Raw genomic sequence first — 72,089 nt, 5'->3', positions numbered from 1 at the left:
AAATAGCCGCGGGAAATCGTTGAAAAAAGTTGAGGTACAGCTTTTGATTAACGAGAACTTTTAGGAAAAAAGTTGCTAGCGGTACAGCAGATTGCAGGAATAACATCTGAGTTTACCAGAGTTTCAGTGTGGAGTATGTTAGGCCTAAAGCTCCCATGGCACGGAACCCTTGGGTTGAGAGGCAGCACCGCAGCTGCAGGCTAGAAGCGCCACTAAGGTAGAGCAAGGTCTGGGAGACAGCAGCACAAATGTACTCTCACAATCGCACGCGACTGTACCGGGAGTTCCGCGGAAAAGAGAATCCAATTACTTCGTAACAAACGCGGAGGAATACACAGCGCAATGTTAGCGTCCACGAGACACTTATGATGAGCAGATTACAGTGGGAAATGAAGGATCACCTCAACAGACATGACGTAAAACTCTTCTGTGGATGGTAGATTCGTTTTGGCCTCATATAGGACCGACGATGAGCACCTTTTCTTGCGAGCGTTAAGAAGTGGTCATGATTCGCGAGTCAGCAACCCTCTTGTGCAGTCACTTCTGAGTGTCGTTTGTTATTTGACCGCAAACTGATTCCATCATTCTAGGGAGCATGTATGGCCGTACCTTTACGTGGATCAGCATTCTAGCGATAAGAACATGTCTAAATCAAACAATTATTTGACTGTAAGAGGATATCAGTTTCAGAGGGCGTATGTGTTCTCTATATTAAAGTTTCAGTGTCTGCAAATTTCCTGTATTTAAGTGCCATTTGTTTGTATTTCATTATTTTGCTACTAGGGGCTGAAATTGACTCAGCTGTATGTCCTCCTGTTTCTGTTGTTGGGCGTCCATGTATTGCCTGCCATTCACTTGGCGTGTAAATTTAACATGTACCCGAGTGTATGTTTTACAATTTGTCGAGCAACTTTCTGGAAGGTCGACCGAAACTGAGTCGTTACTGTAATTGTCTGAGTCATGCTCTAGGCCCTTCGGCTGCCTGGGATCTTGTTGCTCATAAAAGTGGTTGGTAAAGTCCTCAGTCTGCTTGAGATGTGTACATTATTTACATTTTTTGTTTGATGTGATTACGCATATTAGTGAAATAGTAATTCTCTTTGGTTGCTTCTCAGCCGTGTATGTTAAGTTTTAAAAAATATTTAAACTAATTTTGTCATCTACGTGACTGATATACGTTAATGCAGAAGTGGACATTTCAAATTTTCTACTTTCCTTTATTATAAAAACTAGTGGGACAACAGTCCTGTCTGGTTGCTTTAAAGCTGTGCGTGTACATTTTTTTTAAATTTTTACTAGTAATACTATCTACGCGTTTTGGAAATTATTGTTATTACAGTCTGCCCTGTCTGCTTCACAGACGTGTGTATTATTTAAAGTTTCAGGCATCTGATAATGCGTATTACTGAAATCGTTGTTAATTGGAATAAATAATTCCTTTAAATTTTTTGCTGCTTCGGTCACGTACATAAATTTATTACTGTTAATCCTTCCACCTACGTGTTTTGGTATTTGTAGATGCTACAGTGTATTCTGACTGTCACAGGCATCTTTATTTTATCTGCAGTGTCAGCTATCTGCTGACGTATATTACAAAAACTGTGCCGGTCGCTGTGACCGAGCGGTTCTAGTTGCTTGTCCGGAACCTCGCGGCTGCTACGGTCGCAGGTTCGAATCCTGCCTCGGGCATGTATGTGTGTGACGTCCTTAGGTTAGTTAGGTTTACGTAGTTCTAAGTCTAGGGGACTGATGACCTCAGATGTTAAGTCCCATAGTGCTTAGAGCCATTTGAACCATTTGAACAAAAACTGTTGATTGAGAAACTTTTGATAAAATTGGGGTTTGAACAAGTATTACTTGCTTTTGTAAATTAAAAACCGGCCTCTGTGATGGGTAAATAAATAATTTTCTTTCAGACATTTTATTTTCGCTCAGCGCCTTATTACTCTCACCAGAACCTAGCTACCTATCAGTCCAGTTATGTTATAATAAATGTATGCTACCAGTGTATCCATGGAGAAGAAATAAAAACTTTGAGGTTCGCCGATGACATTGTAATTCTGTCAGAGACAGCAAAGGACTTGGAAGAGCAGTTGAATGGAATGGACAATGTCTTGAAAGGAGGATATAAGATGAACATCAACAACAGCAAAACGAGGATAATGGAATGTAGTCGAATTAAGTCTGGTGATGCTGAGGGAATTAGATTAGGAAATGAGACACTTCAAGTAGTAAAGGAGTTTTGCTATTTGGGGAGCAAAATAACTGATGATGGTCGCAGTAGAGAGGATATAAAATGTAGACTGGCAATGGCAAGGAAAGCGTTTCTGAAGAAGAGAAATTTGTTAACATCGAGTATAGATTTAAGTGTCAGGAAGTCATTTCTGAAAGTATTTGTATGGAGTGTAGCCATGTATGGAAGTGAAACATGGACGATAAATAGTTTGGACAAGAAGAGAATAGAAGCTTTCGAAATGTGGTGCTACAGAAGAATGCTGAAGATTAGATGGGTAGATCATATAACTAATGAGGAAGTATTGAATAGGATTGGGGAGAAGAGAAGTTTGTGGCACAACTTGACTAGAAGAAGGGATCGGTTGGTAGGACATGTTCTGAGGCATCAAGGGATCACCAGTTTAGTATTGGAGGGCAGCGTGGAGGGTAAAAATCGTAGAGGGAGACCAAGAGATGAATACACTAAGCAGATTCAGAGGGATGTAGGTTGCAGTAGGTACTGGGAGATGAAGCAGCTTGCACAGGATAGAGTAGCATGGAGAGCTGCATCAAACCAGTCTCAGGACTGAAGACCACAACAACAACAACAACAACAACCAGTGTATTTAAATGTCTGCACCGTCGCTTTTTCTGTTGTCGTTTCTTTGGTTATGTGTAACTGTTAGAGGGTCAACCATGTCTGAATCGGAAACGCAGGAAGGGTTGCGGGCTTTGGCAGTGCAAGTACCTGACTTACGGGCGAGCCATGCTCATATGTTTAAGCAAGTATGGCCTGTGTATGCCGATCAAACGGCTATAGCGGATAAGAAGAAAATTGAGAAGGCTGCTGAAGAATCAAAGGAACTGGTACACCTGCCTATTATCATGTAGGACACCTGCGAGGACGCAGAAGTGCCGCAACACGACGTGGCATGGACACAACTAATGTCTGAGGTAGTACCGGAGGAAATTGACACCATGAATCTGGCATGACTGTCCATAAATCCGTAAGAGTACGAGAGGGGTGGAGATCTTTTTTGAACACCACGTTGCAAAACCATATATGCTCAATAATGTTCATGTCTGGGTAGTTTAGTGGCCAGCGGAACTGTTAGAATGTTCCTGGAGCCAGACTATAGCAATCCTGTACGTGTGGGGTGTCGCATGGTCCTGCTTGAATAGCCCATGTCCGTCGGAATACACAATGGACAAGAACGGATGCAAGTGATCAGACAGGATGCTTACATAAGTGTCATCTGTCAGAGTCGTATCTAGACGTACCAGGGATCCCATATCGCTCCAACTGCACACGCCCCACATCATTACAGAGCCGCCACCAGTTTGATAGGCCCCCTGCTGACATGAAGAGCCCATGGATTCGTGAGATTGTCTCTACACCCGTACTCGATACAATTTGAAATGAGACTCGTTCGACCAGGCAACATGTTTCCAGTAGACGCGTCCAGGCGAGGCGTAAAGCTTTGTGTCATGCAGTCATCAAGGGTACACGAGTGGGCCTTCAGCTCTGGAAGCTCATATCGATAATATTGAATGGATCGCACTTTTTTATGGCCCAGCATTGAAATCCGCAGCAGTTTGCGGAAGGGTTGCACTTCTGTCACGTTGAACGATTGACCCGTTCTTACAGGGTCTTTTTCCGGCCGCAGCGATGTCGCAGATTGATGTTTTATCGGATTCCTGATATTCACGGTACACTCGTGAAATGGTCGTACGGGAAAATCTCCACTTCATCGCTGTCTCAGAGATGCTCGTGCGCGGACTATAACACCACGCTCAAACTCACTTAAATGTTATGACCTGCCATTGTAGCAACAGTAACCGATCTAACAACTGTGCCAGACACTTGTTGTCTTATATAGGCGTTGCCCACCGCAGCACCCTATTCTGCCTGTTTTCATATCTCTGTGTTCGGATACATACGCCTATACCAGTTTCTTTGGCACTTCTGTGTAGTTTACCTGCTCCTGCGGTATGTCAGGCTACCACTAACCTAATTAAACCTGTCGACCCTGTAATTAACAGGAAAAAACGGGACGACCGGTTGGATGATTTCATGAACGGGAAGATATGGATATTAGAACATACTACTGGCGTTGTGCAGACTCCTATGGGTTTTCTTGAAGCAGTTAAGAAAAGTGATGTAGTGGTATCATCTCCTATACTGTGCGAAAATATAGAGTCTGAAATAGCTGTACCACCGGATGGAGTATGTGTGTGCTATATGGAAGCAAATAGTGTGTGAATAGCAATAGCAGTGATATCTACGCCACTGGGCGATAATGGTTGTTGATTTTAGGCTCTGGAGCCTGAGCCATATGAACAGGGGAGTGCATGTGTCAGAGATTGTTGACCGGCACAGGCTAGGCGTAAAGCTTTGTGTCGTGCAGTCATCAAGGGTACACCAGTGGGCCTTCGGCTCTGGAAGCCCATATCGATGATGTTTCGTTGAATGGTTCGCATGCTGACATTTGTTGACGGTGTTACCTACTCCTAAAATTTTTGTGGTAATTTTCTATGGGACCAAACTGCTGCGGTCATCGGTACCTAGGCTTACACACTACTTAATCTAACTTACGCTAAGGACAACACACACTCACACACCCAAGTGCCGAAACCAAAAACGAAAAAGGAAGGAAGATTGGGTTTAACGTCCCGTCGACGTGGAGGTCGTTAGAGACGGAGCACAAGCTCGCATTGGATCTACGATGGGGAAGGAATCGTCCGCGCCCTTTAAGAAGAAGCATCCCGCCATTTGCCTGGAGCAGTTTAGGGAAATCATGGAAAGCCTAGGTCTGGATTACCGGAAGCGGATCTGAACCGTCGTCCTTCCAAATGCGAGTCCAGTGTCCTAACCACTGCGCCACCTCGCTCGGTTAGTCGAAACCAGAGAAGGTTGACGGTGGTATCTGGAGGATGTAGACTTTCTAATTCCTCCGAAAAAAGTTAGATTCGGTTGAAGTCGGGTCTCTTGGCAGGCCAGTACGTTTCAGGAGCGTTACTGTCCACAAACCAATGTCTCACAGATGCTGCCCTATGACAATGTGCATGGTCGTGCTGATACAAACCGTCATCGTATCTGAACTATTCCTCTACAATATGCAGTACACAATGCTGTAAAAAATGTTTTCATATCGTTCCGCAGTTACCATTTCCTTAAGCGTAATAAGGGGACCACACCACAACCAGGAAAAATAACCCCATGCCAATCATCCACTGTCCAGTGGCTTCACTCTTTACACCGCCTCAAGCGTCGCTTAGGATTGACTACAGAAATGTGCGGTTTTTGAGGAGCTGCTCGATCATTGTGTGCTGTTATTTTTAACTTCCTATGCACAACCAATGTGTTAGCTGGATTGCTGGGAGCACGTTGGAACTCACGAGTGATTCCTCCTGTGATTTCATGTGTTTCTTGCAACCAGCCTCCGCACTGCTCGACAGTCGCTGTCCGTCAGTATATGAGACAGGTGTGGTCTCAGTTTAGCTGTGGCTGTTCCTTCGCTTTTCCATTTCGTAAACACATTGCCAATAGTCGACTTGGCCAGCCTTAGAAGGGTTGGAATATCCCCGATGGATTTGCTAATCAGATGATATCCATCGATTGGTCGATGTTCGAAGTCACTGAGCTCTCATGACTGACACGTTCTTTTATACTGGCAAGTCCACCTCTCTTGACATCTAGTGGTCATTTCGCATTACGTAGGGTGTCCGGATACTTTTGATCACATAGCGTATCATTGTTGGATATGGTAGAGTAAGGAAGGCGTAAGTGGTCCTCACCATAGTCCTAGAGAGAAACTGAGCGAGGTGGCACTGTAGTAAGACAATGGACTCTTATTCAGGAGGATGCAGTTTCAAATCCCCATCTGACCATTCAGATTTAAGTTTTCCGTTATTTCCCTTTCTCTGAAAGGGCATGTAGTATTTCCTTCCCCAAAGCGAGCTTTTACTTTATTTTGAATGACCTCATCGTCGATGTGAAGTTGAATCCTAATATTCCTACCTTCTTCTGGACGGAAGCAGCTCACAAAAAATAGGCCTGGACTGTCGCTCCAGATAAGTATCCGTTGCTAACTGCATAACGACCGTAGCACAGTCTAGGACCCATGCTGCACACAGACTGCTAGAATTGTCGGGTACCGTATGATGGAAGTTGGGATATGAGGAAATTCGCTCCTCGTTCAAATTTCTCTTGAGTCTCCCCAACCGTGCAGCTTGTCCTCGACTGTGCACAAAAGATGCAACATGGGGTTAAATAGTGCACAGGTGTGTTTATCGATGAGAGTGGATCCTTTCCGTGAGTCTGCGAGAGCAACGTCAAGCAGGAGAGTGGTATCTACCTGTGCAGACTAGGCAGTGAGGCCAGAAACAATCACGTACATCGTGGCACGTACTAGGGGTAATGCGAGGCACTTCAGGAAGACTTTGGTTCTGAGCGTAAGCGGTGGCTGTTAAGAGTCACAGCGTAAAGACACCTTACACTGCCCGACCCCGCTGTCACCTTCACGGAAGTGGCTTCCATTGCTGTTGCGTAACGCCCTCCTTCACCATACAAACAACTCTATCTCTCTCTCTCTCTCTCTCTCGAGTTCAGTATATGACCACGCATCCCGTACGTCGCTATTCTTTTTAATATCTAACGATCGCTGTAAAGCGAAAGCCAGTGATATGTTTAAATACCTTAGTGTGGTCAAGCTTGTGAATTCTTCAGTCTGTTTGTATATCAGTGTCATCTGTTTCCTCCAAAGACCCAAGCGACCTCATTCCATCATCCTCCATCGCGAATTAACGTCCTGATCTACAGGCGAAACAAGTAATACGTCTCCAGCTCATATACGAGTATAATGTTTTGGGGAGGCCTTCCTGTGGCGAAATTGCCTGGGTAGCTCGGGATATCCTTGCACATACTCATCACAAACGATAGCCTACAATGAAAGTAAATCTGTAGTGTTTGTCGAGAGGACACTGAGGAGTATAGGCTACATCCAGTATCATCAGGATAATTTGAACTCCCAACAGGATCATACATAGAGTTGTGTTCTATCAAAAATATCGTTTCGTAGCTTTGGAACAGTATATAACTGACGCATTATATGGTTGGAATACCGATCGTACTGCCAGCATTGATAGGGAAAGAAGCAAATGAATGTTTCAAAGAGAAACTGGGACCCCAACGACTTGTTTTTTGTTTGTTTCTTCTTTTTGTTTTGCACATTATTACAACCGCTTATCGTTCACTGTTAGTCATTTAGTATTTTCTATCCCTATAATACATAAACTGCCTTTTACAAGTAACAAAAATTAGTTGATCGCGGAACTTCTGCGCTTTTATGTAACTGGAGAAATGCGGCTGGTCCCGGCGGAGGTTCGAGTCCTCCTTCGGGTATGGGTGTGTGTCTTTGTCCTTAGGATAATTTAGGTTAAGTAGTGTGTAAGCTTAGGGACTGATGACCTTAGCAGTTAAGTCCCATAAGATTTCACACACATTTTTGAACTGGAGAAATTACTTTTGATGCAAGTATAGTTCACAAGCAGAAACACAAAAGATCTATATAATTACTGTTGTTATTTTGTACTCATCAGAACGTTCTTCATCATGATCAAACGCAAAAGTTTCCTGTTATTATTGATAAGTGCAAAAGTTGTTTGTGAATAATACAAACATGTTTTATATAAGTTCGACAAAGTCTTGAGGCGATGTATGATATGTTTTTGTTCTGCGGTTTTTTTTTTTTAATTTCACCTTTTCTTTAGGAAATTGTGTTTTCTAGTGCTAATTGATAAAGATGTATTTTTTTAAAATTTTTACTACTACAACATCCCTCAGTTTCACGTTACAAATTGACAATTTTCGAATAAAACCAGAGTTAAACATTGATAATTGCAATTTTGCTATAAATACTGTTTTTTTAAGTACGAGACAGGAGGATAACTATGTAGAACAGAAACGTTTCCTAGATTAAACGATCCTTTACATGTCCTCAGTCAGTTTCTAAACAGTTCACTGCTTCCGGTTTCTAGGGGAATCCAGTAGGAGACTGGTCGCATACGCAAACAAAGAGACTGAAATGAGGTAATGCGGATAGGTATGCAACACACCTAACGTACAGGTAACACAGTGACTATCTTAACTGACCAAAACTACTAGGAAAAATACCGTTGTCTACACTTACGATAGCCTACGGTCGTTTTACAACTCCATACACACACTTCTCGCTTATCCCAAAGTACTTTCCCAGATTTTGTTGACTCGCCTGATCAGCACGCTGATAACGCACATCTTCCGTTGAATATCTACGGGACGGTGACTGAACCATCTGCATTACTGGCTATATCTTCTGCCAATACTGTAACAGGTAGAAGTAACGGAGAAGACAGTGCGGGAGGAGATATGCAACAGTTCTACGATCATCTCTATGAACGATTGCAGAATAGCTTGAGGAGGTCATACAAATGGTTGTACCTGAGAATATGTCGCTAGAGGAATGACCCTGTGATCGTATTGAGTGTATCACATTGACAATATGCGGATAAAACTTCAATCACAAGGGACTGCTACTGTAGACTGGCCGTTTTTCATTTTCCAGGAGTATACTTATGTTAATCTAAAGGTTTCTGTGTTTCGTTGTAAATATGTCCAATATAAAAAACAATTGTTTAGATTTAAAGTGCTTGTGACTTTAGTTTTTTACATGCAAATAAATATAATGGGTCGCTGTGTGCATGTGTCAGGGCCATGACACACTGCGAGTGGCAAAATAAATGTTACGGTCGAGAGTGCAGTAAGTGGAGGAGTCGAGGTCACTTCCAACCCATCGAAGGACGAAACCGTGGCTACAGCAGTACTGCCAAGCCCACTGATCGGTTAAATGAATGGGGACTCTGTCTGAAGAGGCCCAATTCCATTGAATAGAAAATATTTCCTCTTTTCTGAATATTCAATAACAAATACTCAAGTATATAAGTGATCTTATGTAATTATTAATATTTTTATTGCTCATATCATTTTTATTGATCAAAAGAACTTAAGTATATATTTACATTCATCTAGGGAGTAAGAGGTAATGAATATAGGATGTGAATGATGGTAAGCTATCCATTTCTGTTGATTGATGTGTGGATCCTGGATAAAATATTGCAATTATTACAACGAAACATAAAGTGCATATCCTCAGCTTTTATTTCAAATAGATCTTATTTTCACAACTAAAAATGACGAAGACCATAAAAGATATATAGAGGAAACGAAGAAGTGCAGAGAAATAGTGGAAACAGCAAAGAAAAAGGCATGGGAAGAGTTTACAAAAAAACTTGAAGAAGATGTGAAGAGCAATAAGAAAATGTTCTATAAAATGATGAAAAATAAAAGGAAGGCTTCTGAAGTACCAGTAAAGATGGAAACAGAGGACGGTACCATTATTGAAGATCCAGGGAATATAAAAGATCTCTGGAAAGAACATTTTAAGAAGCTGTTAAACGCTGAGGAGCAGGTACATGAGGAAACAACAAATAATGGAGAAATTGAGAGAAGTTGGGAAGCAGAATTAGGACAAATTACACAGGAAGATATGGAAAAGCTGTGAAGAAGATGAATGGGGGGAAGGCCCCAGGACCTGATGAAGTATCAGTGGACATGATAAGAGCAGCAGGTCCAGTGGGAATGCAGTGGCTGTATAGAGTACTATCAAGCGTGTGGAGAAATAGTAAAATACCTGGCGACTGGAGAACAGGAGACATTGTTCCCATCTTCAAGAAAGGCAATAAAAGACTTTGTAAAAACTACAGAGGAATAACCCTCATGAGTCATACAGCCAACATTTTTGAAAGAATTTTACTAAATCGAATAAGTGAAAAGAGAGAAAAGGAGCTGAGTGAAGAACAGCATGGGTTTAGGAAATGAAGGAGCACAATCGACCTGATATTTTCTATCCGTCAACTGATGGAAAAAACTTGGGAGTATAACAAAAGGGTGATAATGGTTTTTATAGACATAGAAAAGGCATATGACTCAGTTGACAGGGAAAGACTCTGGGAAGAACTGAAGAAGATAGATATAGAAGATGGCTACATTAATGTTATAAAGACAATGTACAGAGGCCACAATTGTAGAATTAGAACACTATTGGGGAACTCTGAATACTTCGAAATAAGACAAGGACTTAAGCAAGGAAGTATTCTATCTCCTGCGCTTTTTGATGTTGTGATGGAGGGAATGAATAGGGCAGTTAAAGATATAGTAAAAGAAAAAGACAAAAAGATGATTTTTGCAGATGATATGCTAATATGGGGTGATAAAGAGGTAGATGTACAGTTACAGCTTGATGCGTGGAAGGAAATAATGAAAAGGTATGGATTAAAAATAAATAAAGATAAGAGTGAAGTAATGGTATTTGGAAGAGAGAAAGGAATCAATAGAAATATTACCTTGAATGGAGAACCCCTCAAAGTGGTAGAAAGTTTCACTTATTTAGGGAGTGAAATATCTAGGGATGGAAGAATAACTAACGAAATTAATATGAGGTTACAGAAGGGAGGCAATTTCTACCAAACAATAAAACATCTGATTTGGAATAATGAAGTTTCAGAAAGAGCAAAACTCCTGATGTATAAGAATTATTACTTCCCTGTTGTCACCTATGCTGGAGAAACATGGACAATGAAAGAAAGGGACTGGAGCAGACTGCAAGCAGGGGAAATGAAATTTCTCAGAGCAGTTAAGGGAAAAACAAGAATGGACAAAGTAAGGAATGTAGATATTAGAAAGGACCTCAAACAAGAAAGTATGAGAGAAGAAATTGAAAGAAAGAGATTAAGATGGTATGGGCATGTTAAGAGGATGCATGGGCAGAGACTCCCCAAAATTATGGAAGAACTAAAGATGGATGGGAAAAGCCTAGAGGGCGCCCAAGAACACGGTGGAAAATGGGAGTCAGAATATCTGTTGAAAGGAGAGGTGTGACCTGGCAGCAAGTGGAGGAAGAAAAGTGGTGGGAGGACCGAGCCAAATGGAGAGGACTCGTCAGCACCCAGACCCGGCAGTAACTGGAGCGGGATTCGGATATAGATAGATAGATCTTAATTTCACATACCGTAGGTTTAATGTTTTAAACCCACTTTGTAGTATTATTTCGATTTAAAAAGGAGTAAAATGACCCTGCGGTCTAGATCGTAAGAAATGAAGTGTATTCCAAGAAAGTTATTCGCTTATGAACTCAGATGACCGATGTTTTCATTCCAATATAAAATTTTCTTGTGGATTTCTTCAGATCGATCTCACATTTAGTAAGGATTTTGAACTTAATTTCAATGACAACTGATTAAAATATGACGCTATTATGTAGGAATGGCATTATAATGTGAAACTGTGACAGGGTATCAGTACTGACGGCTGGAAGACTTTTGCTTGTAAAGACACCTGTACGTAACGACGTTTTTAATCGAAAGAAAACGTGCCCTGACAAAGATGATCAATTATGGCGTGCAATAGAAAGGAAATGAGACGAAGCTGAAGAGGAAGAAGAAAAAAGGGAATGATTATGCTGAATAAAAGATAAAGAACTGAAAATGGTTCTCTTAATGAAAGCGAAACGTGCCAGGTAGGGAGCAGTCGTTTAGAAAGTGAAGGATGCTCTACTACAGGTGTCGAGTATACTATCTGAACTTTAAATGACAACGCCTATTATATACTGACTGATCATTTAGACATGAAGAAGGTTTTACAATGTAGCCGCGACTTTAGTATCAAATGGACTTAGCGAAAAATACTGTCTAGACCGCTAACTGATTTTTTAAATTTGTTATTAAATTCATAATGGCATAGGGCATATTTCAGAAATTGAGTTCCTTTATCAATAAATCAAATGGATTATTTCGTTGGTTTCTTCACACTGCAATAATTCTGACAATGACAGTTGTTAAAGTCGCTAGGGATTCATCAGAGTATTCTTCTTCTTTCGCTAGTGCTGTTGTCCCACATTTTGCGCAGGGTCGGTATGGTTAAGGTCGGATTTGGCATGGTTAATTTTAAGAGGTGGCCAGATACCCTTCCTGTCGCCAACCCATACCCCTGGGATGGAATGAGTGTACCCCAGATGCCTGTAACTAGTTTAAAACATGAAATAGTGCGAACGTTTTTCAAATGTCTGCGAGACGTGTAACTGAGGCGGCACATGGGGACCATCCCGGTATTCACCTAGTGGGATGTGGCCTAAAAACCACATCCAAGCTGGCTGACACACCGGCCCTCGTCGTTAATCCGCTGGGCGGATTCGATCAGGGGCCGTTTTACAATCGTTGCGAGGTTTATCTTTGAAGTATAAAGTGAACCTTGTTTAGTATCTCGAAGAACTCGTTTAGTATAAGCTGTAGCCTCTTTTGATGACTATAAAGGAAGGTCCCACACAGTACAGACAGTGAACTGAATCATAAAGCACATTTCTCCATATCTCACAGTATTTGTGAGGGCCGTTTGTACTGGAAATAACTTCGGCCTGTGTGCTTAGTGGAAGACCAGTCAGATGACCTTGCGTGCCAATGGACAGTGTCAACACGTCAGCTGCGTGACGTTGACTGGAAAGGCACATCTGTGCCCTACCGCGAAACAGCTTTGGGTATACCGAGCGAGCTTTCGCTGTGATTTGGCACATTTGACTCGGATTCGGGAGGACGGAGATCAAAAGCCACCGTTTCGTATGGTATATGTTTTCTGTGGTTTCCCTATATCAACTCAGAGAGGAGATGGGATTGTCCCTTGAGAAGAGACCACTCAGCGTTCCTTCCCACCCTGTTCTAACTCCTGTCACGTCTCTAATAACCTCGACGTCGACGGGTCCACATTAATCTTTCTCCTTAGAATTTGTTACAACAAGGGAGGCAGGTTAGGTTTTACGTTCCGTCGATGATGAGATCATTAGTGATAGAGCTCAAGTTGAGGTTGGGTAAGCGTTGGCAGTGAAGTAGACTGTGCTCATTTCAGACGAACATCCTAACGGATACCTTACACGATGTAGAAAAACCAGATAAAACATAAATGTGGATGTCCGGACAGATATTTAAACGCCTGATGTCCAGGAGTTAGCCACTGCGCCGCCACGCTTGGTTGTGTCGCAAGTGGAGCACACAGCACCTTTCTGACATTTCCATGTCTCGTCGATTAAAAAAATTCAGAATGTGTACAACATAACTGATAGCAGTTCATACCCTAACGCCAGGTATGAATGAAATTCCCAAAACCATTTCCAATTTTGGTGCTCTCCACAATCGGAAAAGGAAGTGATATCCGGTGTTCCCCAAGGAAGAGATATCTGGCGTTGCCCAACGATGTGTTATAGGTTCTCTGCTGTTCTTGATCTATATAAAGGATTTAGAACACAATAAGAGCAGCTCTCTTAGATTGTTTACAGATGATGCTGTTATTTACCATTTCATAAAGTTATCAGAAGATAAAAACCAATTGCAAAATGATTTAGGCAAGATACATGTACGCTGAGGAAAGTAGAATTGAGTCTAAATAATGAAAACTATGAAGTCATCCACATGAGTGCTAAAGCCAATCCGCTAAATTTCGACTACACGATAAATCACACAAATATAAAGGCTGTCACTCTAACTAAACACTCAAGGTTTACAATTACGATTAACTTAAACTGGAACGATCATATGGATAATATTGTGTGGGAAGCGAACCAAAGACTGCGTTTTATTGGCAGAACACTTAGAAGATGCAGCAGGCCTACTCAAGAGACTACCTACACTACGCCTGTCCGTCTTCTTCTAAACTATTGCATTGCTATGTAGGGTCCGCATCAAATAGGGCTGGCACAGGACATCAAAGAAGGGCAGAACGTTATGTATCATCGTGAAATAGGAGAGTCAGTGTCACGCATATGATACGAGGGTTGGGATAGCAGTCACTGAAACAAAGGCGTTTTTCGCTCCGGCAGGATCTTTTCATAAAATTTCAATCACCAACTTTCTCCTCTCGGCGCGAAAATAACTGTTGGTGCCCACCAAACAGAGTGGTTTTATAAGCCTGGTAAAAAAGCAAGAAAAATGTTTGTTTCGTAAACAACTCATCTTACCTCTCGACATAGTCTCCTTTGAGGGATATACACTTGGTCCAGCGATCCTGCAGCTTTTTCATCCCATCAGAAAAAATAGGTTGACTGTAACTATCACCTCCTCGTTTGATGAACATTTCTTCCCAGCAAACCAAAGTTTCCAATTAGGGAACAGGAAGGAGTCACTTGGGGCTAAGTCTGGTGAATAGGTTGGATGAGGAGCCTAATTCTGGATATTTGCCATTGTTATCGCTCATGTGCGGGATGGTGCGTTAACCTGGCTTTTTGCGTGCCAACCTTGGTCTTTTTTGAGCCAACGCAGGTGTCAAACGATCCAAAAATGAAGCATAATAGGATCCAGCTATGGTTCTACCATTTTCTAACTAACCTGTGAGGATTATTCCTCGGAAAGCCCAAAGAGTAGTAGTCATCACCTTACCATCTGACAATATGGTCTTTGCCTTCTTCGTTGCTCTTTCACCAGAGTTAGTCCATTATTTTGACTGTCGCTTGACTTTGGTGTGTAATAATGAATCTAGGTTTCATCAACAATCACAAATGGGTGCAAAATGTCTTACGGATTGCTATTAAATATCGTGTTGAAAAGTTGTGCTGGATGCGCATCTGGTCGACTGTGAGCAGTCGCGGCACCCACGCTATCTCACGAATTCTTATTCAGCGGTCTTGAATTTTGTTAACGGTTACCTCTGTGGTGATCTCAACTGGACGGCCGGAGCGTGCTTCATCTTCGGTGCTCATCCGACCATGTTTAAATTCATTAATTGAAACGTAAATGATCTTCACTGATGCTGCATAGTCAGCGTAAACTTCATCCGGGTCTGTTTTGGTTTACGCGACAATCCAACCCTTCATATGAAAGTGTTTAATAAGAGCACGAAACTCGGTTTTCTCCATTTTCAGTCGTAGTCGGCACACTGCCCAACAACGAACTGTGTGCCGTACAAGGTCGAAATTCTTTATACGATCACCGAGCGAGGTGGTGCAGTGGTTAGCACACTGTACTCACATTCGGGAGGACGACGGTTCAATGCCGCGTCCGGCCATCCTGATTTATGTTTTACGTGATTTCCCTAAATATCTTCAGGCAAATGCCGGGATGTTTCTTTTGAAAAGGGCACGGCCGACTTCCTTTCCCATCCTTCCCTAATACGATGAGACCGATTACCTCGTTGTCTGGTCTCCTCCCTCAAAACAACCCAACCCTTTATACGATCCTTGGAATAATCAAGCTTACTAGCCATGAAGACGCAACAAAAATGTTCCATTCCTTAATGAAAATTTACCACACTTATGAAACTACCCTCGTACATAGGTAGAAATGATTATCGTAATAAAATAAGAGAAATCAGAACTCGCACGGAAAAATTGAAACGTCCGTTTTTCCCGCGCGCTGTTCGAGAGTGTAACGCTAGAGAAATAGGTTGTACGATGAACCCTCTGCCAGCCATTTCATTATGAGTTGCAGAGAAGACATGTAGATGTCTCAGAACACAATCTGTCGTCGCTTCCGCGTGCAGTTGTGAGGTCAGATGCAGAGTTGTTGATGTGCCAAACGATGCCAAGGATTACTGTAGCGTTACTCAGCAAAAGCAATGCTGGCAATTGGGACTCATTCAAACGGCGACCGGTGCTCGTGGTTTACCGCTGCAGAAGGAGTGAAAGCCCCCAAGGCCGCAGCATCTGTATGGACGTTGCGCCTCCGTGTGGCAGCGCGGCGGATGTGATGGTCTTTTCTGGCACGCAGAGCGCGTATCTTCTCCAGCCTGAAGTCCACGTGACTAAGCCTCGTCTGTATCCGTGGATGAGTGCATCGCGTCGTACGGTGGCTGTAATACCACTACCGAGGTCTGTATCACGATCTAACCGGCAGAATTCACCCCACATGAAAAGTCTTGCCCTTGTTAGAATTATTGTATTTCGTAAAGCCCCTTTCAGTGTTTTGTTTGCGCTGGCGTAGCCAATGTCGAAATGAGAATGGATAAAGTTTGAATAATGTATCTTGTTGTTGTAGTCTTCGGTTGGTTTGGTTGATTAAGGGGAGGGAACCAAGCAGCAAGGTAATCGGTCCCATAGGATTAGGGAAGGAGGGGAAGGAAATCGGTCCTGCCCGTTGAAAGGAACCATCCCGGGATTTGCCAGAAGCGATTTAGGGAAATCACGGGAAGCCTATGTAATGCACCAAAATTTTTTGTAACGATTTTTTCGTTTCGCATTTCGTAATAGAGCCGACTCAACTTAGTCTCGACAAGAAAGTGGATGCTTAAACTTTGTAAAAGATATGTTTTAATGTATGCTCGTTTGACATGTTATAGTATCTAAAGACCGAGAGAAAAAGCTGACGAAAACCAGGTCGCAGTCAGAGATATTCCATCACCAGAGCGAGTTGGTAGCAGCGTGCGTCAGCGACGCTATATAATCACCGTTCTAAGATTGTTCGAAAATTGGTTCTTAGTTCGATCCTCGAGGAAGGAAGCGTGAGTAGTCGCTGTTATGACGCAGACAAGTAACGGTCGGTCGTAGTGATGTGTATATAACAGAACACTGACGTGTCATAGCTTAATTCTGAATTCTCGTTCGTCATCGGTAATAATATACTCCGACAAGTTAATTTAAATTAATTTGTTCAAGATTCTGCAGCCAGTCTTGAAATCGGGAATTTAATCGATTGGATTAGTACTGAGAAGTGTTGGTCTCTGCGTGGCGGCCCAACGTGATTGCTATATGAGCGCATAATAATTTAGATTCGGAAGATAGGTAGGTGGGTGTCCATGTAACAGTATGCACTGTTGACTATAAGTATGGAAATACCGTACGCGATTATGTTGTAGATCTGTTGATGAATTTTAAGGAATAGTTGCTCGTACCGGCTATTAGATGTTGTAGAGGTTTCTTTTCTTTGGTTAGGGATTTATGTGAATGTTGGAGAACTCATCCGTTAACTATCCAACATTTAGGATAGTTTGGAGTATTGATGCGTGCACCATAGAAAGTGACACAGCTGATATAATAGTGGGTGTAAATGAATGCGGAATGAGTATCGGCCAATTAGAATCATTATTTTTGAGTGTTCTAAGGAATTTAAACAAAGCTTGAGAATCCCACGACCACATACTGAGGTGAGACTTCCAGTTTTGAGATCCGGACGGTGCAACTTTACGTCATTGTACGTTAATAAGCTGTACCATATATCGCGATTGTCTTTGGAAACAGACTATCTTCCTATATTTTGATGGAGTCAAGGCAGAGAACGATCCAACCAAGAACCATTTAAAGGAGGGACGAACGGTGATTGATTTAGTAAATTCAAGGTTGTGGGTACGTGAATGTCAACGCCTGACGGGGTCTGAATTTTGCTAAAATCTTAAAATAGAATACAAAGTGGCGGTGACGCTTAAGTTTTTTGTTTGTGTTTTTTTTTTTTTAGTTGGGTTCCGATTCGAAGGGGAATAGTTTATGAACAGCACTTGAACCAACCACTATAAACTGTGACCATTGAGGTCTCCAAGATAAAAATAAAGTTGTTTAATTATGTGAAAGTTTAATACCGTGTTCTGCGTACGTCATTTGTAGTACAGAGAAAGTACGAAAGAAATTTTTCATTCTTTTAGTAAAGAGAAAGAACGAGGCAAAGAGACTAAGATAAAGAAAGAAAGAGAGAGAAAATGTGATTTTTTTAGTTGCTTTAGGTAAAGTCAATTAAAATAAAGTTAATCCCATTTATTGGACTTGGCAAGAGCCAAGAACACAATATTAACTAAACGTAGAAAACCAAAGATTTAGCTTTATTTGAGAAATATATGATAATAACGGGATCGAGTCGGACTTGGGAAAAGAAGGAATCGTTGGAAAGCGAAAGAGAGTACAAATAGTTAAAGAGAAGCAACATTACGAAAGAATAGGTTCTCAATCGATTTGGACCATTGGAATAAAATCATGAATACTCAGACTGCGAATAATATAGTCGCTGGTTCCCAACGGTATGTAAATAAGAGGTAATAATAATATCGTGCTTCATCAGAAACTAACGGCATACAAATATATATTATTTCATGAAAATATAATACGTCTGTAGGTTTATTAAACAAGGTTGTGTATGCTCACATTGAACCGGAATAGTACTCTATTGGTGACTGTCAATTTGATTTAGTACTAGAAGGACGTCGTTGTTTCATTTGTGCGAGTGCGTGTGCTAAACGTAAGTGGAATCAGCCACAGTGAAAGGTGGATATCTAACATCGGCCATCTAGCCCGAAATTAGTATTGTGTCAAGGTTCAGATTGGTATTGTGTTTGTCATCGGCACTCTTCATTCGGAGATCAGCCATTAGTTACGTCGTTGGTGAATTCTACGTTGTAAACGAAATAATCTCAGTTCACTTTTGGCCAGGATATTAAAAAGTGGCTCTTATAACAAATCGTAACTGATCTTCCGACTAGTTCCATCATATGCAGTGCGGTGCACCATCCATTGTTCGTTGTCAATTGGACTGGCTATACCAGGGTTGAAAAGGTGGATTTTTTCCAATCTGTCCACTGCGACACGAGGTGTCAGTCTAATCGGCACTGAGCATTAGACCTAAATCAGGATGGCCAGACGCGGGTTTGAACCGTCGTTCTCCCGAATTCGGGTCCACTTCGCACAATTGATCTTCAGTCCAAAGACTGGTTTGATGCTGACCATGCTACCCTATGAAGTCTCTTCAACTCCAAATACTTACTGTAACCTACGTCCTTCTGAATCTGCTTACTATATTCCTCTCTTAGTCTCCCTCTATAATTTTTACCTCCTTCCCCCACCCCCCTCCTCCCCACACTAGGTGAACGTTTGGTGTCTCAAATGCGTTCAATCACTCGAGCTGTTCCACAAATTTATTTTTTCCCGAATTGTATTCTCTGTCTCATCATTAGTGACGTGATCTACCCATTTAAGCTTCAGCATTCTTCTGTGGTACCACATTTCGAAAGCTATTATTTTCTTATCGTCCATGTTCCACTTCCCTAGATGGCTACACTCCAGACAAATACTTTCAGAAAAGACTTCCTAACACATAAGTCTATATTCGATGTTAACAAATGTCTTATCTTCATTAATGCTATTCTTGTTGGTTGGTTGGTTTGGGGAAGGAGACCAGACAGCAAGGTCATCGGTCTCATCGGATTAGGGAAGGACGGGGAAGGAAGTCGGCCGTGCCCTTTGAAAGGAACCATCCCGGCATTTGCCTGGAGCGATTTAGGGAAATCGCGGAAAACCTAAATCAGGATGGCCGGACGCGGGATTGAACCGTCGTCCTCCCGAATGCGAGTCCAGTGTCTAACCACTGCGCCACCTCGCTCGGTAATGCTATTCTTGTCATTGCCAGCCTACATTTTATATCCTCTCTGTCTCAGTTATCATCAGTTATTATGCAAACCAAATATCAAAACTCATTTACTTTTTTAAGTGTCTCGTTTTCTAATCTAATTCTCTCACTATCACTTGATTCCATTGACTACATTCCATTATCCTTCAGTAGTAGGGTACAATCAGCTCTGGGGCGTTTTGTTAGTGCTGGTTGCTTATATTCAGGGGCAAACTTGATTGATTTAAGAGCTTCTTCCACTCCCATTAACATATTGTTTTTCTAGGACGTTTATTACATCCTGAGGGTTGATTTATGACCCACTGTGGACAATCCATCCTTCTGAGCAGGCGCGGCTCGTGGTTTCTATACTGGGGAAGGCTGCGGCATTTATCGATCGGAGGCAACATAGACCTCGGGTTACACTAGTTCTGAGAAACCCCCTACCACTTCTGCTCCCCTTCCTCCTCCCCCAACCCTCTGGCAAATCCCCAACCCCTCTCCCCTACACCACAAGCCCACTTTTGATGCCAGATTAGTTGAATACTTAATTAAATTGATCAATTAATTAACCCCTCCCTCTCTCGAAATACCCTAGCTATCTCCTCCCATCGTCCACTCCCCTCCCCTCATCCATCTGGAAACCAGTGGAAAAGGTGCTCATTCAGTGCTGGAGAGGAGGTATCTCATGATACGAAATTGAAGTCAGTGTCAGTTACATAGTGGAGGATATATGGTTTATTTATAAAATTCAATTTTCACGGTTGGGTCTCTTTATATGATGGAAAAGCTTACATCCAGTAACTAATGCCCTAATTATGAAATTGAACTGTTACAGGTTGGAGGTCTGGTCTTGACGGAAACCTTTATGAGTGTGCTCACCTTGACATACAGGGCACGACTGAGCTAGTGCACAATGCCACCAAGAGAGGACGTTCACTCCCCCACCTCTCGCCCCACCCCTCCCAGAAAAAACTGGCAGGAAAAAGACTCATTCTGTGCTGGAGAGGAAGAATCTCACAGCACGAAATTCAAATCAATGTCAATAATATATTGATGGATATTCTTTATTTAATCAGTTTGCAAGCGATGGGGCTTCTCCAGTTGGTTAGAGCTCATGTCTGCTCCTCCAAATCACGCTTCCCACGATGTAATAACTAAAAGCACTGAGGAAGGGAACGAAGTGCAGCATAGTAGCCTTTGCTTGGGGTTCCTACACATGTGTCTGTCGTCCAGGCATCACCATGGAGATCAAAAACCACTCAAAGTCCTAATTACAGATCACAATATTAAATACCGCCATCCAAGGACGGATGTCGTCCTCCTTTGATCTTGCAACCCAGACCAAAGAATCAGGTGGCAGCAACTCTTTGATTGCTGTCTCTCTCTCTGTCAAGTCGCTGCTTCCTGCCCAGCAAGCAGGCGTCTGTCCTGTGCCACACTAATCCCTCTTTAGTCCTGAACAAAGTAGTAGATACCTAGTAAATCACCAGCTGTGGATGTCTTGGAAATATTCCCCATTCTATCAAACTGATTAACTAATTAATTAAACCAACGCCCTCTATATGAGACAGCTTTCCCTTGCATCCTGTTGATGGATACTAGGACTGGTTTATTGGCTGGATTCGATCCCGCAACTGCTCAGTTGCCAAACCTCTCTAAATTTTTACCCTTGCCACCTATTGCTGGATATTGGCACAGTTACATTGTTTGGAAATAGCTGACAGTTTCAAATTTCAGCTCAACTGCATTTTATGTCCTTAAACAACATGCAGGAGGTTTGGATTGATCTGTGTGCTCGCAGTACCGCTACTGGAAACCATAAATTGACCATTCAGGAATTTGATGTCTCGATTGGAAGTCGGGGTGAACTAAATAATAGTTGGAATATCAAATTTCAGCGTGAATTTATACCGTCACTGTTGTGGAATTCCTTGGCCACTACAGGTCTGCTAATAGTATTTTATAAAGCACTACAGAATTCTTAAGATTGTTCTCTCAACTACACCATGACAAAGAAGGAGGAGGAGAGGATCTACCGCATGATAGGATAGCAATAACAATAAATACCACTGCAAGACAAAGTGCACAGCATTGTACTGAGAAGCACTAAACCACAATCCTGGTAGTTGTCACGGATAGATACCTGAGCTTGCTGAAAACACTCATAGATACAGCCCACTCACTTTGCATATGTCCACACACAGCAATCCCATCCCCCTGTACACTTCCAGAACAATCGCTCAGAGGCTGGATAAAACTGATGCCATGACCGCAGCTACAGTCGTGGATGTACATGTCTGCCACAGGGCACCATCCCATCCATGGAGGGCGTCCGGGCGTATTTTGAGTGACAGGAATTCGGATGTTATCAATATATCCAGCACCAACATTTGGCACTGATCGATATTGGATCGCTCAGTTTTCCACAGAGAATACATGCAACACATGTGATGACAGAGACAGCCATATATTTATCACGGTACTCAGTTAAATATTAAGATTGCAGCCCCTGTCTAGTGACATTTGAAATGAATGAAGTATTGTAAATACCTCCTTCTGACAGCTTTGGCTCTGGAACGAATCTTACATTGAAATATCAATATCTATATCCTACTCATGACAGAACATAGTTTTCCACGTAAAATCTTCCATCGCCCTCCCAGCTATCGATCGGCTGAAATCGCACCTTTCCAAATGGAATCCACACCTCCCTTATAACCGAACATAGTCATTTTCTTTGCATATGTCAGAACACTGACCACAGTAACTTTACACCCCTACACATACTTTATAAACCTGCCAATCACAGCGAATCTATCACACATTCCCTACAAGTATAATACTTCGCCAGTAACTGAATGCTAGTGGCACCAAACAAAACTGAAAGAAAATCCGGGATCGATTGAAATGATTCATTTGTTTTTCTTGCGATTGTTACCAGGGTGTCTTAGGAAGAGAGAAGCTTGCACTGTACGTGCTTGAGCATTGTCCTGCAAAATGATGGTCAGGTCCTGCAGAAAGGGTTATCACTTCTGTCTCTAAACTGGTCGTTGGTTGTATTCCAAAAATGAACAGCATAGAGACAGAAATGATGAAACTTTCTGCAGAACCTGGCCATCATTTTGCAGGACAATGCTCAAGCATGTACAGTGCAAGCTGTTACTGATTTGTTTGACTGACGGGGCTGCTAAGTGCTATACCACTTTCTGGACTCCCCCGACTTAAGCCCTCATAAGTTCAGCTCGATTTCTAAACTGAAGGAAACACTTCATGGCATTCGCTTCAGAACTGCTACAAATTCGTCGGGTAATAGTTCGCGCCACTCGAACTGTCAACACAACTGGCACTGCTAAGATGGTTCAAATGGCTCTAAGCATTATGGGACTTAACATCAGAGGTCACCAGTCCCCTAGAGTTAGAACTACTTAAACCCAACTAACCTAAGGACATCACACACATCCATGCCCGAGGCAGGATTCGAACCTGCGACCGTAGCAGCAGCACGGGTCTGGACTGAAGCGCCCAGAACCGCTCGGTCACAGCGGCCGGCGCAATGCTAAGCGTATCCTACGACTTCCACATTGCTGGCAACGGGCTACACACAATGATGGTGACTACTTTGGTCAGTAAAACTTAGAAACACGTATCTATTTTGTACGAGCTGTAAATAAATAGTTGCCACTATTAAAGTTCCAACCCTGGTATATAAAATTATTACTCTACATTTGGTGACCAGCCTCGTTAAACTATCTATTCCAGCCGTCTTATCACTGTCGATGATAAATGACTGTTTTCCTGGCTTCCAGTGCTTTCATGCCCACTTTTTCTCATATTCCCCTTAATGTCACGTACTTATTCTCCTGTACTAGATTTTTCCTGCACCAAACAAAAGACATGCAAGTACTCCCTCGTTTCTCCTCAATTTCTCCACATTTTGTCGTATTTTCTCTCAATTTATACATATTTTCCGTCAATTTTCTTAATTTTATCGATTTAATCCCACTTCTGCCCATGTGATCATGACATCACTTCTTGCCACGTATTCTATAATTGCTTGAAAATGTAGTTCAGTTGTCAACACCTCGTGCATGTATGTGTGTGTCCATTGACGTAAAACACGTATAAAATAAGAGAAAATACGACAAAATGCGGGGAAATGGGGGGGGGGGGGGATGAGGGAGTACTTGCATGACTTCTGCATGGTGCAGGAAAAGTATTGTACTTGGGAAGGAGTATGTGACAAGAAGAGGAATATGAGAAAGAATATGAGAAAAAGTTGACATGGAAGCACCGGGAACCAGGCAGTCATTTTTTGTCTACAGCGTTAAGATGGCTGGAGTAGATTATTTAGCTTTGATGATCACCAAATGTAGAGTATTAAATTCATAAATGTCGGACTATAAGATCTGGTGTCACCCTAAAGTTATTAGCAATCTCCTTAGCCAAAGAGCGTTGTATTTTCAGCTGGGTGACTGCAATATACAACTACAGAATGGATTGCGTGTTTGACCCTGTGCAAGACTGTTTAGGTGTTTTACACCCTAACAAAGAGTATTTGCAATGTGCTTGTCTGTACTCTCTACTGATTGGTATGGAACAGACTTTGCGTGACTACAGTTACAATATTGGAACGAGAAAACCAGTCTACATCACTAGCGCCGGTCAGTACAGGTTTGGAATAGGTATTATACTCTATGCGATAGCAAAATATCGAAGTGTATTGATTACATGGAACTCAGCTCATTCTGTTCCTTCATGAGGCGCTGAATGTAGCGGGTATAGTACCCTCCTACTTCTGGTCAGATTCAAATTAAACCAGATGCAGTGTTTGCGAGGAGGGTTGATTAAAGACAGAGGAAGAATTACGAGAAGCATAGAAAGAGGCCATATAGAGGTATGCTCAGGGTCCTTAGCCTATAGGTTCAATGAATAGAGGGCTGAGTGCTACAGCTTTGAATCTCTGACTTCATCCCATAGATGCGAGAATACTTTGTGTCTCTATCCTCATACAGGGATATGGAAAATCGTAGTAAAATCTTATAGAATTCATAATATGTTTTATCTAAGGAATGTAGTTTTGCACCTCCTCTCTGCTGATGGCTGTTTCCTACACTAAGAAACAGTATTTGTGTCATGTGATGTAGGCTGCATAACAGGGTTCACAATATTTATACATGTATATGACCTACCCAAATTAATAGAGAGGGCGGTTTAGAAATGATATAGAAACTGAGAACCATACTGCAATGTCATTGGCTGATAGCAACATGAGACCGAGAGTGGTTGAGAGTGGTGGTTTGGACCTTGAGAATCGAATAAAATGGGTTGAAATTTTAGAAAACTTGGTAACATCACGAAAATTGATGAAAAATACTGTAAATTGATAAAAATATGACAAAAACTGAGGAAGGATGAGGGTACTTACATGTTCGCCTGGTTGTGTGAAATTCATTCTATTCCTCCACTGGTGGGGCTGACAACTGATGGTGCATAGTATCCGTGCTCTATGGGTTTACATTATGCATGATATCCCCTTGTTCCACATATAGTTTTACACTGTTATTTATAAAAATGAAAGACGCAGTGTCCAAACATTTGGAGGTCAGGGTGACTACCACCTAGGACACCAAAACCGCGATCACATACCTGGGTGCAATGTGAACCTCCAATATGAGGAATCAACACCCAACTGGACATCTTGACATCTGCTACCCCACCACTGTGGAGGATGGGATTAAATGTGGAGATTATCATCCTCAGACAGCTGTTTGGAAACTGTCAACAATGCCGTAAACTCTTCCAGTTTCCATATGTTGCGATGTCCACCACATTTTTTGTTAGTAACAAACACTGCCTGCATCTTTTATTTCAACCATCCTGAGTGTTGTAGGAGCAGCATAATATTCACCATGGGATGGCCAGCCTTCTGTAAAAGCCAATGGATCGAAATGTGTCAATGTCGGTTTAGCACCTAATACAGACTCAAAGTCACAGTGGAAAAATAAAATGTATGGTGGCGTACAAAGCTGTAGTCATATCTTGCTTGGATGTATTACAGCAGAAGAAAAATATATCAAACTGTTTATGAAAGAACAACACAGGAATCCTCTCATGTGATTGATGGTCCGTGGGGTGTAGTCCTCCTACAATATGAATGACAAAACCTTACACTGGTCTATGCAAGCCACTTCGATCACTGGCTACCTGCTCCAATGGACCAATACCTGTCCATTTAATAGAATCGTCACATATGCTCGATGTCAGCGTTCAGACAGTATTTGCTTTCGATATATCAGACGAGAGGGATGCGGTAATACCATATCGAGTTTTCTACTGGATGACGTTAGTGATGTTTGTATAGTTCATAGTTTTTATCTGTTGGATGGTACAAAATAACAAGGAGAGAGGGAATGTTTGGGTGACAAACATGAATGCACCATAAGAGACACAAATCTGCTTTGGTATGCAGTACCTGTATGTAGTTTGAAAATGCACCAAATGCAGTAGAAAAATCCTCAACCTTCTTCAGTTCCCATGTGATGTGGAGTCTTTCTAATTTTCCTGATAAGAAAAACGACTGCAACTACTCGTAATGTCTTTTCACTACCTCACATTACAGGATAAAGTTTTGTTTGGTGCTGGGCTTACATATTGTAAAAGGTTGGCAGAGCTACAATAACATGTTCCCATTTCCATCAAGTGGTCAAAACATGATCCTGTCGCATTAACTCAGCTCACCCTTTTTCTCCATGGGATGAAGAAGGTGATAGATACAGCAGTTTCAACTAAAACTGGAACGATCACATGGGCAAAGCTGCAGGGAGGTCGGGGCAGAGACTGAGGAACAGTTACAAGATGCAGAAAAAATGCCACTCTGGTGTTGTGCTGTATGAGATTCTCAGCAGATATATTCGAAAAAGGTAACCCGTTTCGAGATATGAAAGTGCCACGAATATGATTCACCAATGGCTGTAATCATTAAAAGACATCTCCACACTACTCAACGCAAGTGTGTGGTTAAATGGTGAGACTTTATGCCAAACTGCAGACAGAATTTCTACCAGATAGTGGAACACTATAGATAAAAAAGCCAGTGTATTGGTCATAGGATTTTGTTTGTTTCTTACGACTTCAATCTAGACTTGCATTTTTTAAGTGTTTCCTCACATAGCACACCGTCTACTGTATGTGATCATTCTCAATCAACCATCGTCCTCCCTCGCCTATAGCCCCATAGATATGTCACAGAACATCTGTTACACTGTCTACATAGGATCGAGACAGAATGTGTTAGCATGGGAAATACGTATCTTGTAGCAGCATGAGGGAATTGCAAATATTGGCTTAATACCACATTCCTTAGCCGAATCACTTTAAAAATTCTGTAAGAAGCGTGATTATATTACGAGCTTACACTGCTGGCGACATGCACCCGCACTTTCAGTCTGTTAATACACTCCTCGGAATCACCATCTACACTCCTGGAAATTTAAATAAGAACACCGTGAATTCATTGTCCCAGGAAGGGGAAACTTTATTGACACATTCCTGGGGTCAGATACATCACATGATCACACTGACAGAACCACAGGCACATAGACACAGGCAACAGAGCATGCACAATGTCGGCACTAGTACAGTGTATATCCACCTTTCGCAGCAATGCAGGCTGCTATTCTCCCATGGAGACGATCGTAGAGATGCTGGATGTAGTCCTGTGGAACGGCTTGCCATGCCATTTCCACCTGGCGCCTCAGTCGGACCAGCGTTCGTGCTGGACGTGCAGACCGCGTGAGACGACGCTTCATCCAGTCCCAAACATGCTCAATGGGGGACAGATCCGGAGATCTTGCTGGCCAGGGTAGTTGACTTACACCTTCTAGAGCACGTTGGGTGCCACGGGATACATGCGGACGTGCATTGTCCTGTTGGAACAGCAAGTTCCCTTGCCGGTCTAGGAATGGTAGAACGATGGGTTCGATGACGGTTTGGATGTACCGTGCACTATTCAGTGTCCCCTCGACGATCACCAGTGGTGTACGGCCAGTGTAGGAGATCGCTCCCCACACCATGATGCCGGGTGTTGGCCCTGTGTGCCTCGGTCGTATGCAGTCGTGATTGTGGCGCTCACCTGCACGGCGCCAAACACGCATACGACCATCATTGGCACCAAGGCAGAAGCGACTCTCATCGCTGAAGACGACACGTCTCCATTCGTCCCTCCATTCACGCCTGTCGCGACACCACTGGAGGCGGGCTGCACGATGTTGGGGCGTGAGCGGAAGACGGCCTAACGGTGTGCGGGACCGTAGCCCAGCTTCATGGAGACGGTTGCGAATGGTCCTCGCCGATACCCCAGGAGCAACAGTGTCCCTAATTTGCTGGGAAGTGGCGGTGCGGTCCCCTACGGCACTGCGTAGGATCCTACGGTCTTGGCGTGCATCCGTGCGTCGCTGCGGTCCGGTCCCAGGTCGACGGGCACGTGCACCTTCCGCCGACCACTGGCGACAACATCGATGTACTGTGGATACCTCACGCCCCACGCGTTGAGCAATTCGGCGGTACGTCCACCCGGCCTCCCGCATGCCCACTATACGCCCTCGCTCAAAGTCCGTCAACTGCACATACGGTTCACGTCCACGCTGTCGCGGCATGCTACCAGTGTTAAAGACTGCGATGGAGCTCCGTATGCCACGGCAAACTGGCTGACACTGACGGCGGCGGTGCACAAATGCTGCGCAGCTAGCGCCATTCGACGGCCAACACCGCGGTTCCTGGTGTGTCCGCTGTGCCGTGCGTGTGATCATTGCTTGTACAGCCCTCTCGCAGTGTCCGGAGCAAGTTTGGTGGGTCTGACACACCGGTGTCAATGTGTTCTTTTTTCCATTTCCCGGAGTGTATATTGAATTTGGTTCAAATGGCTCTGAGCACTATGGGACTTAACTTCTGAGGTCATCAGTCCCCTAGAACTTAGAACTACTTAAACCTAACCAACCTAAGGACATCACACACATCCATGCCCGAAGCAGGATTCGAACCTGCGACCGTAGCAGTCGCGCGGTTCCAAACTGTAGCGCCTAGATCCGCTCGGCCACACCGGCCGGCTATATTGAATTTCGCGGTATTTGTATGGCAGATCTCTTCCAGCGTAAGCAATACCATACTTCGATTTACAAAGCGTGTACAGTTTTTAACAAGGATATCATTAGCGATTCTTGTGTATGGCTGTAGAAAGAAGACCGATTTTTAAGCAGGGTAACGTGTTGTTGTTGTTGTGGTCTTCAGTCCTGAGACTGGTTTGATGCAGCTCTCCATGCTACCCTATCCTGTGCAAGTTTCTTCATCTCCCAGTACCTACTGCAACCTACATCCTTCTGAATCTGCTTAGTGTATTCATCTCTTGGTCTCCCTCTACGATTTTTACCCTCCACGCTGCCCTCCCACGATAAATTTGTCATCCCTTGATGCCTCAGAACATGTCCTACCAACCAGTCCCTTCTTCTAGTCAAGTTGTGCCCCAAACTCCTTTTCTCCCCAATTCTATTCAATACCTCCTCATTAGTAGGTACCTATCTAATCTTCAGCATTCTTCTGTAGCACCACATTTCGAAAGCTTCTATTCTCTTCCTGTACAAACTATTTATCGTCCATGTTTCACTTCTATATATGGCTACACTCCATTCATGTACTTTCAGAAACGACTTCCTGACACTTAAATCTATACTCGATGTTAGCAAATTTCTCTTCTTCAGAAACGCTTTCCTTGCCATTGACAGTCTACATTTTATATCTTCTCTACTTCGACCATCATCAGTTATTTTGCTCCCCAAATAGCAAAACTCCTTTACTACTTTAAGTGTCTCATTTCTTAATCTAACTCCCTCAGCATCGCCCGACTTAATTCGACTACATTCCATTATCCTCGTTTTGCTTTTGTTGATGTTCATCTTATATCCTCCTTTCAAGACACTGTCCATTCCATTCAACTGCTCTTCCTAGTCCTACAATTTAAAACCTGGTTCGTAAATCTCAGTCTTACCATTATATAATCTATCTGATACCTTTTAGTATCTCCGGGATTCTTCCATGTATACAACCTTCTTTTATGATTCTTGAACCAAGTGTTAGCTGTGATTAAGTTATGCTCTGTGCAAAATTCTACCAGACAGCTTCCTCTTTCATTTCTTACCCCCAATCCATATTCACCTACTACGTTTCCTTCTCTCCATTTTCCTACTCTCGAATTCCAGTCACCGATGACTATTAAATTTTCGTCCCCCTTCACTACCTGAATAATTTCTTTTGTCTCATCATACATTTCATCAATTTCTTCATCATCTGCAGAGCTAGTTGGCGTATAAACTTGTACTGCTGTAGTAGGCGTGGGCTTCGTGTCTATCTTGGCCACAATAATGCGTTCACTATGCTGTTTGTAGTAGCTTACCCGCACTCCTATTTTTTTATTCATTAATAAACCTACTCCTGCATTACCCCTATTTGATTTTGTATTTATAACCTGTATTCACCTGACCAAAAGTCTTGTTCCTCCTGCCACCGAACTTCACTAATTCCCAGTATATCTAACTTTAACCTATCCATTTCCCTTTTTAAATTTTCTAACCTACCTGCTCGATTAAGGGACCTGACATTCCACGTTCCGATCCGTAGAACGCCAGTTTTCTTTCTCCTGATAACGACGTCCTCTTGAGTAGTCCCCGCCCGGAGATCCGAATGGGGGACTATTTTACCTCCGGAATATTTTACCCAAGAGGACGCTATCAACATTTAACCATGCAGTAAAGCTGCATGCCCTCGGGAAAAATTACGGCTGTAGTTTCCCCTTGCTTTCAGCCGTTCGCAGTACCAGCACAGCAAGGCCGTTTTGGTTACTGTTACAAGGCCAAATCAGTCAATCATCCAGACTGTTGCCCCTGCAACTACTGAAAAGGCTGCTGCCCCTCTTCAGGAACCACACGTTTGTCTGGCCTCAACAGATACCCCTCCGTTGTGGTTGCACCTACGGTACGGCCATCTGTATCGCTGAGGCACGCAAGCCTCCCCACCAACTGCAAGGTCCATGGTTCAGGGAGGGGGGGGGGGGGCAGGGTAACGTAGTCGTTGTGATTGCGTATTTGATAGCTGTTCGCTTATAAGACGATTATTTCTCTCTTCCTAAGACACACTGGTACCACTCGCAAGAAAAACTAATGAGTCAATACCGTCGATAGTGGATTTTCGCTCAATAATGTTTCGTGCCACCAGCATTCAGTTACTGGCGAAGTATTATACTTGATAGGGGATGTGTGATAGATTCGCTGTGACTGGCGGGTTTATAATGTATGTGCTGGGGTGTTAGAATTATTGTGTTCAGTGTTCCGACATGTGAAAAGGAAATGACTATGTTCAGTCGTAAGGGAGGTATGGATTTGACGTGAAAAACTGTGTTTTCAGCCCATCGATAGCTGCAGGGGGAATGGAAGATTTTATGTGGAAAATTATGTGCTGTCATAAGGGGGATATAGAAACTGATATTTCAGTGTGAGATTCGTCCCAGAGTCATAGCCGCCAGGAGGAGATATTTCCACAACTTTGCTCATTGTCGAATGACACCAGACTCGGTTTGAAATCGTAATATCTAATTGTAATTACTGTGATAAATATTTCTCTGGTTTCCTAGGACGACTCTGTCGGCCATGTGGGTGTGTGGCTGAGGTTGTCGTTGACTGGTATAAATTGACATATCCGGCTTAAGGATGTCGCGAGCGGCCGTCACAAAGCAAAGTTTCAGCTGGCCAGCTAGTCGGTCCTTGCCAGCAGCCGAGGGGACAAGTTTCGGACAGCTGATTAGTAAACAAATACTTAGTATGCATTGCGCTGTCTCTGCGATCGTGTGAATTGCATGTATTCTCAGTGTAAAACCGAGTGATTCAAATGGCTCTGAGCACTATGCGACTCAACTTCTGAGGTCATCAGTCGCCTAGAACTTAGAACTAATTAAACCTAACTAACCTAAGGACATCACACACATCCATGCCCGAGGCAGGATTCGAACCTGCGACCGTAGCGGTCACGCGGTTCCAGACTGAAGCGCCTTTAACCGCACGGCCACACCGGCCGGCTCTTGAGTGATTCAGTATCGATCAGTGCAAAGTGTTGGCATTCGACATGTTGACAACATACGAATTTCTGCCAGGCCAAGGATCCCCACATGCCCTCAATGGCCAGGGTGATGCGTTCTGGCAGACACGTGCGTCCATGAGTATCGCTGCGGCTGCAGCCCCGGCCTCTGATCTTGGTGCTGGCGGTGTACAAGGGGATGGGTGTACTGCGTTAGGACATCTGGAGTTGAACGTGCCGTATGTAAGAGTGTTTTCAGTGCTTTCAGTTTTCTATCCGTGACAGCTACTAGGATCACTGTTTAGTGCTTCTCCGTACATTGCAGTACACTCTGTCTTGCAGTGGTATTTGTTGTAGTTGCTATCCTATCACATGGTAGATCCTTTCCTCCTCCTTCTTCATCCTGCTGTAGCTGAGAGAAGAAACTTAGGAATTCTATAGTGCTTTATAAAATACATTTAGCAGACCTGTAGTGGTCAAGAATTACACAGCAGTGACGGTATAAATTCACGCCGAAATTTGAAATTCCAACGATTATTTAACACACCACCACTTCCAATCGAGGCATCAATTTCCCGAATGGTCAATCTATGTTTTCCAATAGTGGTACTGCAAGCACACAGTTCAATCCAACCCTTCTGCAGGTTATTTAAAGACATAAAATGCAGTTGAGCTGAAATCTGAAATTGTCAGTTACTTCCAACACAATGGGCTTTCTACTAAACAATGTAACTGTGCAAATATCCAGCAATAGGAGGCAACGGGAGAATGCTAGAGGGGCTTGGAAACTGGGCATTTCTGGGTTCGGATCCAGCCAATAAACCAGTCCTAGTATCCATCAACAGGATGCAAGGGAACGCTGTCTCACATAGAGGGTATTGGTTTAATTAATAAGTCAGTCACTTTGGTAGAGTGAGGGATATTTCCAAGACATCCACACCTGGTGATTTACTAGGTATCTATTGCTTTGTTCAGGACTAAAGAGGAATTAGTGTTGCACACGACAGATGCCTGCTTGCTGGGCAGGAAGTAGCGACTTGAGACACACACACACACACACACACACACACACAGAGAGAGAGAGAGAGAGAGAGAGAGTTGAGAGAGAGAGAGAGAGCAATCATAGAGTTGCGACCAAAAATGGTTCATTTGGCACTAAGCACTATGGGACTCAACATCTGAGGTCATCATTCCTCTAGATGTAGAACTACTTAAACCTAACTAACCTAAGGACATCACACACATCCATGCCCGAGGCAGGATTCGAACCTGCGACCATAGCGGTCGCGCGGTTCTAGACTGTAGCGCCTAGAACAGCTCGGCCACCCGGGCCGGCTACCAAACTGGGGAACTCCATTTCCTGCAAACTGATTAAGTAAAGAAAACGCAACAATGTGTTATTGACACTGATTTGAATTTCGTGCAGTGAGATTCTTCCTCTCCAGCACAGTGTGAGTCTGTTTCCTGCCAATATTTTCTGGGAGGGGTGGATCGAGATGGGGCAAGAGGTGGAGGAATGGACGTCCTCTCTTGGTGGCATTGTGCGCTAGCTCAGTCGTGCCCTGTATGTCAAGGTGAGTACACTCACGAAAATTGTCCGTTAAGACCGCACCTCCAATCTGTAACAGTGTAATTTTATAATTAGGACATTAGTTGCTGGATGTGAGCTTTTCTGTCATGTAAAGAGATCCAACCCTGAGAATTGAATTTTATAAATAAACGATATATCCTCCGCTATGTAATTGACATTTACTTCAATTTCGTATTATGAGATCCTTCCTCTCCAGATCAGACTGAGTCCAATTTCCAGTTGGGTGAGAGGAGGGGAGCAGGCAATGGGAGGTGATAGCTGGGGTATTTTGAGAGAGGTTAATTAATTGCTCAATTTAATTAAGAAGTCAATTAATCTAATTTCAGAAGTGGGCTTGTATCAGAGAGGGGAAGGGAGAGGGGTTGGGGATTTGCCAGAGGGCTGGGGGAGGAGAAGGGGAGCAAGAGCGGTAGGGGGTTTCTCAGAAGGATATATTGTCCGTAGCAGGTCATAAATCAACCCTCAGGACGTTATAAACGTGTTAGCAAAACAATAGGTTAATGGAAGGGGTAGGAGCTCTTATATCAATCAAGTTTGCCCCTGAATGTAAGCAACCAGCAATAACAAAGCCCCAGAACCGGCTGTATCCTACTAATTCCTTTTTTCACTTTTGTTGATGTTTGGCTTATACAGTGGAACCTCACATAGCCAGCATAACTCATTCCACAAACTTATACGCAGTGTGAAACACTTGTTAAGTGGAACAATTTATCCCATATAACTTAATGTAAAACACGCAGAAAAAAGGACTAAAAGTTTCATCTTATTCAGCCATTTGTTGAAAGAAAATTATACATACAGTATTCTGTACTTTATTATTCACAAAACAAAACTAATTCTTTTTTACTAGGAATCTATCTATAGTCATTTGTTTCTGCTAACACTCACTTGGCGAAAATGCGCCTCAGCATTATCGTCAAAAAAATTTGCAGTGTGCATAGCCACTGCTTTATTGGGATGATGATTGTCAATGTACAGTCCCACCAATTCCCATGCTTTCTGTACTGGTGTAAGCTGTCGCCAGCACACCAGTCGGCAAAGAGGTTGCAAGAAGATTGACAATAGGCGCTCAATCAAGCGCGCCTATCAGGAGAGAGGCCAAAGACAGACTGCCGGCCGGAGTGGCCGTGCGGTTCTAGGTACTTCAGTCTGGAACCGCGTGACCGCTACGGTCGCAGGTTAGAATCCTGCCTCGGGCATGGATGTGTGTGATGTCCTTAGGCTAGTTAGGTTTAATTAGTTCTCAGTTCTAGGCGACCGATGACCTCAGAAATTAAGTCGCATAGTGCTCAGAGCCAAAGACAGACTCGCAAGCAGAGCCCCACCAATGCCATTTCGACCGCTAGTATTTAGATCGCTGCCACAGACCAGGGGGCCCATTCAGTCACAGACAGTCAGCCCAGCTGCAGACAGTCAGTCGCACTGCAATCAGCTCAGTTACTAGCACAGTCACTATTCTAGTTGGCGTCTGTCAGTTTACAATGCTAGGAGAATGTAGTGTTTATAGCAGGACTAGTACTTCACCAGTAGTGACGGTAATGTGGACTATTACAGAAGAGCTTGTGTCACGTCAACTTGCTTAAAGATAAGTAGCTTCTTGTTCTTTTTAATAAAGAACAGTGTTAATACAAGTGTGCAGTTGTGTTGCAGAAAGTCGATACCGTACAAGACTCGATGGTGGCAACAGGACGACACAAAACTCTCAGTATTTCTCTTACTGTGGCAGAAGATTGCTGCTTCGCTGTTACCGTCTCCTCCTCCCCCTTTGAAGAGCTCCTCTCCTCAGCTTCCTGCTGTGAAACACACTGCAACTCCATAAGCTCTTTGGTGGTCATTTCTTGGCTCTGATCTTCCACAAGTTCATCGATATCATTGTTATCCACTTCTAGTTCTATGCTCTTGGCCAAAGACACAATCTCGTTGACTACAGGCCCTACAGGTACTGACTCAAATGCCTCAGAGTCACATTTAACAACGCACTCCAGCCAAAGCTTCTTCGAAGCAGAGGGGAGAGTTCTCTTGGTAATCCCTTCCCACGCCTTTACGATCATCTTGACGCAGGCAATGATGTTTAAGTGATATTCCCAAAACTCTCTGAGAGTGAGACTGGTAGCTTTGGTGAGCTCAAAGCAATACTCGAGGAGTGCTTTAGTGTAGAGCTTGTTTAAGTTAGAAATAATCTGCTGGTCTTTAGGATGGAGTAACAGAATGGTGTTGGGAGGCAGAAATTGGATCTTGATGAACTGAAATTCTTCAAGGAGGTGGTCTTGTAGGCCTGGTGAATGGACAGGAGCGTTGTCCATAACAAGCAAGACATGGAGCGGCAGATTCATCTCAAGTAAACATTTTTTCGCTGAAATACCAAACACTTCATAGATCCAATCACAAAAAGAATCAAGTGTCACGCAAGTCTTTTTGTTGGATCTCCAGGTTACGTTTAACTTGCTCTTCTGGACTTGACATTTCTTGAAGACCTGTGGAGTTCCTGAATGGTAAACAAGCAGCGGTTCAATTTCCAAACAGCCGCTGACATTGACACAGAGTAGCAATGTGAGACAGTCTTTCATTGGCTTGTGTCCGGGCAATGCATTCTCCTCTGCTGTAAATAAAGGTATGCTTCGGCACATTTAAAGACCTGTTGCGGCAGATAATCCTCAGATTCTACGAGCCTTGAAGCTGTTGATGAAGTTCTCTGCTGCCGTCGTGTCGGAGCTAGCTGTTTCGTCGTGTCTCACAACGCTGTGGATGCCAGTTCTTGTCTTAAACTTCTCGTACCATCCACGCCTTCCCTCAAACATTTCTTCGGCCGCTGATGATCCCTCATCCAGAATACAAAACCGTTGTTTAGATACTCTTGTCACTCCCTTTGAAGCATCTATTTCCTTAATCTTGTCCTCGTTCTTGAGGATGGTGCAAATAGTTGATGTAGACCGACTGTAAATGCGAACTACTCGTAAATCAGCAACGCACACACCACGTTCGCGTTTTTCAATGATTTTACGTTTTATTTCTAAGGTAATCTTCTTTTACTTATGTTCGTCTTCTTGCCGCTTTATCTTCTGGGGCATTCCCATGAAGGTTATTAAAATTTGCTCACAAAAAGCACTGTGTGAACACAAGTGTAAAAACACGTGTGATCACAAGCTGTACTAAGATAGTAGCAGAAAGAGCGCTAAACCCAGACTGCAGTATGTACTAATGACATTGTTCATATGCCGCTGCCCACAATGAAAGGTGTTCATATTGTTGAACGTTTCCCTGCCGCGCGCGAACAGCTGATGACGTCACAGTAAATCGTCACACGTTATGCGAAACATCACTCGTTAAGCGAGTGACTCTTCTGCAGTTTGTTTTGTTCGTTATACGAATTGCAAGTAATTGGAGGTGTTCGTCAAGCGAGGGTTCTCTGCATCCTCCTTTCAAGACACTGTCTATTCCATTCAACTACTCTTCCAAGTCCTTTGCTGTCTCTGACAGAATTACAATGTCTTCGGCGAACCTCAAAGTTTTTATTTCTTCTCCCTGAACTGTAATTCCCGCTCCAAATTTTTCTTGGGTTTTCTTTACTGCTGCTCACTCTACAGACTGAATAACATCAGGGATAGGCTACAACCCGGTCTCACTCAGTTCTCAACCACTTCTTCCGTTTCATGCCCCTCGACTCTTATAACTGCCGTCTTATTTGCGTTCAAGTTGTAGACAGCCTTTCGCTCCCTGTATTTTACCCTTGCTACCTTCAGTGTGTCAAAGACAGGTTTCCAGTCAACACTGTCAAAAACATTCTCTAAGTGCACAAATGCTATAAATGTTAACTTTGCCTTTCCTTAACTTATCTTCTAAGATAAGTCGGAGGGTCAGTATTTCCTGGCGTGCCGGCCGAAGTGGCCGTGCGGTTAAAGGCGCTGCAGTCTGGAACCGCAGGACCGCTACGGTCGCAGGTTCGAATCCTGCCTCGGGCATGGATGTTTGTGATGTCCTTAGGTTAGTTAGGTTTAACTAGTTCTAAGTTCTAGGGGACTAATGACCTCAGTAGTTGAGTCCCATAGTGCTCAGAGCCATTTGAACCATTTCCTGGCGTGTTCCATTTCTTCGAAATTCAAATTGAGCTTCCCCGAAATGGGCCTCTGCCAGTTCCATTCTTCCATAAGGAATTCGTGTTAGTATTTTGCAGCCACGACTTATAGTTCGGTAATTTTCACGCCTGTCAGCAACTGCTTTCTTATAGAAGTCTCATGGTGTTTCGCCTGTCTCATACATCTTGTTCACCAGACGGAAGAACTTTGTTATGGCTGACAATCACAATACTATCAGAAGTTCTGACGGAATTTCGTCTACTCCCGAGCCCTTGTGTTGATTTAGATCTTTCAGTGCTCTGTCAGATTCCTTCCGCAGTAACGTATCTCCCATCTCTTCTTCATCTACATCTACATCCTCTTCCACCTCTATAATACTGCCGTCAAGTTCATCTCCCTTGTGTAGACCCTCTAATCACTGCTTCCACCTTCAGCTCTCCCTTGTTTGCTTAGCACTGGTTTTCCATCTGAGTTCTTGGCGTTCATACATCTGTTTCTCCATTCTCCAAAGGCCTCCATAATTTTCCTCTATGCGGTATCTATCGCTCCCCTGGTGATATATGCTTCTAAATCCTTGCATTTGGCCTCTAGCCATTCCTGCTTGGCCATTTCTCACTTTCTGGCAGTCTTCATTTTTTAGAAGTTTGTATTTCCTTTCGTCTGCTTCATTTGCTGCATTTCTATATTTTGTCCTTTCATCAGTTAATTTCAATATTTCTTGTTATCCAAGAATTTCTACTAGGCCTTGTCTTTTTACCTATTTGGCCTCTGCCTTCAGAATTTCATCTCTTAAAGCTATCCATCCGTCCTCTACTAAATTCCTTTCTCCTGTCTTAGGCAGCCGTTGCCTAATGCTCTCTCTGAATCTCTCAACAGCATCTGGTTCTTTCAGGTTATCCTGGTCCCATTTTCTTATTTTTCTACCTTTTTGCAATAATGTTTACAGTTTGTATAAATGTTTGATTAATTTGTTACTTCGTGTTGCATAAGCAACGCTGTCAGGAATGAAGACGAGTGTGAGATGACATCTCTGGATCCGCACAGGGCATTCACTGCCTAAAGTCTGGTTTATACTGGAGCCAACATAAGCGAAACACCCTTAACGAACGAGAATTCTCTGTGGTGTTAAAGGTAGGCACGCGCGGGCGAACTGTTTTCAACATGTTCGGTTCGCATTCCCTAGTGTTCCGCAGGTTTTTTTTTTTTTTTTTTTTTTTTTTTTTTTTTTTTTTTTTTAAGGCAGCCGTCAAAGGGTTTTTCACGTCGTCTCCACTTCGGCTTCACCTGTACAGAAGGCTTTCGTCTGCTGTCTTGTCTACTTCTGTTGCCGGCCGCGGTGGTCTCGCGGTTCTAGGCGCGCAGTCCGGAACCGTGCGACTGCTACGGTCGCAGGTTCGAATCCTGCCTCGGGCATGGATGTTTGTGATGTCCTTAGGTTAGTTAGGTTTAAGTAGTTCTAAGTTCTAGGGGACTAATGACCACAGCAGTTGAGTCCCATAGTGCTCAGAGCCATTTGAACCATTTTTTCTACTTCTGTTATTGGCATGAGTTCTGTGAGCGATGGAGTGGTCCGAAGAAAATATAAATGTTGCTGATAGAAGAAGATAGATAGCAAACATGCTTCTAAAAAATGGCTCTGAGCACTATGGGACTCAACAGCTGAGGTCATAAGTCCCCTAGAACTTAGAACTACTTAAACCTAACTAAGGACATCACACACACCCATGCCCGAGGCAGGATTCGAACCTGCGACCGTAGCGGTCGCGCGGTTCCAGACTGTAGCGCCAGAACCGCTCGGCCACCAGCGGCCGGCGCAAACATGCTTCTGAGATCCAAGATATTCACAGTTAAAATTCTGAAGGTAAGGAAATGTGATTGGCACAAAATTTCCGAAGCATTCATAGGTCCAACTGGGGATGTGAGAAAGACGATAAATTCATTAGATGCTTGCTTGCATCGGAGGAAAATAGAATGTAGAAGCATAAAATTTGTGTCTTTTTTATTAAAAAGGAAAAGCACAGTAGATTTCCTTGAAAGTAAACATGTGCGAATATGCATCAATTATGGTGATTAAAAAAATATATGAAAGACCTGATCATTCTTGTTGCTAATGTTCATGGTAGCAGTAGCTACATGGCTGATGTGTCACTGTTATTTTAGAGATTTCTCGTGATAAATGTAAATGGTTTAGCGGGACAAAGCTGTCTGCCATAGAAAAAACGACATCGCAGATGCTACTAAAATGTAGACTTTCACGGCCGGAAATGTCTCCTGTTTTAGTCAGCCTTGAGGATGTCTCCCGCAGACGGGGACGAAACGTTGGGAATTGACACAGAATTCATCAACCGACCACGGCATAACAGCCCGGATAATTATAATGGACATCGCAGATGCTGTCAGGTAACCTGAGTAACAGGATATATATATTACATTTCATTAATTATATTTTGTTGGAGTTGCCTTCCGTGCACGCAGATCAATAAACTCCTTTAGGTGCTTCGCATATGTCACTCCGGACTTCAGAAGCTATCGGAGCTGTAGCAGCTATTTAAATGCGAAACCTTCACTACAGTAACAGAAATGTCTCAAATTGCTAAAAACCGGAGTGTTAATTCTAGTCTCTCTTCATATTATATTGGTCGTGGGTGAATAGTGTTCGTCTTTTAAATTTCTCTCTCACTTGTAATTGGAAACCAGCGGAAAGCGTCAACCGACATACATGCAAAGTTTTCGAATAATACTAAGGAAGGTGGAGTCACAATGCCATGCTTACGTACAAATTGTCCGGAACCGCGCTGCTGCTACGGTCGCATGTTCGAATGCCTCAGGCATGGATGTGTATAATGTCCTTAGGTTAGTCAGGTTTAAGTCGTTCGAAGTCTCTCAGATGTTAAGTGCAGTAGTGTTTAGAGCCATTTCAATCATTTGAACGTACAAATTCAGAAACCTAAATTCTTCTTTTCACACACAATTTTTCCTACTTCGTCAAAAACAGGGCGCTCGCCCTGCAAAGGAATCTTGTCTGACTATCAAAGTTTTGTATCATGGCTCTAAGCATGTATAAACTATGTTTTTATGGTGCTCCCAAAACCGATTTCGTAAACCGATTTCACAATACCGTTTCTGATTGGTCATGTTAACACTCCTAAATTGATTCTGGGAACCAGTTTCTAGTTGTCGGTTTTCCACTTTCACAATCGATTTTCGCTCCCATATAAACGCACAACCGTTTTTGAAATGTGCTTGGATTGTCATGTTATGACTTTTTTCCAAAATATTCGACTAATATGGACTTACTGTGCAGTGTAGAAGAAGCAGAAATACGAAACTGAGCATGAAACTGTCTACCTCGAATATTTAAATGAGAAGAAATAGCGGTTGTGCTGAGTAAATCAGAAACTGGAACAGCTGTTTTCCGAGACAGACGCTCTGTAGCATGCATTCTACTGTTACCAAGTCACCGCCATTTGCGACTTCATTGGAGTCAGGCGAGAGCTTCTGATGAAACTATTCTGTCTCGGAGCCACTGATGACCGTATGTGGATTACAAGTAGCGCAGTTGTGGGCCTGAAGCCAATCTGTCTGTGTGCTAGGCACACTGGACCTACACCTGGAGCTATGGTCTGGGCTGTGATTTCGTAAGACAGCAGGAGTATTCACGTGGTTATCACACGCACTCTGAATGCAAATTTGTACGTCATTCTGCTGATTACAGCTGTTGTATTGCCAATGATTAACATCATTTCAGGTGATATTTCCAACAGGATAACGCTTGCCCACACACGGCTGTTGTAACCCAGCTTACTCTACGGAGTGTCAAGATCTTCCCTTGGCCTGCTCGATCACTAGATCTGCCTCCAATCGAGCACATATCATCGGATGACAATTACAGCGTCATCCACAAACAGCATTAACCGGTCATGTATTGATCGACCGAGCGCAACAGGCATGAAACTTTATCCCACAAACTGACATCCGGCACCTGTAAAACACAATGCTTGTACATTTGCATGCTTGCGTTCAACATTCCGGCGGTTACATCGGTTATCAATGTACCAGAATTTCATGTTTACAATGGTAGACTGTAGACTTAGAGAAAGCTTTTGACAACGTTAACTGGAATACTCTCTTTCAAATTCTGAAGGTGGCAGGGGTAAAATACAGGGAGCGAAAGGCTATTTACAATTTGTACAGAAACCAGATGGCAGTTATAAGAGTCGAGGGGCATGAAAGGGAAGCAGTGGTTGGGAAAGGAGTGAGACAGGGTTGTAGCCTCTCCCCAATGTTATTCAATCTGTATATTGAGCAAGCAGTAAAGGAAACAAAAGAAAAATTTGGAGTAGGTATTAAAATTCATGGAGAAGAAGTAAAAACTTTGAGGTTCGCCGATGAGATTGTAATTCTGTCAGAGACAGCAAAGGACTTGGAAGAGCAGTTGAACGGAATGGACAGTGTCTTGAAAGGAGGATATAAGATGAACATCAACAAAAGCAAAACGAGGATAATGGAATGTAGTCGAATTAAGTCGGGTGATGCTGAGGGAATTAGATTAGGAAATGAGACACTTAAAGTAGTAAAGGAGTTTTGCTATTTAGGGAGTAAAATAACTGATGATGGTCGAAGTAGAGAAGATATAAAATGTAGACTGGCAATGGCAAGGAAATCGTTTCCGAAGAAGAGAAATTTGTTAACATCGAGTATAGATTTAAGTGTCAGGAAGTCGTTTCTGAAAGTATTTGTATGGAGTGTAGCCATGTATGGAAGTGAAACATGGACGATAACCAGTTTGGGCAAGAAGAGAATAGAACCTTTCGAAATGTGGTGCTACAGAAGAATGCTGAAGATAAGGTGGGTAGATCACGTAACTAATGAGGAGGTATTGAATAGGATTGGGGAGAAGAGAAGTTTGTGGCACGACTTGACTAGAAGAAGGGATCGGTTGGTAGGACATGTTTTGAGGCATCAAGGGATCACAAATTTAGCATTGGAGGGCAGCGTGGAGGGTAAAAATCGTAGAGGGAGACCAAGAGATGAATACACTAAGCAGATTCAGAAGGATGTAGGTTGCAGTAGGTACTGGGAGATGAAGAAGCTTGCACAGGATAGAGTAGCATGGAGAGCTGCATCAAACCAGTCTCAGGACTGAAGACCACAACAACAACAACAATGGCTTATCTCGCGCTTACATTAACCTGTGATCTTGCAATGTTAATTACTTGAATACGTTACCTTAACCAAAGTATTCCCGAAGTTCCAGTGCTCTATATTAATTATTTTCTGGTGCCGCGATTTTGTTCCCATCAGTGTATGCGGCCTGTTACTTCTGAAGGTAACAGTGCTACAGTAGCAGTTGCGTCTATACCAAGAAACCCATAGTAATTAGCCGTCACGCCGTATATGTTATCGTTGCCGAAAAGTAGGTGAAACACAAGAGCATGCAAATTGTAATTCTCTTTCTGTTTGTGGCCACAAGCAGTCACAGGACATTATTAATTCAAATATTTTTTATTGTTTATATCCCATTTCGTTCAGCGTCTGGTGCCTTATTTGCTTAAATCTAATACAAAAAAACTATAAAATAAAGTATACGATAGCAAAACCGATTGTAGAGGTCTGTTCGCTGTTGCTGATGTCTGAGCTATGTGTTGGGTTGATTCAGTTGATGCTGGAAATTCATTATAACGACGTTGATGTGGTATGTTAAAGCAATGTCAGTAAATATCGTCAGAAGAGGTGCAACTCCCCCGCCCCCAGATGATGAGGAAGCTGTGCCTGGCGTTGTGCGGACACACATTTATCGTCTTGTGGCGTCATGTCCTAGCACAGCACACACTTTTTTTTACCACTTCCGACCTTCGGAGTTGCTGACAGTTATACCACTATTTGCATAGGCTTACATAGCACATGTAGTAACCATCTCTAGTTTTTGCATGTCTATCTGTTTGAGACGAGATTGTTTATGTTTTCGTCCGCAGATACTGTTAACACATGGATATTGATGTCTTAAAAGCACACGATCCTGACATTCCATCATGACATAAAAATATTTTTTCTGGAAACGAGGAAGAACGATTAGAGTTTAATGTTTCATAGTCAACTACATCATTCGAGACGAAACACTAGTTCAGCTGGAACGGGGAATGGCGAAGAAATTGTTCACGATCTGTCGACGGACTCAAACGAGCGCTTACCCCACCTCTGTAAGAGAGAGACTAAGCACACCTGTGTGCTAGCTCTCGATTCGAAGATAGCTAGGTCGAATTTTGCGAAGGAAAAACTTTTCGTCGGCAGTATTTGGCAAATGGGACGGAGAGATGGCAACATAAATTTTTTGTTTACTAGATTTTTACGCCACTGTTCCTGGTTAAACGCCAAGCCTTTCCGCAGTCTCTCACGAAGGAGGTCACATAGCACTGGCATTGACGTTCTGTCACTTAGGTGAGGACGACGAAACAGGCGCCTCCCGTGATGTAACTCGAGAGCAGCGGTTACGTGTGAGCACCATGTTTCACACTCTCCCGTCCCTTTCCTCATCATCGACAACACAAACACAGTCCTCTACATTACAAAAGCGCTCATGACAGTTTCACTTTGGAAATGCAGCCCGCCGAAATGACGTCCAGTAGAAAGGTTTGTACAAGGCGGGGAGCCAGACGGGATGTACAAGTGCATCTAGTCACAGCCGAATCAGAATGAACCAGCTTACTGTTAGTCTTATTACCGCTCCTCCCGAAAAAGAGTCCCCGCTTCCAATTTTGTTTACAATCGTCGCCAGAAGTCGCCCAATAACATAGGCCAACAGCTTGGCCACAGTGCGACTGATCTCCTTCGTCAGTTTTTGGCGAGATCAAGGAAGTCAGGTTAGGTTAGAGTAGCATCTCTTCTATGAAGGAGTTTAGAACATCCTTGGGGAGGGGGGTGGGAGGATGGATGCTATTACGCTTCTGTGCTTGGAGACGAGTACTGCACTGCGGATTTTGCTATTAAAAAGACGCCGAATGCATATGAATAGGCTATACATATCTCTAAAAGAATGTGGCAGGTACTGTACACACTTTCATCAGTTATTGTAGTAACTATACAAGTTTTAATAATATATAAGATGAAGAAAGAAGCGCCTACTCGATATGATTCGTGGGGACACTGAGAAACAAGATTACAAACACCCAGCAGAGCTTCAAGTAAATTCAGCAAAACAGACATATGCGTCAATTAATCTTCAATGATTGTCTTCAATATATTGTGAAAAACAACTGTTAATTTTAGAATCAGGTACTCTGAATATCTAAAGCACTGAAACATTGCATACCACCTCATATAACAGAATCACCACCCTACTGCCATAAAAACGCCAGTAAGTCACCTAACACAATCCGAGAAAGATCAACGATGGTAACTTTAAGCATACGATACAGCATCCTTCTTACTTGAACAACATTTTTTGAGATTCTAATTTCCGATAAAGATATTGCCTGCTTATGGAATCCACTAAGGCTGTGGGTGCAGTCGGTAGATACCGAGCTATATCCAGATTATGGTATTTTTCGTCCACAGGTTGCCACAAACTCATTATTTCTTGGAATAACCTTATCAGTTTCTCACAGTCCATACTTCGTGTATGAAAACGTCAGTCAGCTCGACCAAAGAAAACAACTGATTTGAAATTCATCGGTTATCGTCCAAAATCTTTATGTTCCGACGATGTGATGGGCAGCGTTTGGAAGCACATGTAGCAGCATGCTGATTTGAAAAGGTCGGTCAATAACGGCTTATGTCAGTCGTCAGCGGAATCCCCAGATTTCGGCGCCACCGTGACTGCAGCCTTCAACTAACGGTGTCTGTCTGCTGCCATCTAGGTCTCAACAAATATGCTCAACAAAGTTGGGCGCGTGGCACCGACTGTGTTGCCGAACTGGTTGTCTCAGGGAGACCCTTTGCCATTTTACTCACGCATGTGTCAATGTCACACCCTCCCATGACCACGCCTCAGAAGGGAATGAAATAGGAGACCTGAAAAAGCGTAAGCACACTTTGCTACTTCAGGTCACGTTCAAACTTCACCGAATGGTTTTGAACGGTCCCAGGTGGTTCAGCACTGTACAGTAGAGCAAAAATTGTAGTCACGGTGCATTCCAAATATTGACGCTCTTTATGCCACAACCTGCCGTCTTTTCGTGTCGATTTTGAGCGACGGTGAGTCTGAAATGCCTTCCTCGGCCACGAATAATAAAAGGACGATTTCACTGACGCTCTTTATGCCATAACCTCAGGCCTTTTCGTGTCGATTATGAGCGGCAGTGAGTCTGAAATGTCTTCCTTGGCCACCAACCTGAGACCTATTCATGTTGATTCTGAGCGGCAGTGAGTCTGAAATGTCTTCCTTGGCCACCAACCTGAGACCTTTTCGTGTTGATTCTGAGCGGCAGTGAGTCTGAAATGTCTTCCTTGGCCACCAACCTGAGACCTTTTCGTGTTGATTCTGAGCGGCAGTGAGTCTGAAATGTCTTCCTTGGCCACCAACCTGAGACCTTTTCGTGTTGATTCTGAGCGGCAGTGAGTCTGAAATGTCTTCCTTGGCCACCAACCTGAGACCTTTTCGTGTCGATTTTGAGCGGCAGTGAGTCTGAAATGTCTTCCTTGGCCACCAACCTGAGACCTTTTCGTGTTGATTCTGAGCGGCAGTGAGTCTGAAATGTCTTCCTTGGCCACCAACCTGAGATCCTTTCGTGTCGATTTTGAGCGGCAGTGAGTCTGAAATGTCTTCCTTGGCCACCAACCTGAGACCTTTTCGTGTCGATTTTGAGCGGCGGTGAGTCTGAAATGTCTTCCTTGGCCACTAACCTGAGACCTTTTCGTGTCGATTTTGAGCGGCAGTGAGTCTGAAATGTCTTCCTTGGCCACCAACCTGAGACCTTTTCGTGTCGATTTTGAGCGGCAGTGAGTCTGAAATGCCTTCCTTGGCCACCAACCTGAGACCTTTTCGTGTTGATTCTGAGCAGCAGTGTACCTTAGTATGTGAACCAGAAGTCATATCTTGCAGTTTCTTGCTTTTCTTCGTTTATGCATTCACAGAGCTCTTGCCTTACTTTTCTCTGATTACATTGTGTTCTGGTGACTCTCCTCCATACTCACACATCCGTTGCTTCTAGCTGGTGTCCATCTTTTTCACCCACTGCCCAGATGCCTTTCCACAGAGTAACAGATGGAGACAAGGTATTTATCGGTGATCTCCCTCGGATGTATGGTTATTGGACTTCTCTCGTCTCCAAACGGACATTTAGCAAGGAATATTCGCTTTCTAATTTCCGGAGTGCATTTGTCGCATTCAAAAATTATTTCTAAATAACGAAATTGTTACACTCGTTCAGTTCTAAGTCTTTCGAATGCCATGTATAGGTTGGTTGGTTTGGGGTGTAAAGGGACCAAACCACAGGGTCATCAGACCCTTTTTCCTCATGAAAACAAGATAAAACAATTCCCAAAAGGAGTCGGGGAAAGTAAAAGGGCGTAAAACGGACGGGGAACCACACTGAAAGAGAAAACAAAAGAAGCGAACCAAAAGGGGAAAACGTACACTAAAAGAAAAAGTAGTGAATGGTATTAAAATTATATAGCAGATGGCTGGGGCTGGCTGATCACAAGAATAAAAAAGGATGAGCCAGTCACTCTGCAATACACTAAAATCTCCAGCCTAAAAGACAAGTGCGAGGTGAACACACATAGGGACAAGGCAAACAAAATGCAAAGAAAGAGTGAGGAAGAGGCAAAATGGAAAGAGGGTGGAGGCCTACTGTTTAAGTACAGCTGTTGTAGTTTTCAGCGTTCTGTTCATATTTATTCGAGACTCTGTGAATTAAGTAATATTATTAATAGCGCCCATTAATTGCGTGAGGCGCTTAGAGGGGAGAGGGGGTAAAGCCGAATCTCACTCAATATCACATGGTGGAGAGGGGGTCTTGGCAAATATCACGTAATTTTTTTTTCCGATTCAACCTTTGCATGCCTTCATCAGCATGTCCTATGACCTCTATTGCCTACATACGTATGTAGGCATGCTATTCCTATTTTGTGCTAAAGGTTTTCCTGTCAACTCCATTGTTATTTATGTACTGTTCAGTTTTTACTATTTCATTGCAAAGATGTTACTTACTGTATGTTTCTACTTCAGTCTAGATGTGTTACTTCTCTTCCAATGTTGTCTGCTAACATTTAACTTCTTTGGTGATAACATATATAGATTCAAGCACCATTTACCAAATAACCTTGTAAAAGATCTTTTCAAGAGCAATAAACGACATAAATGTCTTCCTTGTTTACATCCATTCTTCTCTTCTGTACCACCAGTAAGCTTGAAATTATTCCCAAATTCCCATGCCTGTCCTAAAATCGAACTCATTGTCCTTTAGGTAAAAATTAATCATTTTTTGTCTTTGCTTAATGTGGCAGAAATAGAACTATTAGTTCATAAAACAACACACTTCACCGAAGTACTGGCCACTTACTTGAGTATCTTATATGCATTTTTATAACAAACTTAATTATTGCAAGAACATTCATTACGATATTAACTATTTATAAATTTCCGTGTTCATTATAGTTTGTGTAAAAAGATGTTTTTGTGCCCAAACACTTGTTTCCCAAAATAAGGTATTCTCAGTTTTCTAACTGTGACTGATATTTTTAATAACAAATCTCAAGTAAGAAAGAAAAGCAATATGAAGGTGTCTGTGTGCCTTCTTGTTCAAAGCGGTGCTCGAGGATTGTAAAGTGTCTGTGCAAGGGAAGCTACGAAGACAGAACAAAGAAGCATTTCGACAGACATTGTCACCCGAGAAATTCGTAAGAGCTCTAATACACACGAACATTAATACTCTGCAAACCACCGTGATGTGCATGGCAGAGGGTACTTCCCATTATACCACAAATATTGTGGTTTCTTCGCTTTTATTCAAATTGTGACTCATTGTACTGCAGTGATTATAATATTCCGTGTTTTGTGGCGAAGTGCATTATTTTCCACAGTTGATGACTTTTTGCTGGTGGCATTCTGTACGTAGGCTGCGTCACTGCGGACAAACAGCAACACTCTCACAACGAAAATATTTACTACGAAGAGATCTACAATTTTAAATTCTCCACATGGCATCATCAGCTTTTAGCCATACACGAAACATTGTATGGTTTAATTTATAGTGAGAAAAGTGTGACAGGACGAACTAATGAGCACACTGACGTAGCTACTTAGATTGTATACGCTTTTATTACTTAGCAAGTAGATGAAAAGCAATTCCAGGTTGCGAAGGTAGGTCGTTAAGTCACTAGCTGATGTTGATTAATGTGTGTTTAAATGGGGCTTCTGCTGCTGTTTCCACAGCATTGTCCGGCGCAAGTGCTGATGTTCGACGCGAGACAACATAGGAACAGTGAACTACAAATAAAAAGGACAATCGATAAATAAACCCATTGCAACCAAAATACCAACATGCAAAACAAAGACGTCACAAACTTATGCACCGACCTAATAATTCACTATGGTTTGCTGAGTATGGGTGTAAATGTAAACATAGACAGTACGACTGCGCCCTGCAATACGGTCTTCGCGTTTTTTATTTTTTTTTTTTGTTTTGCGGAACCTCTGAATTCTTTGTCCATATTTTGTTTATTCAATTCAAGACTGTGATAACGCACCCACGTGCGTTCTAGATTGCGCCTAAATAACGTTCAAATGTTGTCCCATATTGAGTTTTGATCAAAATGCCATGAATCGCGGCAGGGAGCTCACACTGGACTTCTTCATCCCCAATTTTTCCTAAACCGTAGTATATTCATTCAGCTGTGATACTTTTGTGTAAGATATTGCTGTAGTTTTCCGTGGCTGTATCGTCAATAATTTCAGTGGTTTTCTGGGGATAGATAAACCAAGCTTCTGTGCTTCTGCTACCGTTGTTACCTAACTGTATGTCATACCTGTTTAAAAATTCTTATCACATCCGTTAGAAGCATTATGTTTACCACAAGTGACGGTTCAGCAAAATGTTTTCCGCTGTCTCAAAAAATTCATTTCACTTATCAATCTACACACGTGTGTTCACTCGTAATCATCATTCTTTTAAACCACACTACAGAGAAATTAACAACCGTCGTCAAAGAAAGAAAACTGTTGTTGCTGCACTGTCGAAACTAAATTGTGGCAGTCATAACGGAAACATTTAGCCTTGAAGTCATAGTGGTTGTTGTGTTAACTGCGCCACGAAATTCTTAATGTGCTTCGCTTCTGGGAAGACATTTAACGTGGAATTTCTCACGTAAGTGTCCAGTGTTTGAAGTTCAGTGTTTGGCTAATATATCTCATTCGCAGTTATTATCACCTCACTTAATCAATTGAATAAAGCAAGTTTCAGAAACTTACGAGATGACGTAAGCGAATGTTTTCTGAAACTTGTAGTATGGAAGGCCACGGCCTTCTGGAACCCAACAGCCAAGACGCGACGTGGTTAAAAATTCCATCCAGGCGAAGACACCGCCGGCCTTCGAGCACGGCGCGGCGATTCGTTTTTGGTTTGTTTTTGCCGTCTGCACAGCTGTATAGCGCCGCGGAGACGTCGCACCGGACCGTAGACTGGAAGACGAACCTTGGTCTGTCTCAGCCTGCAGGCTTTGGTAACCGATTTGCAAAGAAGGAACGCAGTAATCGTTGCGTATTCTTCTCACTCTCGACTTTATTCTGATAGATGAAACCCAGAACCGCAGTTTGAGCTCCATTCCTCTGACGCTTCCTGGTGGAAAAGGATTTCCAGGATGTGTCCGCACCGCTTCGACGATATTCTTTGTCTTTGTCTCTCTCCCTCTCTCTTTCTTGCCATCTATTATTTGCGATGATGGCGCTGGCCAGGATCTTCCTATGAAGGAAATATCCATATGTGATCATTCCGCGGAACGGACACGTCATTTCCCTAAAAACCACAAGTGCTGTAGAAAAATTCCACCTCATGAAACGATAAGGATAGTCGAGTTTGCTGTGGTTTTCCTTGAACGTTCATAATAGTGGTTTTTTTTTTCGACGGTAAGAAGCTAAAATAAATTTACAGCCACTGAAGACTGGTATATTGATACAGAATACAATATTACAAACAGGCGCATCCAGGGCTGTTTTGAGAACGTTTTTCTACACAAGCGACATATAATTTGACGTCCAACATTCCCCTGCCCTCGGACATTAGTTGTCTTTTCTAAGGCTTTTACGAGTCTTGCTCGTGTTATTAATATACACTACTGGCCATTAAAATTGCTACACCACGAAGATGTGCTGCAGACGCGAAATTTAACCGGCAGGAAGAAGATGCTGTAATATGCAAATGATTAGCTTTTCAGAACATTCACACAAGGTTGGCGCCGGTGGCGACACCTACAACGTGCTGACACGAGGAAAGTTTCCAACCGATTTCTCATACACAAACAGCAGTTGACCGGCGTTTCCTGGTGAAACGTTGTTGTGATGGCTCGTGTAAGGACGAGAAATGCGCACCATCACGTTTCCGACTTTGATAAACGTCGGATTGTAGCCCATCGCGATTGCGGTTTATCGTATCGCGACATTGCTGCTCGCGTTGGTCGAGATCCAATGACTGTTAGCAGAATATGGAATCGGTGGGTTCAGGAGCGTAATACGGAACGCCATGCTGGATCCCAACAGCCTCGTATCACTAGCAGTCGAGATGACAGGCATCTTATCCGCATGGCTGTAAGGATCGTGCAGCCACGTCTCTATCCCTGAGTCAACAGATGGGGACGTTTGCAAGACAACAACCATCTGCACGAACAGTTCGACGACGTTTGCAGCAGCATGGATTATCAGCTCGGAGACCATGGCTGCGGTTATCCTTGACGCTGCATCACAGGCAGGAGCTCTTGCGATGGTGTACTCAACGACGAACCTGGGTGCACGAATAGCAAAACATCTTTTTTTTCGGATGAATCCAGGTTCTGTTTACAGCATCATGATGGCCGCATCCGTGTTTGGCGACATCCCGGTGAACGCACATTGGAAGCGTGTATTCGTCATCGCCATCCTGCATAATGACGGCACTTTGAACAGTGGACGTTACAGTTCAGATGTGTTACGACCTGTGGCTCTATCCTTCATTTGATCCCTGCGAAAGCCTACATTATGCAGGATAATGCACAACCGCATGTTGCAGGTCCTGTACGGCCCGTACGGGCCTTTCTGCTTTCTGGATACAAAAAATGTTCGACTGCTGCCCTGGCCAGCACATTCTCCAGATCTCTCAGCAATTGAAAACGTCTGGTCAATGGTGGCCGAGCAACTGGCTCGTCACAATACGCCAGTCACTACTCTTGATGAACTGTGGTATCGTGTTGAAGCTGCATGGGCAGCTGTACCTGTACACGCCATCCAAGCTCTGTTTGACTCAATGCCCAGGCGTATAAAGGCCGTCATTACGGCCAGAGGTGGTTGTTCTGGGTACTGATTTCTCAGGATCTCTGCAGTCAAATTGCGTGAAAATTTAATCACATGTCAGTTCTAATATATTTGTCCAATGAATACCGTTTATCATCTGCATTTCTTCTTGGAGTAGCAATTTTAATGGCCAGTGGTGTAATAATCTTCCCCCATAGCTGGACAGCTTTGACGCTTTTCAAGCGGTGTAGCTGGGTTTGAGTACTGCCGATAGCACCATTGTAAGCTGACAGGCTAGTCACGGAAATGACATCTGATGAAAATATGCACCAAACTGTGAGTAATACGTGGGGTATTATTTATTTATCTGTAAATAATACATTAATTTTTTGATTTATACAGAGTAGTCAGAAAGAGTCTGAAATGATTGTAACGGTGTTCCAGGATTGGTTGTGTCGAGAAATAACTGTTAAGAAAAAAATTCGATACGTTGCACCGTTTCTGAGTAGTTAATTAGCACTGAAGTTAGCCAATCACGGCGATGCGAGCGCAAATGGTTCAAAATGGTTCAAATGGCTCTGAGCACTATGGGACTTACCATCTGAGGTCATCAGTCCCCTAGACTTAGAACTACTCAAACCTAACTAACCTAAGGACATCACACACGCCCATGCCCGAGGCAGGATTCGAACCTGCGATCGTAGCAGCAGTGCGGTTCCGGACTGAAACGTCTAGAACCGCTCGGTGAAAACGGCCGTCGAGCGCAAATTCAAGCCGCCCGTCAGAGACAGTATCTCCGTCTGGTTTTCTAAGTCCGTTCAAGAGAGCACTACAAAAACTGGACCTGGGACGGTAGTAAGAATCGAACCCGAGCCAAAAGCTGAACTGTCTCGTGGTCTGTGTACGCTATGGCAGCAACTGACACTAATTGTATCTGGCGGGTCGCTTGAATTAGCAATCGCAACGGCCTGATTGGCTAACTTCAATGCTAATTAACTCGGAAACGACGCAACGTATCGAACTTTTTCTTGACTATTATTTTTCAGCACAACCTACCCTGCAACTCGCTTATAAGCTTTTCAGGCTGTTTCTGACCACCTTGTACATATACAAGGTGTTACAAAAAGGTACGGCCAAACTTTCAGGAAACATTCCTCACCCACAAATAAAGAAAAGATGTTATGTGGACATGTGTCCGGAAACGCTTAATTTCCATGTTAGAGCTCATTTTAGTTTCGTCAGTATGTACTGTACTTCCTCGATTCACCGCCAGTTGGCCCAATTGAACGAAGGTAATGTTGACTTCGGTGCTTGTGGTGACATGCGACTCATTGCTCCACAGTACTAGAATCAAGCACATCAGTACCTACCATCAACAGGTTAGTGTTCATCACGAACGTCGTTTTGCAGTCAGTGCAATGTTTACAAATGCGGAGTTGGCAGATGCCCATTTGATGTATGGATTAGCACGGGGCAATAGCCGCGGCGCGGTACGTTTGTATCGAGACAGATTTCCAGAACGAAAGTGTCCCGACAGGAAGACGTTCGAAGCAATTGATCGGCGTCTTAGGGAGCACAGAACATTCCGGCCTATGACTCGCGACTGGGGAAAACCTAGAACGACAAAGACACCCGCAATGGACGAGGCAATTCTTCGTGCAGTTGACGATAACCCTAATGTCAGCGTCAGAGAAGTTGCTGCTGTACAAGGTAACGTTGACCACATCACTGTATGGAGAGTGCTACGGGAAAACCAGTTGTTTCCGTACCATGTACAGCGTGTGCAGGCACTATCAGCAGCTGATTGGCCTCCACGGGTACACTTCTGCGAATGGTTCATCCAACAAAGTGTCAATCCTCATTTCGGTGCAGATGTTCTCTTTACGGATGAGGCTTCATTCCAACGTGGTCAAATTGTAAATTTTCACAATCAACATGTGTGGGCTGACGAGAATCCGCACGCAATTGTGCAATCACGTCATCAACACAGATTTTCTGTGAACGTTTGGGCAGGCATTGTTGTTGATGTCTTGATTGGCCCCCATGTTCTTCCACCTACGCTCAATGGAGCACGTTATCATGATTTCATACGGGATACTCTACCTGTGCTGCTAGAACATGTGCCTTTACAAGTACGACACAACATGTGGTTCATACACGATGGAGCTCCTGCACATTTCAGTCGAAGTGTTCGTACGCTTCTCAACAACAGATTCGGTGACCGATGGATTGGTAGAGGCGGACCAATTCCATGGCCTCCACGCTCTCCTGACCTCAACCCTCTTGACTTTCATTTACGGGGGCATTTGAAAGCTCTTGTCTACGCATCCCCGGTACCAAATGTAGAGACTCTTCGTGCTCGTATTGTGGACGGCTGTGATACAATACGCCATTCCCCAGGGCTGCATCAGCGCATCAGGGATTCCATGCGACGGAGGCTGGACGCATGTATCCTAGCTAACGGAGGACATTTTGAACATTTCCTGTAACAAAGTGTTTGAAGTCACGCTGGTACGTTCTGTTGCTGTGTGTTTCCATTCCGTGATTAATGTGATTTGAATAGAAGTAATAAAATGAGCTCTAACATGGAAAGTAAGCGTTTCCGGACACATGTCCACATAACATATTTTCTTTCTTTGTATGTGAGGAATGTTTCCTGAAAGTTTGGCCGTACCTTTTTGTAACACCCTGTACATCTACACTTATATACACATTCTGCAAGCCACCGTATGGTGGAGGGCGGAGAGGACTATGTACTACTACTAGCCATTTCGTTTCCTGTCCCACTCGCAAATGGAGCGAGAGAAAAATTGGCAGACTAATTGCTTCCACACGAGCCCACCTTTCGCTTACCATATCGTCCCAGTCCTTACGGAATATAAATGCGCAGTACTGGAAACGTTCTGCAACCACCTTCAGTTGCGTGGTCTCTAAACTTTCTCAATAGTGTTCCGCGTATAGGAAGTTGTCTTTCCTCCACGGATGCCTATCTGAGTCCAGGAAACTTCTCTGTAATACTCGCGTGTTGATCGAAGCAGCCAGTAACAAATCTAGAGGCACGCTCCTGAATTTGTTCGATCTTTGAATCTGACCTGGTGGGGTCTCCTTTGAAGATTAGCTACTCTTTCCTAAATTCTTCCAATAAACGAAGTCGACCATTTGGCTTTACCACTATCCTCGTTAGGCCTAAATATTTAACCGAGTACGTGTGTCAAGTATCACAGCATTAATACTGTCTTCGAACTTAACTTGATTCTTTTTCCTCATCATCTGCATTAACTCACATTTTTCTACATTTAGAGCAATCTACCATTTATCATACCAGCTAGAAACTTTGTCTAACTCATATCGTATACTCATACAGTCGCTGAGCAACAACAGTTTGCTGTATACTGCAGCGTCGTCAGCAAACAGTCGCAGATGGCTGCTCGCCCTTTCTGCCAAATCATTTATGAATATAGAGAACAAAACCGATCCCATCACACTTCCCTGGGGCACTTCTGACGATACACTTGTCTCTGATGAACACTCGCTGTCAAGGACAAAGTACTGTGTTCTATTACTTAAGAAGTCTTATGGCCACTCCCATACCTTGGATAGGGATGGGCTATGAGCGCGCTCGAGAAACGCGCGACGCGAAGGCAATTTCTCGGCTACGCTCGAGAAGTTGACAGTGCTGCGCTCTCTGAGAAATTGCGCGAACCTTCAGTACACGAAGCACTGAGCCGCAGCGGTCGTACTCGTCGTACGTACGTGCTCGGAAAACTTTGAAAGTCTATGATTGATATCAACTGTACTACCGTTATTAATGTGTACTGAAGTATTAGTATATGTCTCATAAGACAAAAATCATAGAATTGTTGTTTAAAACAAAGCACAAAATTCGCATTAAACAGAAGCTTTATTCTTACAAAATAAATTACCTTGTACATTCTACATGTATGCATGCATGCTTAAACGTAAAAGAGATGTGCTATAGCCTTTTATATTCAGAAACTGCGTACATGCGTTTACTTACTGAAGAAAGAAAGGAAATAAAAGTTGTTCAGCAGAAGGCATTTTTACATCCCATTGCTACACTGCCACCGATTTTTGTTTAGAAATATGATTTTGTTAACCAATTGGCCCTTTAGTCTGCTTCTTTGTTTGTTTATAAGTAGTCTTGTTATCGAAAATATTCTTTCACTGGGAACAGACGTTGCAGGTATTGCAAGATTTTTTTTGCCACGACAGCTAGACCTGGGTAACTCTTTTCATTTTTTTTCCCAATAGTGTAAAGGATTATCTGTGCGTTGTAGGTACGGTTCTTCTCAATATCGTTGTACCTCCAGGTCTATGCTATCACAACCGCTTTTCATTAGATTTTTATTGGAAACCTCTTCATCGAAGGAAGCACATAAGGAACTACTGGCGTTTTGTACGAAATAGTACTCGTGGCTTGTGTCGTTAGCAGCCGAATGAGTAGATCGTATGGTATCTACCACGTTTGTGCACTCTGCAATTAGGCTTGCAACGGCATGTTTTGAATGAATGGGATTCGTAAATGGTAACGTTTTGAATCTTGGGTCGAGAACTGTGGCAACGCCGTGTACTTTGTTTGTTTCTATTAATCCTACCCGGGCTGTTAGTGAGTTGTGCAAATGTTGCTGTAGCTGTTGCGCTGTCGTGGTAGCCCACTTCCCATTGCATACGTTGTGATTAGCTGTCTGATTATTGGAATAGCTTTCGAAAGAGAGGTATAGTTTTCAGTTGAGATTTCACTTGTTACCACTTCAAATGGCTGTAGTACACATAAACATTCGCTCAAAATTCGCCACTCGTCAGCTGTGAGGTTCTCTACACCTGAATACAAAGTTGATAAACAGGCTGCAATGCATTCTTTTTGCTCCACTAGACGTTGTAGCTTATAAAACGTACTGTTCCATCGGGTTTCGGTTTCCTGAATCAATTTATGAACAGGTTTTTTCATTAGATCCTGAATTTCATGGAGTTTTTCATTAGCATTGCAACTTGTTATAAAGTAGCTAACAATTTTTCTGGCCTTATCCCGCATTATGCAGAGCTCACTGTTGGTGTTCAAAGAACTTTTCACAACTAAATTGATGGTGTGTGCTAAACAAGGCACATGTTGCATATCTGTGTTGCCACTGTGAATAAGTTGTACGGCGGCCGTCATGTTACTGGCGTTGTCAGTTGTGATGCTTACAACTTTGTTTTCAATGTTCCATTCTGATGGTCTAGCGGTTCTGGCGCTGCAGTCCGGAATCGCGGGACTGCTACGGTCGCAGGTTCGAATCCTGCCTCGGGCATGGGTGTGTGTGATGTCCTTAGGTTAGTTAGGTTCAAGTAGTTCTAAGTTCTAGGGGACTTATGACCTAAGATGTTGAGTCCCACAGTGCTCAGAGCCATTTTTTTCCATTCTGAAATCACGTTATCTAACACCTCACTAATATTTAGCGCTGTATGCTTTTCCGGGAAACGAAATGTCTCGAGAGCTAAAGCATTCAGGCACCAATTAGTGTTAATGAAATGACCAGTTACAGCAATATATGCCTCACTATTGAGTGAGGTCCAAATATCGGTCGTTAAAGAAACACAAGTAGAGTCTTCCACGGGCAAGTTAATGGCCTCTTTCTGTTTATGGTAATCGTCCTCAATCATGAGGCGCAATTTTTTTCGATTTGGTATCGAGTATTGTGGGTCCAACAGCAGGGTGCGATTTGTGCTTTTACCAGTGGGGGGGATGTCTTAGGGGGTTAGTAGAATTATATATGTTACTAGCTTGGACCGTGGCGTTACGCATGGTTAAACAGCTATTTATAAATAGATGTTAATGCCGAAACTCAGCACTGTATTGACGCGTATGCCATCCCTTGTTATATCTTTAAAAGTACATTATACGTAAAGCTTATTTACAAAATCATCTACATACGGGTACAGATCTACGAGGAGAATTCAAAAAGTAGAGGCACATTTGTGAAAAGTTGTACTTATTCCGATGATAGAAAACTGAAACATATTAATAGTATTAATAGTAAGACTTATTAAAAACTTTCAGTGTTCGGTTCCACAAATTTAAATTATATGTAAAGTTTTACTCCAGTGTGTGGGAAATAAACATCCCAGGTTGGGATGTACAAACTAAAACCAGAGGAGGGGATGGTCTGATGCAGAGGGGGAGTAATCCCCCCCATCCCCCCCCCCCCCCCCCTGCAAATCGCACACGACCAACAGTGAAACAAAACGTCGAAAACCAGTGTCCTCGACGATTGAAAGCGGTTGAAAATCGTCTGTTATCATGGCCACTAGTGCTTCATCTAGCTGTTGTTGTCGTTTACTTCCCTCTATGAAGAGAAACGTAAGATTTAGATCAGTGCTCCTGCGAGGGGATACGTTATGCTCGACAACTATTCCAATAAAATTACATATCGTGTCGTGCAAAAGCTAGGATAGTATAGGTTTGATTTTGGGGTATGTTGTAGACTATCGGAGTACGATTAAAAAATCAATGTTTTATAAGGGTCGCGGACCGCTTCGGACAATATCCGAACTTTTTGCACGGAATTCACCTTTTGTACCATACGTACCTGGATATTTTGTCTGCCTCGCACTACTGGAAGAATGAGCCTCTGTATCCACGGACGTCGCGGTTTTATTGCTCGATAAATTGTGCAGTTTAAGATGTCTAATCATACCCGTTGTATTTTTTGATACATTACGGAGATCTTTACGACAAATGTTGCAAGTAACGTTATCTCCATCCTCCGTAAAGTATTGCTAGCACCATGACGTTCGTTTTCGAGTGTCCATATTGATTTGAATAACTTGACTCGAATGAAACCTGAGACATACTAGTTACGAACACAGCGAGCGTGTTTGTCTAGCGGCGGCATTCAATTCATAAAACAACTGCGGCGCGGCGTATGTTGTCGCAGCCAACTGGCGCGCAGCGGCACACGCCGCCGAGCCATTTCTCGTGAGCTTCTCAAGAATTGCTTGAGAACTAGACGCTCGAGAAATTCTCGGTGCGCTCGAGTCGCCGCGCCTCGCCATCCCATCACTAACCTGGGAAACTATTCCCTCTGCTCGAACTTGCGTTAACACTCTGCAGTGTTGGTGGATTACAATTTCTTGCGAAAACTGATGCGTGTGAAAGTATACGATAACAGAGACAAAATTGTTCAAGTAGACATGGGTCCGCAAACGAGCTGTTAGTGGCTGAATTGCGAATGTGTGATTACGAGCCGTTACTCACTTCGCTATGAAGTACTGTCCTAGTTGGGAGAAACGTATTTGAAACGAAAAACTTTTCGATTAAGTCTCCGTTCAAGTGGGCTCAAATTTCACCCATGAGCCATAGATGGGGAATGTGGTACATGCGTAATGGGACACCAGCGTACTTTACTGTTGATGTAAGACAGGGCCGGCCAAACGCTGCACAGTGTGTAGACGTGCGGAAATGCAGCACATGTGCACACGTGTGCGACAGCGACATCTGTTATTAGACGTGTGTCCTAAATGAACGGCGGCGGCTCCACTTCCTTGTTTATGTGGTACAAGCAAGGTCGCAACATACCCAGTTTCGTTTACCCCTGGTGACCGTAACCTTAACACAAAAGTACTGAGGAATGGCAGGTACTGTGAAAAAGCAAAGGACGGGAGATCTACGTTCTCAGTCGTTTAAAAATGACTGAGAATTGCAATTCTTTTTTGTAGCCGTTGGCGAAAACTCACAGTGTTTGCTGTGCCGCCGAATAATAGGCGGCCAGCGTAAGTTTTCTATTGAAAGACACTACAATACATATCACAAAGACGAGTGTAGTGTACTCAACAGTGAAGAACAGCAAGCAAAATTAATGTCCTTAAGAAAATGGATGAGACACATCAACTCGATTTTACTGTACGTCAAAGTAACTGATACTTCTTGAACTCTTAGTTTCTTGTGTTACATTTATGTCTATTTTACTGTACGCTGTACAATGTACTGTTTTCAATTTTCGAGAATGACAACCACACTAAATCTTCACTGCGAGCAAGTTTTAAAATCGCATTAAGAATTGCACAATCTGGCAAACCCTTTTCCGAAGGGGAGTTTGTGAAAGGGTGTCTGATTGATGCTGCAGAACTTGGGTGTCCCACGAACGTTAGCAGGTTTCAAGAAATCAGTCTATCCAAACAAACAGTGACAAGACGTATCAGTGCTATGGCCGGTGATGTGGGGAGGCAGCTAATAAATAAGGCTAAAGACTTTTTTGCTTTCTCTGTTGCGTTCGATGAAGCATCAGATCTTACAGATACAGCCCAGTTTGTGATATACATACGAGGTGTCGATAACGCAATTTGTGTAACAGAGGACGTTTTGGACTTAGTACCTTCGAAAGGGACTACTACAGGTGCGGACTTACTCCAAGCTGTCGAGCAAGCGATTGATGGTGTCGGTATGGACTGGAATCGGTTAGTCTCAGTGACCACAGATGGAACACCATCAATGCAAGGCCATCAGAGAGGATTCATAGCACGGTTGCGCAAAAAGCTAGGGCGCACAGACGAGATGTTGTATGGAATTCACTGCATTCTGCATCGCTTTGTGCAAAATCAGTAACGTTAGCAAACGTCATGCAAATTATTGTGCGTACTGTAAACTATCTGAAGATACATAGGCTTATGCATCGCCAGTTCCGGCGGTTTTCGGAGGAATTAGGAGCGGAGTATGGCGACATACCTTACTATACCGAAGTACGCTGGCTCAGTCGAGGTATAATGCTGAACATATTTTTTGATTTACGTTTGGTCATGGTAACATTCTTACATGAGAAGGAAAAAAGTGAACCTATGTTGGAAGACCGTTGTTGGATATCAGACCTTGCATTTCTCGTGGACTTTACGTCTCACATGAACAGCCTGAACGTCAGTTTGCAAGGTAAAATAATTTAATTTCTGACATGTTGGAAAAAGTAAATGCCTTTGAAAGAAAGCTTGAGCTTTGGGAGAGCCAGCTATTGACAGAAAACACTGCACATTTCCCGGCTCTTGGACTGGTCCATGAAAGTGCTAGATTTCAAGAATACGTGTCAATAATTGTAAAAATTAAGGAACAATTTCGAGCACGATTTGCAGATGTTACGAGTTTGTCTCCTGTCATTCGCCTCTTTGCTCGACCGTTCTCGTCGTCAGTTGAAGATGCTCCGAATGATCTACAGATGGAACTGATCGACCTACAGTGCAATACAAGACTGAAGGACAAGTTCTTTGCAGTGCGAAGTACAAAAGAATTCTACGGAAATTTTTCAGAACAAGAATTTCCACGCCTGCACCGAGAAGCCGCGAGAGTTATGTCCATGTTCGGGTCAACATATGTTTGTGAAAGATTTTTCTCGGTAGTGAAAATGAATAAATCAAGGTTTCGATCAAGCGTAATGAGACGTGCTTTTGTGCCCGATATTAACTATATCATTACTCATAACCAGTGATAAACGTATTTAGATTTATTCCTTTCATAATTAAAAATTATTGTTTACTAACTGAGCATTATTGCCTCATTCTGCTCCACGTCACATTATTATCAGGAAAACTGATCATTAAACCGATTGTTCCAATGTATACTTACATTTAGGGTTTTCTTGTTCGTGTGAAGGTTTACGCTCAGCTGAAGTCGATAAAACATAACATTCATCTAATTGTCGGTTATTATGCAGATTTCAGACGGAACTGATGAAAGATCTAGCAATAATGGTATTGAACTAACAGGTGACCATCGAGAGGTCTGCGGTTATCATTCTGTTCAGAGATCAGTGAGACAGAAATTATGTGGGTGTAACTGAGAGCACCGACAATTACTTATAGGAAGCCTTGCATTAATTTAATATTATTTGAAATCATGAATAAGGTTCGTTGGAGGTCGCTATTTTTTTTTCTTTATCGTTATTTTTAAACCTGTTGACAGGCAGGCCAGCAGCAGCATACTACGCCGCTCTTTGGCCTCAGAGAAACACAAAAGATGCAAATGAAGACAATTAGAGAAAAAAATATGGTGGACATATAAACGGAGACAAACACTTTTTAAAATACATGGAGCCGTTCATGGGCGTAGAGTCCAAGATAAAATTTGTTCAGACACTTGGACATATACATAGACGAAAATTGTCACACGTGAACGTAGGTGCACAAAACGAATAACACTAAACCACTTAAGCACAAAACGACGGCACACACAGAAACACGAGGCGTTGATCTCCGGCGCGCGAATGTTCACTAACCGTGTACGAGTCCGGGGACCTGCCAAGAGAGGAGGAGGGGGGGGAGAGGGAGAGGGGAGAGCAGATGCCATGGGCAGGGGAGATAGGGGGAAGGGAGGAAGGGGGAGGGGGAGCCCGGGGGAAGAGGGGTGGAGGAAGGGGACGGGGAAAAGGAAAGAGAAGGGAGGGATGGTGCTTAAAGGAAAGGACACAGGAAGTGGGGAGGGGGAGGATCAAAGTTGATAGTAGGGGTAGATGGAGGGGAGGAGGACATCATCAGGTAGGGGGAGCTGGCGGAAGCCACCTTGCGAGAGGGTGAGGAGGGTGGAGAGATGGAGACCGGGTGGGACGCGGGAATACAGGCGCGGCAGTGGGCGGGGGTGGGAGAGGATGGGCGAGACAAGTGGGTGAGGAGGATCGAGTTTGCGGGAGGTGTACAGGATCCGTATCCTTTCAAGGAAAAGGAGGAGGTGGGGTAACGGAATGAGGTCGTACAGGATCCGCGTGGGGGAGGGGAGACGGATGCGATAGGCGAGGCGGAGAGCATGGCGTTCAAGGATTTGAAAGGAGTTATAAAAGGTAGGGGGGGCGGAGATCCAGGCCGGACGGGCGTAACAAAGGATAGGGCGGATGAGGGATTTATAGGTGTGGAGGATGGTGGAGGTGTCCAGACCCCACGTACGGCCGGAAAGGAGCTTGAGGAGACGGAGTCGGGAGCGTCCCTTGGCTTGGATTGTCCGGTGATGGGGGGTCCACGAGAGGCGACGGTCGAGGGTGACGCCAAGGTACTTGAGGGTGGGGATGAGGGCGATAGGACGGCCATATACGGTGAGATAGAAATCAAGGAGGCAGAAGGAAGGGGTGGTTTTGCCTACAATGATCGCCTGGGTTTTAAAAGGATTGACCTTGAGCAACCACTGGTTGCACCAAGCGATGAACCGGTCAAGATGGGATTGAAGAAGGTGTTGTCAGCGCTGCAGGGTGGGGGCAAGGGCAAGGAAGGCGGTGTCTTCGGCAAAGTGGAGAAGGTGGACGAGTGGTGACGGCGGCGGCATGTCCGCCATATACAAAAGGTACAGAAGGGGGGAGAGGACGGAGCCTTGGGGCACACTGGCGGAGGGAAAAAAGGTGTAGGAATCCGTGTTATGAATGGTGACATAGGAAGGACGGTGGGAGAGAAACGAGCCGATCGGACGGACGTAGTTAATGGGAAGGGCAAAGGTTTGGAGCTTGAAGAGGAGACCAGAATGCCATATGCGGTCATAAGCACGTTCGAGGTCCAGGGAGAGGAAGATTGCGGAGCGACGGGAATTAAAATGTTCGGAAAGGAGATGAGTGAGATGAAGAAGGTCGTCAGAAGAGAAGGACGGCTGAAAGCCACACTGGGTAACGGGAAGAGGCGGTACTGACGGAGATGCTGGTGGATGCGTCGGGTGAGGACAGATTCCAGGACATTGCTGAAGATCGAGGTAAGGCTGATGGGACTGTAGTAGGAGACGGCGGATGGCGGTTAGCCAGGTTTAAGGAACATCAGGATATGGGAGGTTTTCCACAGGTCGGGGTAGTAACCGGTGGACAGGACTACATTGTAGAGCCTGGCCAGGGTGGAGAGGAAAGAGACAGGAGCTTCACGAAGGTGACAGTAGGTCACACGATCATGACCAGGAGCGGTGTTGCATTTTGTGCGGAGTGTAGCAATGAGATCCTGTGTAGTGATAGGGGCATTGAGTTCCGTGTGTGCAATGTTGTCCAAGTACTGGAAACCAGGTGCAAGGGGAGGGACAGAGGTGTCAGTTCGATCGTGGATATCCGGGAAGAGGGAGTAATCGAACTGGGGATCGTCGGGGATGGAAAACACGTCGGAGAGGTAGGAGGCAAAGTGGTTGGCCTTACTAAGGGTGTCAGGGAAGGGGTGATCATCATGGAGAAGAGGATAGTAGGGGGAGGGTTTAGTACCAGTAAGGCGACAGAAGGCTGACCAGAACTTGGACGAGTTTATAGGTAGGGTAGCAGTTAAACGGGTGCATGTCTGTCGCCAGTCCCGGCATTTCTTAGCCGCGAGCAAATTACGAATGTGTCGCTGCAGTTGCCGGTGGCGTCATAGTGTGTCCGGGTCACGCATGTGGAGAAAGGCACGGTAGAGACGGCAGGATTCACGGAGGAGGAGGACGGCCTGTGGGGGTAGGGTAGGACGGTAGGGACGTGGGCCTCCACGGCCTCAGACAAGGTCTGCTGGAGAAAGGAGGTGGCATGGGTTACATCGTCAGGGCGGTGGTAGGTGAAGGGGTGGCTATCGACCTGGGTGGAGAGGGTATCCCGGTAGGCATTCCAGTTGGCATGGGAATAGTCATAGACGTACTTTGGGGGAGGGTCATTACGAGGGTCACGGCGGGGGCGACGACCGTATGAAACAGTGAGGAGGACAGGGAGATGGTCGCTACCAATAGGCTCCAGGACATCCACTGTTATGCAGCCAAAGAGGTTATGGGAGGAAAGGATAACATCGGGAGTGGAGTTGGATTCAGGACGGGTGTTCTGGGGGATGGGGATAAGGTCGCCTTGAACGGAGGGGAGGAACCGATGCCACAGCTGTAACTGGGCGGCGGAACGACTATGGATGTTGAGGTCGGCGGTGATCACATAGGAGGAGAAGGTACGGTCAATGTGGGAGAGGAAGTCGAAGGGAATAGGGGCGTTAGGGCAGACATAGATGGTGGCGCAGGTGACGGTAAGGCCGGGGAAGAATAGACTAAGGATCAGGTGTTCGGTGGGGTCGGGAAGGAGAGGTTGGAGCTGAACGGGGATCTGGCGGTGGTGACCAATGGCAACTCCGCCACACGCAATCGGGAGGGGATTATCGGAGCGGTGAAGGAGGTAGGGCGAAATGTGGATGGTGTGGTGGGGTTGGAGGTAGGTTTCATTGAGGAGGAAGGCATACATGCGGTGGGTGGCAAGGGTGTGCAGGAAGAGGTTCTTGTTGGCGGGAAGGGAGCAGATGTTGTTGAAAAGGATACGGTGCTGTCGCGCCATGACAGGGATTTAGACGAGGGTGTCAAGACGTGAGAAGGTGAAATGGGCCTGGTTGTTGGAGTAGGTGGCATACATTTTTAGGTGGAAAACGGAACGGGCGGCAAGGGATATCTGTTGGAGGGTGTGAGGGCGCTGAAAAGGATGAACATTCTGAAGGACGATGGTGAGGAATCTGATGGTGTCCTCAGCGGTAGGGGGAGGGCGAAGGGAATTGCCGGGAGGGGTGGGGGCGTCCAGAGGGCGGACAGGAACGCTGAGTTCTGGAGTGGTAGGAGGGGATCGGGCCTTACATTTCTGGGAGTAAGTAGGAAATGGGAAGTTACAGGTATTACAGGAGGGGGGGGGGGGGGACTGGAGATTGGGGCACTGCCGTAAGAAGTGGGCTTGTCTACAGTGCGGGCAGGTGGGGGCCTCACGGCACTCAGATGTCGTGTGTGCATTATACCGCAAGCACCTCTGGCAGCGGAGGGATTGAGGAGAGGAACGGGAAGGGTCAACTTGGTAGCGTTGGTGAAAAAGAAGGGCACCCACCTTCAGGAGACGGTCTATGGAGAGGGGGTGTTCGGAAAACACCCGCATAAGGCGGGTAGGGCCAGCAGAGTTGTGGATGCGGCGAACCGCACACACCTCCAGATGGGGCTGCGCCTTGAGTTCCGCCAATACCTCCTCCTCCGTGATTGTCGGACTAAGCCGAGTGATCACGGCGGTGAGGGTCGGCGGGCGACGCGGGGGTTGGGGTTGGCGGGAGGGAGGCGGGGAAGAGGCAGGGGTGAGGGAGGCATGAGGGCCAAAGCGGGTGACAGGGATAAGGGAAAGGAGATCTGTGTGAAGGGTGGTGCTGGTGGAGGAGATGAGGACCGAATCACAGCGAGGAGTGAGGAGGGAGATGGGGGCACCGGGAAAATGCTGGCGAAGGAAAAGGGTGAGGTTCCGGGCCTCAAGAAGGGAAGGATCAGGACGGGAGAGGATGTAGCGGTAGGAGGAAGGGGGAGGAGGAGGAGGAGGAGGAGGAGGAGGAGGAGGAGGAGGAGGAGGGGGCAGGGACAGGCGGCGAGACATCCATGACATCCTGGACAGGGGAAGGGGGATGAGGCAGAGCCTTTTTTGATGCAGAAGAGGCAGGGGTGGCGCTAGGGCATTTGACGGCGGTGGAGAAGGTGTGGGGGACGGGAGCAACTGGAAGGTGGCGTGGAGGGGCAGGTCCCAGTGCTGGAGTCGGCGCCAGAGATGGTGAGGGCGATGGCGACGGTGATGATGAAGACGATGAAGAGGGCGAAGGGGAAAGTTGAGCGTGGACCATGGCCCTCCGGGCCACCACCCTAGCGGGGGCCGCGGAAATGGAAGGAGCAGAGGGGGAGAGTGGAGGGAAGGGGTCAGAGGAGGCGAGGCATGGAGGAGCCGGGGATGGAGCAACAAAGAGTGAGGGAGATGGGAGAGTGAGGAGTGGGGGGATGGATAGAGGGGGGGGATTGGGCACACCACATGATGGTGGTGGTGGCGGCGGAGGGAGATGTGTATACTATGGCAGTGGTAGTGGCCGTAGTGGTGTTCGTGGGGGTTGACATGGTGACAAGGGGAAAAGCACAGGACAGGACAAAGAAGCACACGAGGGACGGACAAGGCGATGAGATACACAGATTAAAGGGACGGAGAAACGATGAAGGAGACTGGGACCTAAACCTCACTCTGCTGCTGCTGGTGGGGAAAGTGACCTGGCTGGCCGGCTGGTTGGGACGCTACTGCTGCTGCTGCTGGCTGGGACCGCTGCAGGCTGGGACCGCTGCTGGCTGTTGCTGCCTGCTGGACGCTGCTGACTGGGACCGCTGCTGGATGCTGGCTGCTGGATGGAACCGCGCTGGCTGCTGGCAGGAACTGCTGCTGGCTGCTGGCAGGAACCGCTGCTGGCCGCTGGCAGGAACTGCTGCTGGCTGCTGGCAGGAACCGCTGCTGGCCACTGGCAGGAACCGCTGCTGGACGCTGGCAGGAACCGCTGCTGCCTGCTGGCAGGAACCGCTGCTGGCTGCTGGCGGGAACCGCTGTTGGCAGGAACCTCTGCTGGCTGCTGGCAGGAATTGCTGCTGGCTGCTGGCAGGAACTGCTGCTGGCCGCTGGCAGGAACCGCTGCTGGCTGCTGGCAGGAACCGCTGCTGGCTGCTGGCAGGAACCGCTGCTGGCTGCTGGCAGGAACCGCTGCTGGCCGCTGGCAGGAACCGCTGCTGGCTTCTGGCAGGAACCGCTGCTGGCAGGAACCGCTGCTGGCTGCTGGCAGGAACCGCTGCTGGCTGCTGGCAGGAACTGCTGCTGGCCGCTGGCAGGAACCGCTGCTGGCTGCTGGCAGGAACCGCTGCTGGCCACTGGCAGGATCCGCTGCTGGCCACTGGCAGGATCCGCTGCTGGCAGGAATCGATGCTAGCTGCTGTCTGCTGGCAGGAAACGCTGCTGTCTGCTGGCAGGAACCGCTGGTGGCTGCTGGCAGGAACCGCTGCTGGCAGGAACCGCTGCTGGCTGCTGGCAAGAATCGCTGCTGGCTGCTGGCAGGAACAGCTGCTGCCCACTGGCTGGGACCACTGCTGGCTGGGACCGCTGCTGGCTGCTGGCTGGACCGCTGCAGGGTGGCTGGAACCTGCTTTGATTAGAACGGAAAGGCCAATCGAAGGGCGGTATCCTTCCGGATTTCCGCCGGAGATGCCGCTAAGTGCTCTCTTTCTTAAATACTAGATCAAAAACGTTATGCGTATTTATGTGCCGTCAGTGAAGCTGCCTTAATAAAAACCCACAGTTGTTAACTGTATTACTTGTCTTACTGGATTAAACTGTTACCATAAAAGCAGATGTCTCAATGAGTAGACTGTGACAGTATTTTAAATGTTTAATACGCGAAATACCTTCCCATGGTTGGAAAGCTGTGGAAAGAGCACTAGAATGCGTCGGTACAGAGTATCCCAGCAAGTGGATAAAGCGCCATCTGTGCGTAGAAACATGCACTACATGAACGCTGACGGCTGCGGCGTGTACGGTGTGACCCGGAAGTTGCACATGTGCAGGAGTACCGCACGCATGCAGAATTTCTGGCCAACCCTGATGTAAGAGGACATTTACACTCCAGAATAGTCAGAGACAGATAGCTCGAATACATCCCGAACCTGGCCCTCGAAGGTGACCTAACTTCAATCCTCCGGCTTGCTCTGCCTGGGGTCATTTGAAAAATGAAGGGAACAGAACTTCCTTTGCACGGATAAAGAGCTGGAGCAGCGAATTATTCAATATTACCAAGATCTGTGAGATAATCCAGGCGATGTTTGAAAGAGGTCAATCCTCACTGCGAAGGCCAGTGCAGCATTGCCCCTAAATCTGAGAGCGACAGTTGAACATCTCCTTTAATAGGTGCGAGTGTAAAGTAAAATGCAATAGAACGTGCTAAAGCGGTGTTGTATTTATTGAGGTAGACCCTGGGTGAAATCACAGCCCAATTAGATGGAGATCTGAACGTTTACTTTTCTAATACAACTACACTAACTAGGGTAATACACTGACGAAAAAAAGTCGTAACACCAAAACAAAACAAATGCAGAGTAATGTAATTCCGCGAATACATTTGTATGGCTAACATATTTAAGTGATCAACACTGCAAGATCGCGGGTTAATGCAAGCGCGAGATAAGTCACTACAAATGTGAAATGCTGGTACAATGTTCACCGGTGTTAAATGCAAACAAGCAAACGTGCATCTCCATGTTCTACAGGTGCCGGATGTCAGTTTGTGGAATGGAGTTCCATGCCTGTCGTTCTTGATCGGTCAATACAGGGACGTTTTAATGCTGGTTGTGGATGACTCTGGAGTTGTCGTCCAGTGGTGTCCCATACGTGCTCGATTGGAGACAGATCTGGTGATCGAGCAGGCCAAGGCAACATGTCAACAGTCTGTTGAGAATCTTATGTTACAACAGCAGTATGTGGGCGAGCGTTATCCTGTTGGAAAACACCCACTGGAATACTATTCATGAATCGCAGCACAACAGGGCGAATCACCAGACTGTTGTACAAATTTGCAGTCAGGGTGCTCGGGATAACCACGGAACCACGGGAGTGCTTCTGTTGTCATACGAAATTGCACCCCATACCACATCTCCAGGTGAAGGCCTAATGTGTGTAGCACGCAGACAGGCTGGTTGCAGTAATCAACTGGCCTCCTTCTAAACAAAACACGGCTATCACTGGCACCGAGGCAGAACTAGCTATCATCAGAAAACACAGCAGACCTCCACACAGCCCTCCAATGAGCTATCGTTTGACAGCCGCGATCCGGCTGACCTGTGACATACCGCGCGTGTAGGTCTACACTTCCGCCTTTGCTCTTAGACATTTACGGTCGAAAAAATTCCAGTTTGTAGAGGAAACATCAATAAACATTGTGATCAAATTTGACATTGATATCTATCACACATCCTGAGAAAAAAATTCTCAAAGAACATGCTTTTTTCGGGCCAAAGATAGTAAATCTCCCCTTAAAGGTATTCTTGACTAACGTCAACTTCCCACGTCCCGTCGCAAAGGTAACTAACGCTCGTGATCGTCACAGCGTGTGTTTAAGACAAACCTGATTTGCGTCCTCATAGTGGCGCTCCTAGCGCAGCTCTTATGCAACTGGCGAAAAATGTAAACAAACATCGCGTTTCACTCCTACCAACTTTCGTTTACGTCACACGACTCCTTCTAGGTGCTGTGAATTTTTCTTTGTCTGTGTATTTGACAGAAGTCATCGCTAGCAGAATTTCGAAAACGGCTCGTTTGCAGACCCATATTTAGTGGAACGTGTCTGCTTCTGTTGTCGCATACTTTCATCTGTGGCAGTTTCAATACTAATTAGGATGCAATCTGCACACAAATTTCGCGCCTGAGGCGCCTAGTGCTCCTTTCAGCTTGACACCCCAAGCAGTCGCTAGAGCTGCTTTGGCCTTAAAGGCACCCATACACAGCCTGACTGGTTCGCCGAGTCGCTTGCTGATCTGATCAGCTGCTTAGTGGATCCTGTCTACCTGCGCTGACAGCGTGTGGATTAGCAGGTAGCGGTTAGGGCAATCAGGTAAAGGCCCACTGGTCAAATTGCCACCTGTGGACCACGGGCGCAACTGCGAACCTTTCACCCACACGCAAGGGAACATTTCGAGGGAAGACTCACTCAGCGGATGAGTTGGCGGACTGTTCTGCCGGTGTATGGCGGCCTTAAGGCGCCCATACACAGCCAAATTGGTCCGCCGACCCGCTCGCTGACACTTACAATTGTGTGTGGACAATGCCGACTGCCAGTGGCGGCTGTTGTGGAAGAGCGCAAGAGCACGTCAACACTCTAACTTTTGACACTTTGTGGATTTATTGGTTATTTTTCTTTGAATGCTGTTAAACGTAATGTATATGTGGCAGTCTGAAATACACGGCACTAAATCTTCCGTGCTTTGCTACATTGCTCCTGCAGACTCGATGAAACTTGACATCAGGCTCACAAGCACACCTTCAGTTGTACGCGTTTTAAGGAGCTTTTGCGCATGCGAGACTGGCTTGACGTAATTGCCTTACGGGTCAAATACGTACAGGTTTGATAAACAACTGCGCAGTTTACGGCGTCAGCAGGTAGCCCTACCTTGCTACTCATCAAGTTCACATCGAAGCCACCAGGTGGTAGCACACGGTGGTAGCACTCGGCATAAATCCCGCTAGTCAGTAGCACATTCTTCAGATATGCCAATTCACTCACTATACAGTAAAATTGACATCAGTATATGCTACAGTTATATGATGGTAAGTTAATTATTATCCGCAATTTAGTTACATTTTTGTGTATTTTGTTAGTACTGTCGTTTTACATTGACGATGCATGATTTTTTTATTTGTTGTTATAATTTTGCAATTTTCAAGCTGCTGGGTTAGTTTCGTTATCGCTGCTGTGCTGTTAATCATGGCTGCTCCGCTGTCTATTTGCACCAAAGAAGAGCAACGTTCAGTGATCCGTTTTTTGTGGTCGAAAGGCGTATGAGGGGCCGAGATTCATCGAAGACTTTCGGTACAGTACAGGAACAGTGTTTTGCCATAACGGAGTGTCTACAAATAGATTTAAAAATTCCGAAATGGTCGCACAAGCGTTATGCACGATGAAGGAACCGGACGATCGTTTACCCACAAATGAAGAAACCATTGAGCGTTCACGTGAAATGATTCTCTTGGACAGACGATTAACTATTGACGAAGTGGCACATCGTCTGCAAATTAGTCGCGGTTCTGCCTACGAAATCACCCACAACAGACTTGAGCTTCATAAAGTTAGTGCAAAATGAGTCCCAAAACAGCTCACACAGTTGCATTAACAAACGCGCTTGGACATCTGCAAAAAACATCTGGATCACTATGGTAACGAAGGGGACAACTTCTTAGACATTACTGGTGACGAAACATGGAGCCATCATTACGAGACAGAGAGTAAACGGCAGAGTATGGAATGGAAACATCCAAATTCGCCATACAAGAAAAAGTTCAAGACCCAACGGTCCACAGGAAAACTGATGCTTACGGTTTTTTGGGATGCACAAGGTCCAGTACTGGAACATTATGAGGAAAGGGGCAAAACAATAAACAGTGTACGTTACAGTGAGATGCTTACTGCCAGGCTAAAATCAGCAATTTGAAGCAAACGCCGAGGATTGCTGTCAAAAGGTGTTTTGTTGTTACACGACAATGCCCGTCCGCATCCTGTTTCCCACACTGCTGAAACGCTCCAGAAACTCAAATTTGCCCCTTCTATCACCTGTTTGGTCCACTCAAACAGGCATTAAGGGGCCGTGGAACTGCCTCTGACGAAGCAGTGAAAGAAACGGTGCATTCCTGGCTCGCAACTCAACCAAGAACCTTCTTTAATGAGGGCATCAGGAACCTTGTACAACGATGGACCAAGTGCGTTGAAACGTAAGGAGACTATGTCG

The sequence above is a fragment of the Schistocerca nitens genome, chromosome 1 (genome assembly GCF_023898315.1).
Source record: "Schistocerca nitens isolate TAMUIC-IGC-003100 chromosome 1, iqSchNite1.1, whole genome shotgun sequence".
Lineage (NCBI taxonomy): Eukaryota > Metazoa > Arthropoda > Insecta > Orthoptera > Acrididae > Schistocerca > Schistocerca nitens.
Note: the sequence above shows the minus strand (reverse complement) of the source record.